Source organism: Cyprinus carpio, chromosome A1 (assembly GCF_018340385.1).
Source record: "Cyprinus carpio isolate SPL01 chromosome A1, ASM1834038v1, whole genome shotgun sequence".
Classification (NCBI taxonomy): domain Eukaryota; kingdom Metazoa; phylum Chordata; class Actinopteri; order Cypriniformes; family Cyprinidae; genus Cyprinus; species Cyprinus carpio.
In genome coordinates this window covers 15,846,732-15,907,679 of record NC_056572.1, presented here as the reverse complement: position 1 = coordinate 15,907,679, position 60,948 = coordinate 15,846,732, and the positions used below count along the sequence as shown (strand labels likewise).

Here is a 60,948-nt window from a genome sequence, read left to right as displayed (position 1 = left end):
CATCAGTAATATGTGATGTGAAATGGAAAGCAACAGTGCAGCATAGTCATTTGGATGAACAAGTGTCCAAGAGAGAACTAATCTATAGATCACATTTGGACTAGTGTACTGCTTAGTGTGCATAACAAAACAATTGAATTTTTTGAATTTAAGAATAAAAATAACACCATTTCTGAATCCAAGCTAGTTTAAAAATATGTTCTATTGTAGTCTGAGTCAAGAAAAAAGTTGTTCTGCTGGTTCATTTGCACTGAAAATGGAAGGTCAAGTGTAATGATTGATGTAAAAGTAGTAGGTCAGCCAGATTTTTAATGCATTTAGAGGATATATATACAAATAACACATAGTATAAACTTAGATTAACATGGGAGATAAGCTTTAATTGCTTTTTATTAAGCTGCTGGCCACAAATAAAGAGTTTCTTTTACCTTAGAGTCTTCAACATTCCACTACAGTCTCATATCAGAGCAAACGATGGACTTTTTAGATCAGATCTGTTCAGTTTCACTCAATTACACCATGTCCTTAACTGGATCTTTGGGCTTCTTTGTGCCAAGATCAAAGGTCAAATGCATACCAGTGTAAAGATGCTCGTCTGTCAGCGTGGAGTCCTGCGCTGGGCGGCACAGCAGACAGAGACGCTGGACACAGGAACACATAAATGGCTTGTTATTCAGGAGTGAGACATTAGGAGGGTTATTAGTCCAGACACTCGAGACTCTCTGTCTGCGTAAAGGATTTTATTTGCCACTTACATAAACAACTGTCATTTGGTTAACAATGATGCATGGCTTACAGGACTAGAAAGCTAGTTTGACTCCGGATGGCTTAAACACTTGGATTTGAGATTAAATGTTCTACATCATCACTTTTATAAGGGAATGAATTAGAACAGTCCCATTAAGCATCTTTGAATATGATATAAGTATTACACATGGAGCTCTCTTGAAAACTTTTACTACGTTTTTACTATTACAGCTGCTGAGATTAACTAATCATGGAGACTGTTGATTATAGCATTATATTTAGATCTATTCCGTCGCATGAATGGTTGCAGCGATGTGCATTGTAAGCCAATAACAGATTTTTGAGCGCATGAATACAGTGATCTCGTCATTGAAACTTGAATTTTGCACTCTCAAGAAGGCTTTAATCATAACTGGTGTAACACAATGTAAATAAGAGATTCATTTACAGTGTGAATATAAACTCACACTGTGTGATTGACATCTCCAGCAATTATAAAGGGAGTGTTTTTTGAGTGCTTTCTCTGTATAATTCAATCACAATTTAAAATGATTATTTTCATGCTACTAAGATATACAATGTGTATAAAGTCACTGGCTCGATTTACTGATGCATAAACAGCAATGAGTGATTTTGAGACAAAGAATATCTGACTGTACATGAATCATTACATATCAGAAATCACTAATCGCAGATTAGGCATTAGAATGAACTCGGTTACTTACATGTTGTGGTATTACTGTCAGGTCCATATCTTACAGTAAAAGTCCATTTGCAAAGCCTGCCCCGATTTACTAAAGTATCCACAGTGAAATGTACCGAACAAACAAATAATTCTCTTCTGAGACATCCACATAGTTAATGAAATAAATAAGCACTTTCCAAGGATCGGGATCCTTTGAAAGATGATGTTAAATTTAATCCAGTTATCCTGTATTGATCTTGTCTCCTTCTCATCTCTTTAATGCTCCAGTGGGCGGGGCCAAAGATGCGATGATGTAGAAGTAGGTGTTGTTCTGATTTTGCAGAGGTGGTCTTTCGTTGCATTATTATGTCATAATGTGACAAAATCTGAAACGAGTTGTTTTCTGATCTTGGTTTTGGCAATATCTGTTTTTGGTCTTTTTATTAGGTTTGGGTGTCTGTATCTTAAAGGATTTATTTTTTTTGCTTTGACCTCTTACATGTCAAAACATCAAGATTTCTCAATTCTTGACCCCTTTCCTGTGTTTACCAAACCAATCTTGTGTGTTTGCAGCCAGAAAGCATTTATTTATTTTCATTTTACCAAAGAATCCTGTCCAGTCAGAAGTTCCAGTCGTGTCTGACAAATTAATATGCTGGAGTTTCTTTTTGGATGAGAGTTTTTTTTTTTAAATCCTCCCAAACAACTTGTGGTGATGTAGGTGTTGTTTGATTGATTGATTTGTTTGTTTGTTTATTTGTTTTTTATTTATTTGGAAGTTTCTGACCCCAAGACTCAACTATTTTCTGCAATTCTCCAGCTGTGATCCTAGGGGAGTCTTTGGACACTCAAACTATCCTCCTCACCTTACTTTATGGCCCCATTTACACTGCATGGTTCAAGTGACCCAATTCCGATTTTTTCCTCTCATGTGGCACAGATCGGATATGACCGGTGAACTTGTAAGCAGGAAAAATACGCATGGATTCCGATTTTCTCAGATCGGATTCAGGCTTCATTCATATGTGATAATAAATCGGATATGAATCGGATACGTGCATTTGCGTGTGCCATGTAAGCAGACAAATCGGATATTCCCCAGTAAATGCGAGTCGTACATCATTTAAAAGTGACGTCAACTCAGGTGGACACCACCAACTGAGATCACATGACTTATTATAGGTGCGATGGAGGACGAAGGATACACACATGGGAGCAATGCGGAGGTTTCATGTCTTTTAAGTCCTCTTTTTTCTCCGCCGTATGAGACAAATTTTTGTTGACTTTTCAAAATATTGTGGAAAGCAAAACAATTTATAATTTTATTTGCATCTGCATCCATTGTATTTCGTGCTGTTTTACTTCCTTTTCCAGGTCAGAATGTCTATGTTTGGTAGTTTCAGCAGTGTATAGTGCAAATGCAAAAATCGGATATGGGTCACTTTTAAAAGATGATGTAAGCTGGTCGTCAAAAAAATCGGATATAGTCAGAAAATCGGATTTGGGCATCAAGACCTGCAGTGTAAATGCAGCCTAAGACAATATAGACACATGTCCTCTTCCAGGCAGATTTGTAACAAATTCTTAATTATTGCCCTGATGGTTGAAATTTTCTATTTTGTGAAGCTCAGCGATCTTGTTCTGCAGATCATAGCTATATTCTTTGGTTTTACCCCTTGTGATGGATGGTTAAGGGAATCTGGCCTTTGTGTTCCTCATATATAATCCTGTGAAACAGGAAGTCACGGCTGGACAATTTCATGCTCGTAGTCTATATACTGTATATATATTGGGTTCAGTAAATAAATAGGAGCCTGATAAAAATGCTTATTTTAAAAGAAAATTTCAAATGGCACTATATGCTTTTGCATATAGATATATACATAATATACATACATACATAACGCATACATACTGTATGTGCATATGTATGCGTGTGTGCATGTGTGTGTGTGTCATTTTGAACTTAAACTTATTTTATTTCAATTAGTTGCCAAGGCAACATTTCTAATTTTCAAATTTATATTTTATTTTAGCTTCAATTAACAATTACACATTTGAATAATTTTAATTGTAGGTAACAATAACAACACTGGAGTGAAGCGAGAAAGACTCTACTACCGCAATGCTTTATGAGAGTGGAATCCTTTAGGATTATTAGTAGTTTAGTTTTTCACCAGAAAATTTAACATGCAAAGGGATTGAAAGGTTTATATTATTATATCACTCTGCATTCATGGATTTTAACATAGTATAGTGGCTTTTTCTTCTGTACCTGTTGAAGGGTTCCTGGCGTGTTCATGAGGCTGTAGATGGCGCAAAGAGGCAGAAGAGACACAGAAGACAGCGTCAGCATCCAGCCCATCGCCCTGGCCCATCTAGGGGCCGTCACACCGTTGGCGAGGGTGAGAGGAGACCAGAACATGAGCGAGAACCCAAACGTGCCCTAAACACACACAGAGATGTTCTCAGAGGATGCTGACGATCAATCAGCATCTGCTATCAGTGTCCAGATCAAGTGACCCACAATGCACACGGCGGGAGTCAGGTAACGCCAGCACAGACTGAAGATGCAGAGTGGCTGGTAACCGATCATGGCCTTAATATTGTTACTGAAGCGATCCGCACCTGAAAGATCAGCTCATGGAAGTGTCCATGTCCATGTCCATATTTCAACCCAAAAGAAAAAAAAAAGAAAAAAAAGAAAAAGACATCATATTTTTGATTTTAGGACCATTGACATTAAGCACATTTTCCCTGGATGATAGATAGATAGATAGATAGATACACTCTCATATTTAATCCATATATAACTATATATTATATAGAACCACTTTATGAATATATATAGACAATAAGACATTACGACATTAAGCACACAAAATATTATTGCACTGCAAAAAAATCTTATTGTCATTACTGTAAATGTGATCTTGAGTGTTATTGTATCTTATTAATACATGCTGTCCCTTAAGGTCCCTTATATTGTATCAGATTATCAGTGAACTATTTAAAGCAGCTATTGATACTAATATATTGATGTGTGTGTGAGAGTTTGTGTATCTAATGCGAATGTGTGTGTGTATACCGTAGATCCATCCGATGGCCACAGACTGACAGACAGACAGCAGCAGTAGGCTGGCTCCACTGCAGGAGAAATGATCATAGATCTGAAACACATATAGGCCTCCCTGAACACAGACAAAGAGAGGAGAGGAAGACAGCAATACGGACATCTTCATTATCAGATGATACAGATCTGAATGAGCAGGAATAAAGACCTCTGTCTGCTGAAAAGGTTAGGAAGATGTTTAATGTTTCTGAATTAAGTCTCTTCTGCTCACCAAGGCTGCATTTATTTGATCAAAAATACAGTAAACAAATGTAAAATATTATTACATTTTAAAATAACTTTTTTCCTTGTGAATATTGTAAAATGTAATTTATTCCTGTGATCAAAGCTGAATTTCCAGCACCATTACTCCAGTTTTCACTGTTATATGATCCTTCAGAAATCATTCTAATATGTGGATTTGCTGCTCAGAAACATTTCTAAAAATTATCAATGTTGAAAACACTTGTGCTGCTTCATATTTTTGTGGAAACTGTGATTCATTTTTCAGGTTTCTTTGATAAATAGAAAGTTCAAAAGAACACCATATATTTGAAACAGAAAACTGTTGTAACAGTATAAATGTCTTTACTGTCACTTTTGATCAATTTAATTTATCCTTGATGAATAAAAGTATTAGTTTCTTTAAAAAAACATACTAACCCCAAACTTTTGAACGATAATGTAAATCTATACATATATTTGATTTAACATTTATACTGCATTTTAATTGTCCAGTAACATTTTTATTTAACAACCAACCATTCACTTGCATTTGGCACTTGGTGAATGTTCATTTTCAACTCTGACTTTGAATGAAGAAGGGAATTTGAATTAAATGTCTCACCGGTGTCACCATCAGAAGTCCGATCAGGAAACAGACCGAACACACAAGCAGGAGCAGAATCTCACGCCGGTGACGTCTGCGGATGAGTGTGGGATACAGATCTGACACGGACATTATCAATGCCTCCAGACTGACGAACTAAACACAAATACAGCGATCAGCACTGCTAAACCTACAGTGCACACACCTGAGAATCACAGCACACCTGAGTGTCCAAACCCAACATGAGTATCATGAGGAAAAAACACACGGCCCACAGCTGTGGCAGAGGCATCATGGACACGGCCCGTGGATATGCTATGAATGCTAAACCAGGACCTAAATGAGACACACAGCATGATAGTGATGTACTGTATACGTATATACAGATATATTCACAAGATGGCTGTTATATAGAAGTGTGGAATTACAGCTAACAGGTCCCATTCTCAGAAGGTTCTGTCAAAGTTCTCTTAAAGTTATGAACAAAGATTCTTCCAGTAACATTAATTCAAGTGTGTTCATTCAAGTTATTGAATCCTACATAATTTATTCAATTTATGAATCCTACATATTAATTTCTAACAACATCAAAACAGGATACATACTACCCTAAACAGATAAAAAAAAATATTTGTATATTTTTTTTTGACACTAATATAACTCCATAAATAATTTAACAAAAAGTGTTTTTGACACCTAATGGTACTCCACACATACTCGGGTCAAAATGACCCGAACACAAAATGTGTGACATTTTAAAAAAAAAAAATTTATAGCAAAGTTTATTGCTATTAAAAATCAAAAAATTACTTAAAAAAAGTAAAAAAAAGTGTATTTTGAGGGTCTTAAAGCCTTTTCAAAGATTCATGCCCCTACTAAAAACATGTTAGAAATTTTACGCATCTCTTCTGGGTCAAAACGGACCTGAATGCATTACAAGGGCTAAACAACTGGAGGTTCTGAGCATTCAGAAACAACATTTTCATAACTTAATGGGAGCATTTGTAAAATGTTCTTAGAGCATATTTTTATTAGCTAGGATGTAGATGATGTAGCCTACAGTTGAAAACATACCAAATATTTCAGGTGTCTGCTTCAGAGCAAAAAACTGCTTTCATTGTGAACAGGCATTTATAATTTCCATCTGAACTTACACAATCATGCTTCTTACCTGACTCCACCACGTCTGCGATATCCACACCCTGCTCCTGTGCCATGAACCCAAGCATGGAGAAAATGGCAAATCCTGCAATGAAACTGGTGCTGCTGTTGAGGAGACACAGTCTGAAACAGTCCCTGAAAGACAAATGTCTCGAGGTTACATATGTAACCATGGTTCCCCAAAGGGAATGAGAGGCTGCCTCAAATGCTTTGGGAACGCTCCCGGCGAGACACCGTACTGAAGCATGTGTTCCTTTCCCTAAGAACAGTTTACATCCCTTGGCATCTCAATCAGGGAGCATACATCCTATCGAGACCGGGGCTGAGGCCCGGGGATAGGAGGTTCCACCCAGAAGTGGTGGAACTCCTTTGGGGGGAGGTCGGCCAGGCAAAAGTGGATCTATTTGTGTCGCAGGAAGCAACACACTGTCTGCTCTGGTTCTCCCTCATACAGCCAGCTCCACTTAGGCTGGATGCCATGGTGCAGACATGGCCGAGGCTTCGTCTGTACACATTTCGCCCAATCGCTCTGCTCTGGGGAGTTATGGAGAGAGTACGCCGGGATGGGGTCCATCTTTTGCTAATAGCCCTGTTCTGGCTGGGCCCGAGTATGGTTCTCAGACCTGGTGTCCCTCCTCCATGGCTCGCCACTGGAGATTCTGATCAGGAGGGACCTTCTCTCTCAGGTGGGGGGCACCATCCTTCACCCCCACCCAGAGTTATGGAAGTTGTGGGCGTGGCCCCTGAGGGGGCACAGCACATAGCATCTGGTCTATCAACTGAGGTTGTTGAGACCATACTCCAGTCCAGAGCTCCCGCCAAGAAGAAACTGTACACCTTGAAGTGGAAACTTTTCACCTCTTGGTGTGGACAGTGACTGCAAGACCCAGTCAGCTGCCCAGTTGGTTAAGTTCTGTAGTTTCTGCAGGAGCAATTCTCCACAGGGTTATCCCCCTCCACTCTGAAGGTTTATGTGGCAGCCATAGCTGCTTACAACACCCTTCAGGGTGATCAGTCAGTGGGAAGACACCCGTTAGTTACATGTGTCCTCCATGGCACCTGGAGGCTGAGGCCAGTACAGTGCACCAAGGTACCTTCATGGGATCTGGCAGTGGTTCTGGAGGCTCTGTGCAAAGCTCCATTTGAACCCATCAAAGATACCTCAGATAAGCTTCTCATGCTTAAGACTATCTTCTTACTCGCTATATCCTCGCTGAAGAGTATAGGGGACCTCCAGGCTTTTGCTGTGTCAGGCCTAGAGTTTGCCCTAAGCATGGTTAGGGCATTCCTTTACCCGAGACCCTGGTATGTCCTTAAAGGGCCCACCTCATCGCCAGGTCCCATTGTACTACAGGCCTTTTTTCCTCCTCCAGTCCAGGAAGCAGGTCAGGAGAGACTCAATCTGCTGTGTCCAGTGCGAGGACTGCTACTGTGTCCAGTTACGTTCACAGAGCTGCCCAGTGGCGTAAAGCAGATCAATTATTCGTTTGCTTTAGTCCACCTAAGAAAGGGGTTCCAGCGACCAAGCAAGCTATGAGTTGGTGGGTGGTTGAGACCATCACACTGGCCTATGAGTCCTCTGGACTCCAGTCACCCATGGGGGTCAGAGCACACTCGACCAGGGGTATGGCGGCTTCCAAGGCCTTATCAGTGGGCGTGGCCCTTCAGGATGTTTGTGCTGTGGCAGGCTGGTCCTCTCCACACACAGTCATCCGTTCCTACAGTCTGGACTTGACATTTACTTCAGGGACCCAAGTCCTTTCATCTTGATGTGCTCGCCAGATGGTCGCAGTGATTTTGCCAAGTGAGACATGTTCCTGGACCAACATCTTTTGATGATCCTGGATCAACATTATTGTCTAAAATATTTAACCTAATCCCTACCCCTAAACCTAACCCTACCCATAATTTATTCCTAAAATCAGTGGGAAATGATAGCTGATTAACAAGGGTGTAGAAGCACCTAACCCTGATTTTAAGCCTAAAACAGATATTTCCTTAAGCGTTATATCTCAATTCTGATTGGTTGATTGGAATGTTGTTCCAGGATAAACAAGTTGTCCCTCGCCAGATACACACCAGACAGGGACTTGCTCATATGGCGCAGTGGGTATTCTCATTCCCAAAGTGTTCGAAACAGCTTGAGTTCCTGAAGGGGAATGTCTCAAGGTTACGTATGTAACCATGGTTCCCCGAAGGGAATGAGATGCTGCGTCTCCCTGCCATACTCCCTGCAGGTGCTCGCTTCTGCAGAAGCTAACATGTGCGCTTGCCAGTGCCTTTATGCTTCCTGGTTGCTCACGTCACCCCGCTCATGACGTCTCGCTTCGCTATTGGACTGATTTCACACATGCTTCAGGACGGTGTCTCACCTGGGGTTCCTGAAGGGGAACCGATGCACATTTGTGATGGTGTTATTTTGGTGGTTACTGATTACATGCAGTTGACATAAGTTTAAGTTGATGTACTAAAATGAAACAAACTAAAAGTAATATATAAATAGTTCAAAACTATTTAGAAATAATTTTTAAAAGAAAGAATAATAGTAATGGCAAAAACAACAAAATTACTGAAAATTTACATTTACATTTTGTCATTTTGCAGACGCTTTTATCCAAAGCGACTTACAATTGGGGGATACATAAAGTGATTCTTCTTAAAGAGGCAAACAGACACAGGAAGTGCTTGTAATACCAAGTTTTAGACATTGTTCAAATAAGTGCAAGCTAGAAAAAGAAGGAATAAATAAAGAGAAAGACAGATATTTTTTTTATGATGAAGTCAAGTAGCTTCAAAAGAGATGAGTTTTCAGCTGGCACTTGAAAATTGTCAGGGAATCACCATTCCGGATAGGGGTGGGAAGATCATTCCACCAGCCAGGAATGGTGAACGAAAATGTTCTGGAAAGTGATTTTGAGCCTCTCTGTGATGGTACCACGAGCCGTCACTCACTAGCGGATCTCAGACTTCTGGAGGGGATGTAGATCCATAGTAGTGAGTGGAAGTAAGCGGTCGCTGAGCCTGTGGCTGTTCTATATGCAAGAATTAATGTCTTGAACTTGATGTGAGCCGCAAACGGTAGCCAGTGCAAGGAAATAAAGAGATGTGTAACATGGGCTCTTTTGGGCTTGTTGAAGACCAGTCGTGCCGCTGCATTCTGAATCGTTTGTAGAGGTTTGATTGTGCTTGATGGAAGTCCAGCCAGAAGAGCACTGCAGTAGGTCAGCCTAGAAATGACAAGGGCCTGGACAAGAAGTTGTGCAGCATGCTCTGTTAGAAAGGGCCTGATCTTTCTGATGTTGTGCAATGCAAACCTGCGAGATTGAGCAGTCTTTGCAATGTGGTCTTTGAAGGTCAGCTGGCCTCAAAGGTTACACCAAGATTTCTGACTGAAGTTGATGGGATAATTGTAGAAGAACCTTGCTGGATGGATAAATCATACTGTAGAGTATGAGTGGCAGGATAGACAAGAAGCTCAGTTTTTGCCAGGTTGAGTTGTAGGTGATATTCTTTCATCCATGCCGAGATGTCTGCCAGGCAGCCTGAGATCCGTGAAGCTACTGTTGGATCATCTGGTTGAAATGAGAGCTAGAGCTGTGTGTCATCAGCATAGCAATGGTAGGGGAAGCCATGTGCCTGTATGATGGGACCCAGTGATGTCGTGTATGTGGAGAAGAGGAGTGGTCCAAGAACTGATCCCTGAGGAACCCCAGTGACCAGTTTATGTGCTTTGGATACCTCCCCTCCCTAAGCCACCCTGAAAGACCTACCAGTGAGATAGGATTCAGTCAAGTCAAGTCTGCTTTATTGTCAATTCTTCCACATGTACAGCACATACATACAGAGAATTGAAATTGCATTACTCTCAGACCCTTGCTCTCAGATAACACTAACTGTACAACATTAAATACAGATAAAAATATAAAGTACAACTATACAAATAGGTCATGTAAAAAGAAAGATAAGTAAAGCAGCACAAGGCACAAGGCAGATAGAGTACAAACAAGTGAAGTAAACAAACAGTGCAGATATAACAGTTCTTTATTTAAACTGACAGAAGAGGTAGTTGGATGAGGTCAGTTAAATGCTGAATGAGGTAGTGAGCAGACCAATGCTGTACAAAGTGTCTTGTGCAGGTCACAGTGTGTTAGTGGGGGAGCAGGGGGGGGGGGGGCTGTGGGGTTTGGGGACTGAGGTTCAAAGTTCAGTGGTGCATGGGGAAAAAGAGGGGAGGGGGGCAAGGTCGGGAGGGAGTTCAGCTTCCTGACAGCTTGATGAATGAAGCTGTCCTTCAGTCTGCTGGTCCTGGCCTGGAGACTCCGCAGTCTCCTCCCTGATGGCAGCAGACTGAAGAAGCTGTGTGATGGGTGGGTGGGATCACCTGCGATGCAGAGTGCTTTACGGGTGAGACGGGTTCCATAAATGTCCTGGAGGGAGGGGAGGGAGACACCAACGATCTTCTCAGCTGTGTGTGACCCATGCTCTGTGTGACCCATGTGTTGAAGGGTCTTCCGGCAGGACGCGTTGCAGGCACCAAACCACACAGTGATGCAGCTAGTCAGGATGCTCTCGATAGTGCCTCTGTAGAAGGTGCACATGATGGGGGGCTGGGTTCCGGCTCTTCTCAGTTTACGGAGGAAGTAGAGACGCTGCTGTGATTTCCTGGACAGTGCTGGGGTGTTGTCGGTCCAGCAAAGTGGAATCCCTGTGATGCCCAGTGATGAGAGGGCAGACAGGAGGATCTGATGATTCACAGTGTCAAAAGCAGCAGACAGATCCAGCAGAATAAGAACTGAAGATTTGGAATCAACTTTTGCAATCCGCGGGGCTTCCAAGACTGACAGTAGCACAGTCTCAGTTGAATGGCTACTCCTGAAACCTGACTGGTTAGTGTCCAGTTTGTCGTTCTGTGGGAGAAACAATGATACCTGGTTGAAAACATCTCTTTTGAGGGTTTTTGCTATGAATGGAAGGAGAGAGACAGGTTTGTAGCTATCTGTAAGTGAAGTGTTTAATGTAAGTTTTTCGAGCCGTGGGGTTACCTGAGCCTGCTTGAATGCAGTGGGGAAGGTGCCTGTGTAGAGAGATGTGTTGATAATATGTGTGAGTGCTGGTAAGAGTGTAGGAGAGATTGCTTGGAGGAGGTGTGAGGGTATTGGGTCTAGAGGGCATGTTGTAGGGTGGCTAGAGAGGAGAAGATTTGATACTTCTGCCTCAGTGAGCGGACAGAAGGAGAAGACGGGAGTTTTAGCAGTGGGTGTGGTTGGTTTGAGGTCTTGTGTGTTTTTGGCTGAAAATTGACTACTGATTGTTCTTTTTTTTTTGTGAAGAATGTGGCAAAATAATCGGCTGTTATAGAAGTGATGGGAGGTGGTGGAGGGGGACAGAGGAAAAAATTGAAGTTTTGAAGAGATTACGTGTGTCTGGGGCGCTGTTGATCTTGTTGTGGAAGTATGAAGATTTAGCAGTATGGACTTCAGCAGAGAAAGATCAAAGCAAAGACTGATACATACTCAGATCTGACGGATCTTTTGATTTGCACCATTTTCTCTCTGCTGTCCTGAGTTTTGTTCACGAAGAACATTGGATAACCAGGGGATAGAAGGGGCAGCCCTTGCTGGCCTGGAGGAGAGAGGACAAATATCATCTAGACAAGAGGTTAAAGTAGAGCTTAAAGTGTCAGTTGCTGCATTCACATCCAGAGATGAGAAATGGGTAGGTGAGGGAAGAGTGGAGGATACTACGGAGGAGAGATGGGAGGGGGAAAGGGAGCATAGGTTTCGTCTAAAAGTGACCGGTATAGGGGTTGGTGGGACACAGGTAGTAAAATGTAGTTTAAATGTAATGAAGAAATGGTTGGTGATATGTAGGGGTTTTACCAGAATGTTGTCTGCAATACAATTGCGTGTGTAAATTAAGTTGAGTTGGTTGCCTGATTTGTGCGTGCTTGTAGTGGTAAGTCGTTTGAGATCGAATGAAGCAAGGAGTGAATGGAAGTCTGAAGCATAAGAGTTGTCCAGATGAATGTTGAAGTCACCAAAGACTAAAAGTGGACTGCCATCCTCTGGGAATGAGGACAGCAGCCCATCTAGCTCCTCTAGGAAGGTGGACAGAATTTGCCCAGGAGGGCGGTAAATTACCACAACCTGGAGTTTTATAGGAGCTGTTACAGTGATCACATGAGATTCAAATGAATTATAATTGCATAGGGGAGAGTTGGTTGAGTATTTCCAATTGTTAAATGAGCAGACCAGTTCCCCCAGAGAAAGAGAAATTGTTAAAGAGAGCAACTGGGGTTGCTGAGTCTTCTGGATGAATCCAGGTCTCAGTCAAGCCCAAGATGCTGAGTGTGGAGTCTAAGGAAAAAACAGAAATGAAGTCTGCTTTGTTGACAGCTGACTGACAATTCCAGAGACCCACAGAGAAAGAAAGAGATTTTAAAATGAAAATTAAAATGAAAAATCTAAAAATAAAAGCTAATTCAAAATCTTAATAACAATAATAAAAAAAAAAACTACAATAGTAAATAAAAAACTACGCTAGATAAACAAGCACTATAAGACTGCACTAGTAACATCAGTATCATGGGTTTGATTCCCATTGAATACATTAACTAATAATACGTGTACCTTTAATGCAATGTACATCGCTTTGGATGAAAGCATTTACCAAATGCATAAATGTAAATAAATCATTCCAAAATAGACATGACTTAGGAAAGTCAATAGAGTCATCATTGTTTTCATGTTGACATGTGTAAGAGACTTTGTGAGAGGAAGGACACACTTGTAACAGTCGTTGTTGAATTTGTTGTAGCTGCCGAGAGCCGTAAGACTTCCCAGACAAATGCCATATGAGAAAAAGATCTGAGTCCCAGCATCCATCCATACCTCCAGAAGAGAGAGTGAGAGAGAGAGAGAGAGAGAGAGAGAGAGAGAGAGAGAGTGAGTGAGTGAGAGAGAGTGAGAGAGAGAGACTGACTTATATTTCGGACTTCATATTGAGCATATTATTCAAAATTTCGATTAAAACTTTATCTCTGGCTTTTTGCAAACAGCCTCAAAATGAACTTGTTACAGATAGTCAGTCACTGTTTAAACAAATCCTCTCCAATTCTTTCTCTGCAGACTAAGAACTGAACAAAGCAGAGCATCACAAATGATTCACTGACAAATCAAATGCAATATGATAAAATCAACCAGAAACTGCATGTGGTCTTTATATTGGTTGTGTCTAGTAAACTTTTATTCCATTTTCAACAAAAGTTTCAACTGATTGACTTTATGATGCCAAGGGAAAGGTAATAATACATTTCCTTAATACCTGTATATACAGTAGTCAGCATTTAAAGTGGATCAAAACCTTTCATAAAAATTGTCCTTAAACCAAAACAATACCCGTTCTTGTCTTAGGACAACTTTGGTTTTGATCCACTTCAAATGTTGACTATACACACACACACACACACACACACACAATCCCACCCACTTTTTTCATAAAAGGCTTGCAAATGTATTTTCAAAATTAAATTGTGGCATCAAGGATATGAAGTTAATTTGTGGTTCTAAAAATCACACAAATATCAAATTACACATATTTAAGGGACACAGTCATCATTTTAGCAAATATTAATAATACGTCAAACAGAGCTCCTTGTTAATTTTCAAGTACATAAGTGTTAGTAGTGATTAATGCACGTTTTGTTAATGCATCAGATTTGTTCAGATATGCTGCAATGTGTTCAGACGTGCTGTGTGTTGTACTATGTCATGCCCGTGATCATGTGTCGTACCTGTGGGTCTGTCAGCCGTGTGTGATTGGGTTTCAGGTAATAAACAATTCCATCCACAGCACCAGGTAGAGAAACCCCACGGACCAACAACACCAGCAGCATCACATATGGGAAGGTGGCTGTGACATACACAGCCTACACAACACAACACAACACAACACAACACAACACAACACAACACAACACAACACAACACAACACAACACAACACAACACAACACAACACAACATATCTTAATAAACAGTGCCTTCATCATATGCAATTCAGTTTTAGAAAAAATATTCTACAGAAACGGCAAATTGTTTCATGTTGGAAAATATGAAATCTTTGATGGATAAAGGAGGTATAGTTGGTGCTGTATTCCTGGATTTTAAGAAAGCTTTTGAAACTGTAAATCATGAGAATTTACTTTTTCGGTTATTCAGTTTTAATTTTTCAACTGAGGCCGTTATGTTGTTTAAATCTTATTTAGAAAATAGAAAACAATGTGTACGGGTTATAAATGCGACATCAGATTACTTGGATTATAATATTGGAGTTCCACAAGGTTCTATTTTAGGCCCATTATTGTTTAGTATGTATGTAAATGATTTCCCAAATGTATGTCCTCCAGATGTCTTTTGTCAAAAGTATGCGGATGATGTTGTGTTTTATGTACATGCAAGTCAACAACAGGCTGCACAAAAATTGACTGAACCTATGAATCAATTTGCACAATGGATTATCAACTCATGTTTACATCTTAATGTTAAAAAAAAACTGCTTGTATGTTTTTTACTAAAAGGCCAGATTATGATGTGAAAGCAGATGTATTTGTCCAGGAACGAAAACCTGAGGTAGTACATGAATTTAAATATTTAGAATTATTATTGGATTCTCAACTTACTTTTAAAACACATATGAAGAAAGTGGTAAATATATTGAAATTCAACTTGGTGAATTTCAGATTTATCAGAAATAGTCTGACCAATGAAGCAGCAGTTCTATTCATGAATTCAATGATTATTCCTCATATTACATATTGCATGACTATCTGGACTCATGTAGGTCTTTTCTTAAACCAGTTGAAATTATAAAACTTTAATTATAATAATAATAATAAAAAAAAGATTTCACCATTGTATCATATTAACTAAGTTTTCTATTTAAAGTTGGGAACATTTGATTCAGTTTGCTGATTTGGTACTTATTTTTAAGATTTTAAATGGTTTTGCTCCACCTGTTTTTAAGGATTACATAGATCAGATAACAGGATGGTGTACACATGCCGGTATTAGAGGTGATTGTAATGTGCCATTAAGAAAAACTACCTTTGGTCAATTGTCTTTTGCTTTTAGAGGTACACATGAGTGGAATAGACTCCCAGTAGAGTTGAAAGAATTAAAGCAGTTAACAGGACACTGTGATTTCTCAAAAAAGCTGAAAATATGGTTATTGACCCATCAAAATTGTGTTCATTTATAGTGATTTATGGATGGTAGCCTGTAATTTTGTGTTTCCATAGACTATTTTCTCCTTGTTCTTAATGTGGTGTATTAATATTTTTTGTTTATATTTTCTCCCTGTCCTCAACATCATCCTACCACTATGGATTAAAATTTACCAGTATTGGCTAAATTTGGCACATTTTACATATTTATGTATTATTAATGTGCATTGTCCCTGATTAAAATAAATAAATAAATAAATAAAGTAAATAAATATGTAGCAAAATACACCTTGAAATAAAAGGTACAGAAAAAAAAATCAATATCAACATATATCATTAAATTATTAAATATATAATGACAACCAATAAATCAATACATAATAATCAATAATCAATACATATAAGCATATTGAAAAGCAAGTAAAAAATTAAATGAAACTTGACCTGGAATATGACATAACATATGTCTTTGAAATTAATATTGTTACTTTCACAAGAAAATCTAATTGTATGCACTGTTTTTATTGCAACATTTCATGATGCTTTTAATGATTTATTAATATATTTATTTATTTATGCATGCCACCTTACATTTCAATATACTTACATGCCTTTGTTGCGGCATTCCACGATGCATTTAATGATTTATTTACATATTAATTTTTTTATGCATGCATGCTTACATTGCAATGCGCTTGTATATTTTCAAGTCCTCCTAATTTATATGAAAAAAAAAAAACTTTTAAAAAATAACAAAAATAAAATAAAATAAATAATTAAATTAAAAAAACCTTAAATCCTAAAAGAGCTGAAACATCACAATGCAATAAAATATTCCTCAGAGTTACTGGACTGGGCATAAAGGAGTATCTTCTCTTATGTTATTGTATAAAAACATGGCCAGCACTCACTCATGAGCAGCGTTTACCTTGCCGGTGGATTTGACTCCTTTCCAGACACAGAAATAGCAGACTGTCCACACCAGCAGCAGACACAGGGCCAGACGCCAGTTTACTGAGCCCAGACGATCCACACTAGCAGACAGGCCCAACACCTCATGCCTGGAGAAAGACACACACTCACAAACACCCACAAATACACCATCAGATCCTTCAAATCATTGGCGCACGTTCATACCGGACACTTACTCCCAAAACTCAATGACTGGAGATGTGGCGTTTTCAGAGAGATCGCTCATGTTGTGTCGATCAAACCCCCTGCAGGAGTCTAGAGAAGATACAAAACAATGCATTTACACTTTATTACCCATGATTACACTTATGTACTGGTCTTTCTAAGTGTTTAAACTTTGGATGCTCTGGAAGTCATTTTGGATACATGTGTATGTGTATGTGTATGTGTGTGAATAGCAGCACCTTTAAAGGGGTCATGAACTGAGAAATCAAATTTCCCTTTTTGATTTTTATTGATATATAACATATCAGTGGTTAAGAGCATTCTGCAAGTTTCAAAACTCGTTAATTTAAAAACAGCTTTTATTGAAACCAAAATGACTCGTTTTGGAATGTGCCATTTTATGACATAATAGTGTGGCTAAGATCAACGCCTGCTTCTACATCACTGCCTCTTTAGCTCCGCTCACTGATACATGCTTATAGTAGGAGGAGAGGAAATACAAGAGAGATGCAAGCAGCAACCTTATGGTCTCTCTCTTGAAACCAACACAGAAGTGATCTAAACTGCAATTCATCAACTGGCCACTAGAGACTGGCTCCAAAAGGGAGTCAATCCCACAGACCCCATCATGTTAAAATGCCCAAATTTACAGCCTGGTACAAAAAGTTAATTTTGCACTTCTTGACCCTGGGGGGTGTATTTTTTTATTTTTTATAACTAATCTGTTTAAATTATATTAAGCTTTAAAGTTCGGTATAAATAAGGGCGTAGCTACTTGAGTAACAGGTGCATTGCTGCTGCTGTCACCACTGTCGAGCTAGGTGGGCATGGTTTCAGCAACTGGCTCCACCCACGTCCCGCCTCTTTTTTATTTTGGATTATCCAGGAGTGACACACAGTGCAAGGCGGATCGCCCTCAGGCACATTTCTAACTGGCATGCATCTTGTGGTGATCACTGGAGATCGGTTCTGCACAGATTTTGCTCATCTTAAACAAGCCTACTGTGTAGTAGAGATGGGTGGATCAGCTCAAACATCACCCGAATCCGCTGCTTCAGATTAATTATCCACCCGCACCTATATTTTTCTCTGATTTAGATTTCCGCCCCACCACTCAAATAAAAACTGAAATGTTAGTATAAAATATGCACATAGCAGTTTTCATAAATTCACACACACACACACACGCACACACGCACACACACACACACACACACACACACACACACACACACACACACACACACACACACACACACACACACACAGACACTTTCTGATGTTTGTTCATGCTTATTTTACGCTATAACTTGTATTAAACATCGGTGCATCTCTAGTTTATATGTGTCCCATCTTTTACTCTACACAACAACTTTTAAAATGTACTTAAAAGATCTGACGCGGACTACAGGTCTAGAAAATGCTGGAAGAGTTTTTAACATGTGGACGTGCTCTCTGTAATGTGCTCTATGGGTGGGGAATGAGCAAATCTCTAGAGTTCAGTCCTGAGTGTCAAGATGCTTGGATAATGGAAATGAACTGGGCCAAAATTCACCCTAAATCTTGGCCCGCTAAACTTGCATGAGCACATGGATGATGTGAGAGCACTGGCACACTGGAGGAATGGCCTAGATCTTCAGGGACAGACTGGGATTGTGAGGTATGTGTGAATGGGATGTATGTATCACACCTGTATTCCAGGTGTTGTTGCAGTGCGACCAGGGAAGCCGCATCTGGAAGCTGCTGCACAGGTAGAAAAATGCCCAGGCCAGAATAACAATATAATACACACAACTGTGTAAGATCATCATCTGACTGGCAAAACCCAGACCTGAAATAACAGAATGATCCAATCACAAATACAGAAACAAAGAAAAAACAAATAAAAGATAAATCAATTTAAAATTACAATGCAGAAATTCAAATTCATATAGACTCAAAATAAAGTTGCATTCACAAATAAAAACAAAACAGACACACTTCTATGACATGCAGACAGACTTTGGGCCTGTGTAACATATTTATGTAGTAATGTGACTACATTAATGTGTCATAATAGAAGGACTGCACCAAGTTTAAACACTATGGTGTGCAAATGAAATTTAAAATTACAGCAGTGACAAAGATTTTCATTGAATCATAACTGAAGTTTGGGTCTGTTTCTAACATAACTGTCACAATGCTTCAACTGTGGAGGAGACGAAGGAGTGCGGAGACGAAGGGGATTAGCATTCAACACTCTTCATTTATCCAGATACAGGAGCACACGGAACAGGCAGGAACACACACACACACACACACACACACACACACACACACACACACACACACACACACACACACACACACACACACACACACACACACACACACACACACACACACACACACACACACACACACACACACACACACACACAGAGCGAGGTTTGACGAACAATACCGGATGCTAGACATGGAAAGACATAGGGATTAAGTAATGGGACTAATCAAGGAAATGAACAGGAACCAGCTGAAACAAATAAACATAATTGACACGAGGGAGAAACTAGGTAATGGGGAGAACGTGGGGAGAAAAACACAAGACACGGGAACACAGGACTGATAATAACAAGGTTATAGTTATGAACTAAAACTAAAACCATAAAACAACACTTTTGTTCCTTAGAGTAAAATAAACGTTAACTGAAATAAGATAGGCAAGGCAAGGCAAGTTTATTTATATAGCACATTTCATACACAATGGTAATTCAAAGCACTTTACATAAAAGAAAGTAAAATAATCATGAAAGAAATAAAAAAAATAGTAATAATAATAAAGTAAAACGAGGAATTTAAAAACTTTTAAAATTATCGAAACATTGATTTAAAATGAATTTAAAACAGTTAAAAATAGAAAATGATTTTACATAAAATACAGTGCAATCAGTTCGGACATCGCACAGTGCTCATTCAATAAATGCACAACTAAACAGATGAGTTTTGAGTCTAGATTTAAAAGTGGCTAATGTTTTAGCATATCTGATCTCTTCTGGAAGTTGATTCCAACTGCAGGCGGCATAATAACTATAAGCAGACTCCCCTTGTTTTGTGTGAACCCTTGGTATTTCTAACTGACTCGATTATACTGATCTGAGTGCTCTTTTAGGTTTATATTCAGTGAGCATATCTGCAATGTATTTAGGTCCTAGGTCATTGAGTGATTTATAAACGAGTAAAAGTACTTTAAAATCAATCCTAAATGTAACTGGAAGCCAGTGTAAGGACCTGAGGACTGGTGTGATATGCTCAGATTTTCTGGTTTTAGTCAGAATTCTGGCAGCAGCATTCTGGATTAGCTGCAGCTGTCTAATCGTCTTCTTGGGAAGGCCGGTGAGGAGACCATTACAATAGTCCACTCTGCTTGTGATAAAGCCATGAACAAGTTTCTCCAAGTCTTGACTGGAAACAAAACTTCTAATTCTTGCAATGTTTTTTAGATGATAGTATGCTGATTTAGTTACTGCTTTGACATGAGTACTGAAACTAAGGTCTGTCTCCAGAATCACACCAAGATTCCTGACTTGATTTTTAGTTGTTTGACCCCTAGAGTCAAGGTATGCATTCACCTTGAGAACTTCATCTTTGTTTCCAAATGCAAGACTTCAGTCTTTTCCTTGTTTAACTGAAGAAAGTTATGGCACATCCATCTATTAATTTCAAAAGTACATTGGCAGAGGGAGTCAATTGGGCTATAGTCATTTGGAGATAAGGCTAGGTAAATCTGAGTATCATCGCCATAGCTGTGATAGGCAATTTGATTCTTTCTCATTATTTTACTTAGTGGGAGTATATACAGGCTAAACAAGAGCGGTGCAAGGATTGAGCCTTGTGGGACTCCGCATGTCATGGATGTCCACTTAGACTTATGCTCTCCTATACTCACATAATAACCTCTCCCTTCTAAGTATGACCTGAACCATTTGAGTACCATCCCAGAAATCCTGACCCAGTTTTCCAGTCTCTCTATTAGTATGTTATGATCGACAGTGTCAAATGCAGCACTGAGATCTAGCAATACCAGCACTGATATTTTGCCAGAGTCAGAATTTAAGTGAATATCATTTATTATCTTAATGTGTGCTGTCTCTGTGATGCATTCGAAAACCAGATTGAAAATTGTCCAGGTATCCATTTGAGTTTAAGTATTTGTTCAGCTGATTAAAAACTACCTTTTCTATAATTTTGCCTATAAAAGGAAGATTTGATATTGGTCTATAATTGCTCAAAATGGTGTTATCAATATTGCTCTTTTTCAGGAGGGGTTAACAACTGCAGTATTCAGTGAGTTTGGAAATGTCCCAGAAAGAAGTGAGGCGTTCACCACTTCTAAGAGATCTGCTTCTAAACAGTTAAGCACATTTTTGAAAAAAGATGTGGGAAGTGTGTCAAAATTTTGCTATCAATTGCTTAAAAAATAGACAAAATATATTTTTGATATTGCGGCTGCATTACTTGAGGATGTGCTAATCGCCTTCCTGATATTGAGGATCTTCTCAGAAAACAAGGAAGCAAACTCATTGCATTTGTTGTCTGAGAACATTTCACTGGGAATCTGACTGGGGGGGGGGGGGGGGGGGGGGGGGGGGGGGGGGGGGGGGGGGGGGGGGGGGGGGGTGGGGGTTGTCAGTCTCTCAACAGTAGCAAAAAGAGTATGAGTGTTGTTTAAGTTACTGTTTATACTCTGTCTAGCTGTGGCTAGTTTCACATTAAAAGCATGAAGGCTGTCTTTATAGATGCTATAGTGAATTTCAAGTTTCATCTTCCGTCACATCCGCTCAGTTTTTCTGCATTGTCTTTTCATACTCTGAACTGCTATTGATTTTCTCCAAACTGATTTCTGTCTGCTAATTTTCTTATTGACTGTTACAGGCACAATATCATCAATAACATTTTTAACTTTTGAGTTAAAGGAATCAAGGAGAAGATCAACAGAGTCTGCAGAAAAGCTTGGTGTTAAAGTTATAGCCTCCATAAATAGCACACTAGTGTTCTCGTTAATGCATCTCTTTCTGACAGAGGCAGACCTAGATATAGTGGTAGCAGAGATCTATAAATCAAAGAAAATACAGAAGTGATCAGATAGTGCTACGTCCTTGATAACAATTGATGAAATGTTTAGACCCCTACTGATGATTAAATCTAGAGTGTGTCCACCTTTGTGTGTGGGTCCATGCACATGTTGAATCAGGTCAAAAGTGTTTAAAACCGTTATCATTTCTTTTGTAGTTTTGTTTTCTGCATTATCTATGTGAATATTAAAATCCCCTGCAATAGCAAAACAGTCAAACTCTGAGGAAATCATTTATAACATTTCTGTGAACTCTTCAACAAAGGCTGGAGAGTATTTTGGAGGCCTGTTAATAATGATAAACAGAATGCGTGGAGCACCTTTTAGCCCAATCCCTAGATATTCAAAAGACAAGTACTGACCAAATGACACTAGCTTGCATTGGTAGACATCTTTAAATAGAGCAGCTACACCTCCACCTCTCCTAACAGTCCTAAAGTAAAGTTAGGAGGGGCTGCTTCTTTGAGGACTGTTGCACTGCAGCTGTCTTCTAGCCATGTTTCGTTTAGAAACATAAAATCCAGATTGTTTGTGGTTATTAAGTCTTTGATTAGAAGATGATTTATTTTTTAGTGAGCGAATGTTTAAAAATGCTAACTTGATGGCAGTGCTTTGTGTCTTTACAGCAATCTTAGTGTGATGCATAATAGGCTGCAGATTAGATGAGTTAGCCCTTCGGCTTGAGAAGGCCTTAGACTTTCTATCACATGATAAAACCTTTGGTGGTTGGGGGGCCCGGCGTTTTTTAGTTGATATCTGGGGGCTTGCAGCAAAAGAGTGGGAGAGTCTGGTCGCAGCATACACCGGTTCCTCCATCTCCTGTCAGAAGCATAGAAGTGGAGATGCTGGAGAAAGGGATAATGTGTCTGGTGAGATGGGCTGTGTCTCTGGTGTTTCCGGTGACTGTGATATGTTGTCTTGGCTTCCCTGGCTGTTTTCCAGAAAGTCGTCCTTGAGTGCTGAGTCTTGGAGTTGTTTTGATACATCACAATCTGTCTGTGATGAGCTCTGTGGGTAGGGCTCAGCCGGGATAGTGTCCATGAGCAGTGCTTGTTGTGGCTGCGTCATGTTATCAGTGTCCTTGTGGGATGTGTTAACCACATGACGACTCTGACCAGGTGTGTGTGTGCTGAATGGATTGAAACACTCTGCTGAAGGATGACGTAGGGAGAAGTAGATATTGTCCTTAAGCACTCTAGCACCAAGTTTATTTAGGTGGAGGCCATCCGGTTTAAACAGTTGTCTATGGCCCCAGAAAAGATTGAAGTTGTCAATGAAATTCACTCCTTTTATATTGCAAGATTGCAAGCAACTTTTCTGTTTATTTTTATTTTAAATTTTTATTTATTTCAACTTTAAGTTTTAAATAACTTATACTGTATTTTTAAATACTAATGACAAAAACACACAAAATTACAAAAACTTTAACTACTTTAAAATTAAAATGAAAACAGATAAGTCATACGACTTTTTTAAGTCTTGGAATAAACTGCATGAGTCATTTGGATTTTATCACTGCTGTTTGAAGCTTGTCATTCTAATAAACATTTTTAAACAAGAGTCAAAGGGACCATCATGAGGGTGAATAAAATATGAGAGGATGTTTACTTTTGGATGCACGACTACTTTCAAGGATTCAAACCTGCAAACAGAGGGCAGATTTTCATCCAGGCGCTGACTCCTCCCAAACTGGTGTACTGACCCAGAGCCGTCTCCAACAGGAAGAGAGGAATGCCACACACTACCAGGAATAACATGTATGGCACGAAGAACACACCTATCCTCAACAAACAGAGTGACAGAGGATTATAGGTTTGACAGCACGGGTCCTTTATTTCTATAGTGCTTTATACAATACAGACCACTTCAAAGCAGCTTCATAAAAATAAACAGGAAAACAGTGTTCTAAAATTCATCAATTATGAACCAACTTTAATTAAAAATGTAAAGCAGCTCTACCGAAGAAAACAGAGCCATTATTCTGATCAATTCAGTTCAATAATAGTGTTGATGTTGCAAAGTTTATCATGAAACAAATTGAATTCAGGTATAAAGCGGCTGGGATATAAATAAAAAATAATCATTTTTATGACCCCTCTTTATCAGTGTTATTTTCATTTTTTAAATATTTTGAATGAGTTTATTTTTATATTTTCAGTTTAGTTTTCATTTTAATTTTAGTTACAGTTTAAGTAATTTTATTGTGTGCTCATTCATTAGTAAAATGTGTTTTTTGTTCTCTATTATGAATACATTATGTTTGTGTTGTGAATAAGCTCTATGTGTATGTTATACAGTACGTCCTGGAATAACAAGTTCCATGATAATGGATAACACAGGGTTTTTCAAATTCAGAATATTTTATGTTTTGAGATGTTTATTTGTATCCCATCTTTTACTCTACAAAATATCTCTTAAAATATACTTAAAAAGTATTTTCATGCATATGCCATGCAAATATAAAAGTATACTTTTTGGGGACACTGTATCTCAATCAAGCATAAAAATGAATATTATAAACTATAGACAGAACGCATGACTAGAGCGCTGTATGTCTCTCACCTCCTCCGTTCTTGTAACACAGATATGGGAATCGCCACACGTTACCCAGACCGATAATCTGTCCAGCAACAGCCAGGAGAAACTCAGCTTTACTAGCCCACTGACCACGATCCTGCAGACCGCTGTCCTCCGCCTGACCTCTGACCCTCAGCACCCGTGAACACATGACCGGCTGCAGCAGACGCAGACCTGCAGATGCTCACAGAACCAATAAATGACAGCAAAATGTCCTAAATGAGTCACACAGCATTTCACTTACATGGCAGCATGGTGTTACTGTAATTTTATGCTCTGCTGGTCATATCAACCACACTTATCGTCCTGACTCATGTGTGTGTGTAACCAAAGATATTTAGGGAGGGGTGTCCCTAAATAGGCACCAATGAGAGCAACACATTCAGCAGGAGAGCAGCACATTCAGCAGGAGTGACTGCTATTATGTCAGTTATAACCAGTACAACACTTTATATATATATTAGGGGTGTAATGGTATGCAAAAATCACAGTTCGGTACGTACCTCGGTTTTAAAGTCACGGTTCGGTTCATTTTCGGTACAGTAAGAGAAAGAAATGCAAACTTTAAACTGCAGGTTGTTTATTACTATAAACTTTTTTTTAACAATTTGTTTACACTTTTTTAAACACTTTTTTAATAAAATATAATGAAATACATATAAAATAAAAAAAAAGAATAAGAAATAAAATACTGCTGCAAAGTTCTCCACTAAATAAAATACTCTCAGTCTCAAACCAATATCACATAATAAAATATAATGAAAAATATAAATAAATAACTATGATTACAGTGCAGCATTACCAATCCCAGCTTGTAGGCCTGCTCATATTTAAAAAATATATTTAACTTTTCCAAAGTGTAAAGTGCAGCATCAACAGTTTCAGTTTTTAGACCTGCTCAGATTTTTAAGAACTTTTCCACAGTTTTCTGCTTTCGTCTTATCGACTAGTCTTTGTCCGTTGACGTATTTCACTGGGAAACCGAAGTGTTCCTAAACAGGAGACCTTAATGATATGGGTGGCTCTTCAAGCTCCGGCTTGTCCATACTGTCTATGGGCTTGTCTGCATTGGCCATGACGCTAGCTAGCGAGAGGCTGGGCTAAAGCATGCCGTGTATGTTGTTCTACAGCGCACGGTGTGTGATTTTTTTTTTTTTAAACCACTTCAGCAGAAATCCCACATTAACATATTGACATGACCAATTAAAACTTTAGAATCAGCTGCAGGGCAGGATTTGCGTTGAACGCGGAGACTTCCGCCACTTAATATGTTCGTGTGGAAACATGAAAATGTACCTATGTTCCGCACACAAAATATTGCATTCAGTCATTCGGTATATATGTTCGCGCACATACACACACACACACACACACACACACACACACACACACACATATATATATATATATATATATATATATATATATATATATAGAAGCAATCAGACCAATGAGAGAACAACAACAGTATACAAGTGCCACGTCAAGTCTCAGTTAGTCTTGCGCAGTACACATACCCTTTTTTAAAAAATAATACAATGGAATAGAATGAAATGAAATAGAACAGAACAGAACAGGACAGGACAGGACAGGACAGGATATGATATGATATGATATGATATGATATGATATGATATGATATGATATGATAGAATAGAATAGAATAGAATAGAATAGAATAGAATAGAATAGAATAGAATAGGTAAGTGCTAGTATTAGTTTGTCAGGTGCTGACGAAAAAGATGTGTCTTTAGATGTTTTTTGAAAATGACTAAAGACTCAGCTGTTCGAATTGAGATTGGGAGGTCATTCCACTAGCTGGGCACAGTCGAGGAAAAGGTCTGTGAGAGTGATTTTGAATCTCTTTGGGATGGCACCACAAGGCGCCGTTTACTTGCAGAACGCAAGCTTCTGAAGGGCGCATAAGTTTGCACAAGTGAGTTAAGGTTTATTGGTACAGCTCCAGTGGTTGTCTTGTAGGCAAGCATCAGTACCTTGAATTTGATGCGAGCGGCTACTGGTAGCCAGTGTAACCTGATAAGGAGAGGAGTAACGTAAGCTTTTTTTGGCTCATTGAAGACCACTCTGCTGCATTCTGTATCAGTTGCAGAGGCTTGATAGAACATGCAGGAAGACCCACCAAGAGAACATTACAAAAGTCCAGTGTGGAGAGAACAAGAGCTTGGACAAGAAGTTGTGTGGCTTGCTCTGACAGGAAGGGTCTAATCTTCCTAATGTTGTATAAGGCAAATCTGCAGGACTGGGCCTTTGTAGCAATATGGTTTGTGAAGCTTAACTGATCATCGATCACAACTCCTAGGTTTCTGGCTGTCCTGGAAGGAGTTATGGTTGATGAACCCAGCTGTATAGAGCAGTTGTGATGAAACGATGTGTTTGCTGGAACTACAAGCAGTTCTGTCTTAGTAAGGTTGAGCTGAAGGTGATGGTCCTTCATCCAGCTAAAAATGTCTCTCAGACAGGCTGCAATCTGGTTGGAATGAGAAGTAGAGTTGAGTGTCATCAACATAGCAGTGATAAGAAAAGCCATGCTTCTGAATGACCGATCCTAATGACATCATGTAGATGGAGAAGAGAAGTGGTCCAAGCACTGAGCCTTGAGGAACCCCAGTAGCAAGAAGCTGTGACTTAGAAATCTCACCCCTTCAAGACACCCTGAAGCACCTACCTGAGAGGTAGGACTTGAACCACAGGAGTGCAGTTCCAGAGATGCCCATCTTTCTGAGGGTGGACAGGAAAATCTGGTGGTTAACTGTGTCAAAAGCACTGAGGATTTGGAAGCTGCTCTTGCCAGTCGCAGGGCTTCAGTAACCGAAAGCAGGGCAGTCTTAGTTAATTGGCAGCTTTTGAAGCCAGATTGGTTGCTGTCCAGGAGGTTGTTCTGTGCAAGAAACATAGAGAGCTGGTTGAACAAAACTCGCTCAAGTGTCTTTGCAATGAATGGAAGAAGGGATATCGGTCTGTAGTTTTCTAAAAGTGCTGGATTTAGAGAGGTTTTCTTAAGCAGTGGGCTTACCCGTGCCTTCTTAGTTGCTGTGGAAAATGTACCAGTGTGAAGAGAAGTGTTGATTATGAGAGTAAGTGAAGGTATGACTGAAGAAGAAATGGCCTGAAAGAGGTGAGTGGGGATAGGATCAAGTGGACAAGTAGTAGGATGATTGGAAAGGATAAGTTTGGAAATGTCTGTCTCCGAGAGTGGAGAGAAGGAGGAGAGAGAGTGTATTATTCAATTCAATTCAATTCAAGTTTATTTGTATAGCGCTTTTTACGATACACATCATTGCAAAGCAACTTTACAGAAAATTAAGTTTCTACAATATTTAGTAGTAGCTTATCAGTGATGACTGTCAGTTTATGTGCATATGGCAGAAATGTTCAGAAAAATCAATAAAAGACATAAACAAACAGACGATTAACACTATTAACAGCAATTATGCAATCAAACTTATAGCAAAATGTGGTAGTTCTGTATGTTGTCTCTGGGTTAGCATCATCTGAGGTCCTCTGAGGGATGGCCATCATCTCTTCTCAGGTGTTCTGGATCCAGACTGGAGTTTGTGTAAATCCTAGTTACCCCGGGATGTAAATCCCGTGGCAAAACCTAGAAACAAATAGAGACATAATTAGCATAGCTGCTGTTCCAGCCAAGTAAGATTAATTAGTTTAACCCAAGCTAAAGAATAATAATGCGCGTTTGATCAGATATAACTGCAGTCCAAAATTATGAGATGCATTATTTGAATGGTTGGCCAAAGAGGTGTGTTTTTAATCTAGATTTAAACAGAGGAAGTGTGTCTGAACCCCGAACATTATCAGGAAAGCTATTCCAGAGTTTGGGAGCCAAATGCAAAAAAGCTCTACCTCCTTTAGTGGACTTTGCTATCCTAGGTACTATCAAAAGTCCAGCATTTTGTGACCTTAGGGAGCGTGATGGGTTGTAGCGTGGTAGAAGACTAGTTAGGTATGCAGGAGCTAAGCTATTAAGGGCCTTATAAGTAATTAATAACATTTTGTAACTGATACGGAACTTAATAGGTAGCCAGTGCAGAGACTGTAAAATTGGGGTAATATGATCATATTTTCTTGACCTGGTAAGGACTCTAGCCGCTGCATTTTGGACTACCTGTAGCTTGTTTAGTGAGGATGCAGGACAACCACCTAGCAGTGCATTACAATAGTCCAATCTTGAGGTCATGAACGCATGAACTAGCTTTTCTGCATCAGAAACAGGTAACATGTTTCGTAGCTTGGCAATGTTTCTAAGATGGAAGAATGCTGTTTTTGTAACATGGGAAATATGATTTTCAAAAGACAAGTTACTGTTTAATATAACACCCAGATTTTTGACCGTAGAGGAAGTAACAGTACATCCGTCTAATTGCAAATTGTAATCTACGAGATTCTGTGTAATGTTTTCTGGTCCAATAAGTAATATTTCTGTCTTATCTGAATTTAATTGGAGAAAATTATTGGTCATCCAATCTTTTAAATTTTTAACACACTCTGTTAGCTTAGATAATTTTGAAGTTTCACCTGGTCTTGTTGAGATATATAGTTGAGTATCATCAGCATAACAGTGGAAACTAATCCCGTATTTTCTAATGATATTACCAAGGGGCAACATGTATATTGAAAATAGCAGAGGACCTAGGACAGATCCTTGTGGCACTCCATATTTTACTGGTGATAAACGAGATGACTCCCCATTTAAATAAACAAAGTGGTAGGATCTAAACCATCTTAAAGCCTGCCCTTGGATACCTGTATAGTTTTGTAATCTATCTATGAGTATGTCGTGATCTATGGTGTCGAAGGCAGCACTAAGATCAAGTAAAACTAGCAATGAGATGCAGCCTTGGTCTGATGCAAGAAGCAACTCATTGTTTTAACAAGTGCAGTTTCTCTGTTATGATGGGGCCTGAAACCTGACTGAAATTCTTCATAGAGATATTTTTTTTTGCAGGTAGGAGCACAATTGAGCAGACACAACTTTCTAAAATTTTAGACATAAATGGAATATTTGAAATGGGTCTGTAATTTGCCAGTTCACTAGAATCTAGTTGTGGTTTCTTAATAAGAGGCTTAATAACAGCCAGCTTGAATGGTTTTGGGACGTGACCTAAAGATAACGACGAGTTAATAATATTGAGAAGCGGTTTTTCTGCTACAGGTAACAACTCTTTCAGTAATTTAGTGGGTACAGGATCTAATAAACATGTTGTTGGTTTAGATGCAGTGATAAGTTTATTTAGCTCTTCCTGTCCTATAGTTGTATAGCACTGCAGTTTGTCTTTGGCTGCGATGGATAAAACTAAAGTATTAGACGCTGTAGAATCTACATTTGTTATTGTATTTCTGATGTTATCTATTTTATCAGTGAAGAAATTCATAAAGTCATTACTATTTAACTGTGAGGGAATATTTAGATCGGGTGGCGTCTGGTTATTTGTTAATCTAGCCACTGTGCTAAAAATAAAACCTTGGATTGTTTGGATGTTTTCTATGAGTTTGTGGATATCTCGACCCTGGCAGTTTTTAGAGCCTGTCTATAGCTGGACATACTGTTTTTTTCCACGCAATTCTAAAAACTTCCAAGTTGGGTTTTCTCCAATCGCGCTCAAGACTACGAGTTTCTTTCTTGAGAGCATGGGTATTACTGTTGTACCATGGCACAGTACGTTTTTCTCAATTTGATGGGGGCAACAGCTTCTAATGTATTAGAGAAGATAGTGCCCATGTTGCCAGTCATTTTGTCTAGTTCATGTGTATTTATGGGTACACAGAGCAGTTTAGATAAATCAGGCAGGTTATTTGTGAATCTGTCTTTGGTAGCTGGAACAATAGTTCTGCCCGGACGATAACGCAAAGCTATATAGTTATTTTCTTCAATACGCAGAATGCACGATACAAGGAAATGGTCAGTAACATCATCACTTTGAGGTACGATATCTATGTCAGTTAGATCGATTCCATGCCATATAATTAAATCTAGCGTATGATTAAAACGATGAGTGGGCCCGGTGACATTATGCTTTACTCCAAAACAGTTTAATAAGTCAGTAAACGCAAGTCCTAATGCATCATTTGTATTATCAACATGAATGTTAAAATCCCCGAAAATTAGTGCTTTATCAGTGGTAACCAACAGGTCTGAGAGGAAATCTCCAAATTCTTTTAGGAATTCTGTATATGGCCCTGGTGGTCTATACACAGTAGCCAGAGAAAGAGATACAATAGATTTATTTTGCATATCTGACTGTGTAACATTAAGCATAAGTATTTCAAATGATTTAAAACTGTATCCTGTTTTCTGGGTAACATTGAGAATATCACTATATATTGTTGCAACACCTCCCCCATGACCAGTCTGACGGGGCTCATGTTTATAGCAGTAGTTTGGTGGAGTAGACTCATTTAGACCAATATAATCATTTGGTTTTAGCCAGGTTTCAGTCAAGCAGAGTACATCAAAACTATTATCTGTGATCATTTCATTTACAATAACTGCTTTGGGTGTGAGTGATCTAATGTTTATGAGCCCAAACTTTAAAAAATTGTTTTTGTTCATTTATTTTAACAAGGCGCTCTGATTGTTTTTGTTGTAGAATACGATAGAGGATATATTCACACGTTATAGAAACGAAAATGATGGTGTATAAAAAAAATATTAGTCGTTATGAAGTTATAAGCAGTTTACAATGCGGGGAATTGGTCACTGATGATTCTTGTCTTATTTGACAATTAAAAATAGACAAATCAAGTCCACTTTAAAGTCCAGGTAAAGAGTTTGCATTGACTTGGTCACTGAAAAGGGGTCACCAGCTAACAAGGATCGTTCTCAGCTTTCACTAACATTTTTTTTTTAAGTTATACAAATGTTAAGACAAAATGTTCTTAATGTTTATGGAATGTTTTTATAACTTCATTAATATTTGATATACGTTTTCATTAAATTGAGAGAAAACATTTCTGGAACAACATTCTCAGATGTTATTTGTATTTAATGAACATTTGAAGAAACATTTTTGTAAACTTTAAATAACATTATCATGAGAAACTGGACATTTTATCATTCTTGAAGTATTCAAATAAACCTATATTTTAGGTGAAAATACAGTTAGTAGAAGCTTGTAAGAAATGTTTTAATATTGTAGTAAACTACCTGAAAACTAAACATGTTCTTACAATATTAAAAATAAATGTTGAAGTATGTTGAAAATAAAGTTAGTAGAATGCTTTAAGAAATGTTTAAGTTACTGTATTAGTAATGTATAGTTAAAATCACGACAAGAAAACTGGACATTTCAATGTTTTAGAAACATTTTAAAACAATGCGTCTCATTCACTAAGCATGTGTATGCACAAGTTTTTTGTTTGAAACCTGCATATGAACGTTTTCATGAACAAATCACGATTCACTAAAAATTTTGTGCTACAATTTTTTTTACATTTACTAAATAATATAGGAACAACTGAAAGCACATATACGCAAAAAGCACATACTACAAATATAGGGGATACTCATTTTTTTTTATGAATTAAACAAGACATTAGGGGAAATGGATGGCCAAATAATACGTACCGGATATTTTAACCAAGTTTGGGATGCTTTTATAGATAAAAGTAAATTTAGTGACCAAACATATCCTAAAGACAGAGCAGCAATACATAGGATGAGTGAAGATAATGGATTAGTGGATATTTGGCATCTGGTGAATCCTCGTGAGAGGAAATACATGTTCTATTCACACTGTCATAAATCCCACTCCAGAATCAATATGTTTCTGATCTCGAACTCCATGACAAAGCATGTTACACACTGCAAAATAAATGCTATTGCTTTATCAGATCAGACAGCCAGTGGCGCCCCCAGAAAATTTTAATAGGGGTGGCCAGATGAGGCCACAGTAAATCTTGGGGTGGCACATCAAAAAATAAATAAATAAATAAAGGGTTTGCAATATTGACAAAAAATTATATCTCTGTGATTTCTGGGATTTTATCGATAACGAAAATTAGACAATATTTTGCTGTGTGTCTTATTGTGCTGATATCTTATTTCTAAGTGTGCTGACAGCTGAGGCTTTTTTTTTTTAACCTTTACGCCATTTTTTTCTAAAAGTGTGCACCATCTTTTAAGTCAGACACTTCCATTTCGGCTCTTATCAAGCAAATGCAATCAGTATCAACAAAATTGATCTTTGCAATGCAGAGAAAACAGAAACTGCATCTGAAGTGCCATTTATATGTTTTTACACACTGTTTAATGGAGCTCTGAGGGACATGGAATACTTTAACCTGGAGTTACAAATTAATAAATAATGTTTTGATATTTTAAACATAAAACATTGAAAACTGATGTTTGGTACCTTAATGTGAAATTAAAACAGCCAGTAGGTGGCAGCGAGTCACTGTTAATAAGTGAGTCATTGCGATTGAACCGAATCATTTAATCGGTTGATTCATTCAGGAACGAAACACTATCATGTTGCTCAGAGACACAAAACAGTGGCTGTGTTTGGAATGATTTTTGTTTTTAGAAATAGAGCGTAAAAATTTGGTTTTTTTTGTAATAAGTAAAACTCTTGATATTAACTTCTTGTTTATTGAACTGTTGTATAAAATCAATGTCACATTTGCAATTATGCAGACTTCTGGAGAAAAACGTCACTCTTCGTGTGATAGTAACTATATTAAATGATATATAAATTATATAGATCTAAAATTAATAGATTTAAAATAGATTTAAATTAATAGTAGCCACTGCAAATCATCCTAGGGGTGGCCACAGGGGTGGAGTTTATACAGGGGTGGCAGTGGCCGGGGGTTTTCCACTGGGTACAGTACCTGATACCTGGTTCTTTTTTTTTTAGTAACACTTCTGTTGAGGTTCCAGTTGAACCGTACTTTTACCAAAACGTGACGTGTAAACTCTGCTGATCACAGTTTGGCCGGAGAGAATCATCACTACCTGCGTCACTGAACTTGCAACACAAACACAACAGAACCGCTAGATTTAAATCAGCACAGCCAGCAAATCTCCACAACATTATATAAACCCATTATAATAAATGTCATACCTGTGCCCTTCAGCAGAAATATACAAAAATTGAAACTGAAATTATCAAACACTAAATTATAAATTAAATATAGATGAATCCTTAAAGCTATAAAAGTTATTTTCCTCTTTTTTTTTTCTTTTTGTCCTTTGATTAAAGGGGTCATATCATGCGAGTTTTTCAAGTTTTCCTTTCTCTTTGGAGTGTTACAAGCTCTTGGTGCATAAAGAAGATCTATAAAGTTGCAAAGACTAAAATCTCAAACCCAAAGAGATGTTCTTTATAAAAGTTAAGACTCATCCAGGCCCTCCTAAAATGCCTCATTTAAACACGACCCCACGTCTACGTCACCAAATGTTCACGCAAAGAAAGAAGGCATAACCTTTGATTGTCATTGTTGCTGCTGGCGCCATGTCGTGGAGATGCTGTTTTGTTGTGAAAGTGAAAATACTTTGTTTGGCCTTCTAAAAGAGGACACAACTAGAAATCAGTTGTTAAGCTGTATTTACAACACTGTTCCAGAACAGTTCAACCCAAATATTCAGATGTGTGCAGCACATTTTATGGAGGACTGTTTCCTGATCCTGGGAGAGAAGACTACAATGTTGGCTGTTCTGACTCACAGACTGTAAGTATGTTTACGTATGTAAAGGATTTGCAACTGATAATTCAAACGCAAGTTTTGAGCAGTGCAGAGCAGCGGTTCTCAATTCCAGTCCTTGCGCCCCCCCTGTTCTGCACATTTTGTATGTTTCTCTTATGGCTTCAGACATTTGTTCTATTTGAACGTAAGTCCCCTTCGAAGGGGACATCACAGGATATTCCGCCATGATTCCAGTTCGAAGCGAACATATATGTTCCAAGTAGATTGAAGCATGCGAGACGTGAATTTAAATTGTATTTATTTACCGAGGTATATGATATCACACTTGTCTGTGTGTGAAGACGTTGCGCAGTGCAAATCCGTGAATGAATGTTCCGAAGTGAGGTAAACTTCACAGATTTCCCCTGCTCAGGGAGAAGGGAGCAATGAACACTGTGTAGGGACCATGTCAATGGGAACACAGTTCATGCACGGAGCTCACTTCTAATGAGCTGATCATCTGAATTAATTGTGTTAACAAAGAGAGATATGCAGAGCTGGGGGGCGTGAGGACTGGAATTGAGAACCCCTGGTGTAGAGTAGCACTTGTTATCACAAATGCAGACATGGTTTTATGTTTATGCGGCGTGATGCAATGCAATGTGTAAAAACACAGTATAAGTCATTATAATATGTAATTATGTCCCCACTGGATGCAACAAATGGCACGTTTGTAATGGGTTTTATTGTTTTTGTCTTGTCGCACCGTTGTTCTGACCGGGACACGCATCACAGTATGGCAAGGGGCATAACATTTCTGTAACACGCTTGAGGCATTTGGCAAATCACAACGCACTGGACAGCTGGCCAATCAGAGCACACCTCGCTTTTCAGACCGATGAGCTTTGTAAAAAATTACGCGTTTCAGAAAGGCGGGGCATAGAGGAGAAACAATAATGTACAGTATATGGAAAATAATGTGTTTTTGAACCTTAAATCGCATAAACATCTCATTATACCAAATACACAAAATAATGTTCTTTTTAGCAACATCATATGACCCCTTTAATAGACATCACAGAAGCTGGTTAACTCTTTTTATCTTTTCTGACCCACTTAAGGTCTTAAAGTCTCTATTAATGAGCTGACGAGTTAAATCGGGTGTAATAGATGAGTGAAACAGTGTTGGGCTTCTCCAGGACAGTTTTGAAAACCATTTCAGAGACCAAAATAGAAGTTATTTTGACACAATACGTCACTTCCGGTTTGTTGCTTCTGTATGCCTCTAGTTTGAGCTCCGTCACGTTATTTCTTTATGGTCTATTTTTTATTCTTGAAATCTATTTTATACACCATCATTTTCGTTTCTATAAAGTGTGAATATATCCTCTATCGTATTCTACAACAAAAACAATCAGAGTGCCTTTTTATCACTAGTTTTATTTTGATTTCCTGAGTCCGCTAGTAGCTTATAGCCCATTAGCATCGCCAGCGTGGTTGTCGCTAAACCAGCGTGCATTGCTAATACTCTATTCACACACATTACCATAGCTTTACTCACTGTTACTTGCTTTAATGGCGGATGTACGTATGTCTACCTTCGAGTGCAGGTGACGACACGGTCAAGCTGCATTCGGTGCAGCTCGAGCTGGAGGCCATGGAGAAGCAGATTCGGGTCCTGGAGCAGAGGCAGGCCCAGCTAAGAAAGCGGAGAGCCGCACTGGAAACCTCCCGGGCTGACGCTCATAAGTCCGTGGTAAGTATACAGCGCGCTGCTAACAGTCCCACCACCTCTACCCCGTGTGTTTCTTTGCACAGGCCCGGTGCACCCAGGACGCGATCTTCCCAGATGTCCTTCACTCCGGCGCCGGGACCCTGGGTGCACCCTCAGCGGAGGATGCGAGCCAGGCCCTGGGCGACGACCTCTCCCCCTCCGGTCTTCAAGATCTCCACACGGAACCACTTCGTTCCCCTCCGCGAGACGGAACGCAACGCTGTGATCGGCGGAGACTCCATCATCCCACATGTCCATGCTACGTTAGCCGAAGGTAAAGTGCTCACTCACTGTTTCCCTGGTGCTCGTGTTCTCGATGTTTCTGCGCAGATACCCGCGATCCTGAAGGCCAACAAGAGCCCCAGAGTGGTCGTGCTTCACGCCAGGGTTTAACGACACCACGCAGCGGCAGACGGAGACGCTGACGAGGGACTTCAGGAGCCGATCATCGTGTCAGGACCACAGGATAATTGGAATCTTTTCTGAGAGCGTCCTAGGCTTTTTCGCGCTGATGGCCTGCACTCAAGCAGAGTCGGAGCGGAACTCCTCTCGGACAACATCTCCAGGACTCTACACTCCATATGACTAGTAAGCCAATTCTCAAATAACTGCTATGATGGCTTTTGTTCTACCCACTTAAATGTTAGAAGTACTTGCACTGTCCAATCAATTAAGACTGGGTCTGTTCCCTGAATAGTGAGGTCAAAATATTAATTTAATGTAGGATCTAGAAAAAATCTTATCGTGATTAAACCAGAAAAAAAATAAAATAAATGAACAAAAACAATTTCTAAAGTTTGGGCTCATAAACATTAGATCACTCACACCCAGAGCAGTTATTGTAAATGAAATTATCACAGATAATAGTTTTGATGTACTCTGCTTGACTGAAACTTGGCTAAAACCAAATCATTATATTGGTCTAAATGAGTCTACTCCACCAAACTACTGTTATAAACATGAGCCCCGTCAGACTTTTCGTGGGGGAGGTGTTTCAGCAATATATAGTGATATTCTCAATGTTACCCAGAAAACAGGATACAGGTTTAAATCATTTGAAATACTTCTGCTTAATGTTACACTGTCAGATATGCAAAATAAATCTATGGTATCTCTTGCTCTGGCTACTGTGTATAGTCCACCAGGGCCGTATACAGAATTCCTAAAAGAATTTGGAGATTTCTTCTCAGACCTGTTGGTTACCGCTGATAAAGCGCTAATTTTCGGAGATTTTAACATTCACGTTGATAATACAAATGATGCATTAGGACTTGCGTTTACTGACTTATTAAACTGTTTTGGAATAAAACAAAATGTCACCAGGCCCACTCATCATTTTAATCATACGCTAGATTTAATTATATCGCATGGAACCGATCTTGCTGATATAGATATCGTACCTCAAAGTGATGATGTTACTGACCATTTCCTTGTATCGTGCATTCTGCGTATTGATGATATTAACTATATGGCTTCACGTTATTGTCCGGGCAGAACTATTGTTCCAGCCACCAAAGACAGATTCGCAAATAACCTGCCTGATTTATCTTAACTGCTCTGTGTACCCATAAATACACATGAACTAGACAAAATGACTGGCAACATGGGCACTATCTTCTCTAATACATTAGAAGCTGTTGCCCCCATCAAATTGAAAAAGGTTAGAGAAAATCGTACTGTGCCATGGTACAACAGTATTACCCACTCTCTCAAGAAAGAAACTCGTAGTCTTGAGCGCAAATGGAGAAAAACTAACTTTGAAGTTTTTAGAATTGCGTGGAAAAACAGTATGTCTAGCTATTAGGGGTTTGGATGACTACTGATTTCTGCTAGTCGATTACTTATTTAAAAAATACTCGAGTTACTCGACTACTCGTGGTTCATGCCATTGTAAATGATTAGACATTAAATAGTTTTTATCAACAAATGTTTTTTTTTATCAACTTTTTCCCGTAGTTATCACTGAACAAATATGCTGCGTTAAAGTAAAATAATTATTCATTTCTAAAAATAAATTAATCATATAAGCAGAGACGTCATGACAAACGTTTAGTGATCATTTGAACACGACTGAATGAATTCAAGGGGCACATTTTCATTAAGCAGAATTCTCTAAGCGAGTCTATTTGAACTTACTAAACAAATGTGCGTGTGCCACGCAAACCAGCAAAAAAATAAAGACGCAAACATAGAAAATGTATCTGCATCTAAGTTTTAAGAGAGAGAACTGGTTTGGTTTTGGAGAGACTGAGGCGCGCAACGCGGCTGTTTGATTGGTGAGCGCGCTGTGTTATTCCATTCATTCATGTATCATTTCGTAGCCTAAGGTTTAAATCCTCGCCTTTTAAATATATACAAATAATAGACCGTGTATGATGTATTATTATAGGTGATATTACTCTCGCCAAGCTCTGATTTCTGAGAGATGCACAGAGAGGCAACACTAATGTGGTGTTTGATTTGTGCTCTTTTCGTTCATAAAGTTTATATTCATTCACTTCACACACTCATTATTGCGTGACTTTAGAGGTCTGTGTATAATATTGCGCTGATCCCCTGGCTCAACTGTTATCTAGCAAACAGCAGAGTGTGCCAGCCTCAGCCGAATATTCAGGCAGAATTATTCCTTATCCGTTATTCGTTTTTGAAGCCATTATCCGTGCCATTCCGAATAAGGTATTCGGCTTCGGGCACACCCCTAATTATTAAATTACATATTTTAATTTTACATGTAACATAGATAAAGTGATAGAAAGTAACATCTACACGCAATATTGTAATCCTATAATTGGCGTTGTAGGCAAACTGTGCTTTCATTATGGTTAATGCACGCTCGAGTAGTCGATTGTTTCCGACAGCGCCGACTAGTGGTTAAAGTAGTCGATCACTCGACTACTCGACTAGTCTGTGTAACCCCTACTAGCTATAGACAGGCTCTAAAAACTGCCAGGGCCGAGCATATCCACAAACTCATAGAAAATAACCAAAATAATCCAAGGTTTTTATTTAGCACAGTGGGTAGATTAACAAATAACCAGACACCACCCGATCTAAATATTCCCTCACAGTTAAATAATAATGACTTTATGAATTTCTTCACTGATAAAATAGATAACATCAGAAATACAATAACAATTGTAGATTCTACAGCGTCTAATAGTTCATATTCTATGTATTCATATTCTCAACTATAGGACAGGAAGAGCTAAATAAACTTATCACTGCATCTAAACCAACAACATGTTTATTAGATCCTGTACCCACTAAATTACTGAAAGAGTTGTTACCTGTAGCAGAAGAACCGCTTCTCAATATTTTTAACTTGTCATTATCTTTAGGTCACGTCCCAAAACCATTCAAGCTGGCAGTTATTAAGCCTCTTATTAAGAAACCACAACTAGATACTTGTGAACTGGCAAATTACAGACCCATTTCAAATCTTCCATTTATGTCTAAAATTTTAGAAAAAGTTGTGCCTGCTCAATTGTGCTCCTTCCTGCAAAAAACTGATCTCTATGAAGAATTTCAGTTGGGTTTCAGGCCCCATCATAGCACAGAAACTGCACTTGTTAAAATTACAAATGACTTGCTTCTTGCGTCAGACCAAGGCCGCATCTTATTGCTAGTTTTACTTGATCTTTGTGCTGCATTCGACACCATAGATCACGACTTACTCATAGATAGATTACAAAACTATGCAGGTATCCAAGGGCAGGCTTTAAGATGGTTTAGATCCTTTTGTTTGTTTAAATGGGGAGTCATCTCATTTATCATCAGTAAAATATGGAGTGCCACAAGGATCTGTCCTAGGTCCTCTGCAATTTTCAATATACATGTTGCCCCTTGGTAATATCATTAGAAAATATGGGATTAGTTTCCACTGTTATGCTGATGATACTCAACTATATATCTCAATGAGACCAGATGAAACTTCTAAATTATCTAAGCTAACAGAGTGTGTTAAAAATGTAAAAGATTGGATGACCCAATAATTTTCTCCTATTAAATTCAGATAAGACAGAGATATTACTTATTGGACAAAAAAACATTACACAGAATCTCATAGATTACAATTTGCAACTAGACGGATGTACTGTTACTTCCTCTACGGTCAAAAATCTGGGTGTTATATTAGACAGTAACTTGTCTTTTGAAAATCATATTTCCCATGTTACAAAAACAGTATTCTTCCATCTTAGGAAACATTGCCAAGCTACGAAACATGTTACCTGTTTCTGATGCAGAAAAGCTAGTTCATGCGTTCATGACCTCTAGACTGGACTATTGTTATGCACTGCTAGCTGGTTGTCCTGCATCCTCAATAAACAAGCTACAGGTATATTAAAATAAATATGTAAAAATACAGATCACAATGCAAACGGGATGGTTATATTATGGTCATCAATATATAAGTTACAGGTTTATTTTAATATATTTGTGAGTAGATTAAATTCGTTTACATTTAAACAGATTAATACAGAGAGACACTATATAGAGCTTATCATATAGAGCTTCGTTTATGTGTTTTTGACTTTCACCGCATGGTACATGACGTGAGAACAGTTTGCTATTTAGGTTTGTACGTTAGCATGGACTCACTAACTTTAACGCTAACGTTAGCTAGTTTTAGCCAGAGATACAATGCTGAAGCACAAGATGAAAAGTGTACATTAACTTAATGAGAGTATGACAACCAGAAAATGAACATTTTCGTCTTCATTGTGATTGGGGTTGAATGCTTAGGGACATTTTGCTCTGTTTTGGTTGGATTTAGGAAATGGAATAAAATAAATTACTTTGCTTATCCTCTCAGGATACCTTAGTGTTACAAGTATCCTAGGCACATCATTTTTCCATTTTCGTAGCATAAACACCATTAAACCGATGCAAGCTTATATATGTATATATATGGAGACCATTTTCTATGGTGCAAAGAGCGCTCCATTCATAATCACTAAAAAGCTGTTACTCATCTTAGTTCATTGGGGTCTCACAAAGATATGTTATTATCAATAAAGTTCTCTACGCTGCACTGCGAATGTCTTACATACATCGCATCAGCACTTTGTTATAATGAGATGATTCTTGCCGAGCACAAAACCTCAACAAAAACTGAGTGTGAGTGGATTCAAACTTAAGTGCCTCTGATTCAAGAAATCATCAGATATGTCTGTGATTAGCTTTGCTCAGCACGGCAAAAACACATTGAAATAGAAATCAATCGCAAGAATAACGCATAATGCACTGTATAGCTGCCATTAAAACAGCTTTAACTGAGGGTGCTTTTTATTTCGTTTAAAGGTGCTTAGCACCCTCTAGCACCCCCATAGAACCTGGCCTGCGACTGTGACAGAATCAGCAGTTGTGACTGGGTTGGCCAACCCTAGCCCCGCCCCTGCGTTAATTGCTTTAAATATTGGGTTGGCCAACCCTAGCGCTAATTTTGCCCTAATATATAGTGAAAGTGCGTGTTCAGCCAAGTATGGTGCTTTCAGAATTAGTGCTCTGCATTTTAATGCATTGCACACACACAAAGTGAACACCACAAAAATGTAACACACCCTGCATAATGCTGCGGCGCCCGGGGAGCAGTTGGGGGTTTTGACACCTAACGTGGTATTGAATGGAGATAGAACTGTATGCACTCCCCCCACCCACAATATATACTCGAAATATCGATTGGGATACTCTATATATATACACGACTCCCCCTAGTATATATATATACTTTTTTTTTTTTTTTTTTTTTTTTGCTGTATGTGTTACATTCAGTGACTTTCAGTTTCCTTATTTGGCCTGTTTCCTGTTCTTGTTTTCTTAATTGATTAATCCCCACCTGTCTCCATTTCCCTGATTACCTCCTGTCTGCTTATATACCCTCTCTGTTTAGTTCTTCCTCGTCCGTGATTAATGTTGTAGTAATGTAGTATTGTTCATGTCTATGTTGGAAGATTTGTGTTGGATGTGCCCTTTTCTCTCCCGTGGATCATTAAAAGCCTTTTTGTTATCTCCTTCATCGTGCGCCTTGATTAACACACCAGCACCGTTAACAATATGAGTTCAAAAATGATTTAGTGTCAATTAGCAGCAGCCAAGCAGGCCCGATTTCCAGTGACAAGCTAATTAGATGGAATGTTGACTCTCTTTCCTTTCATCACATCACTGATATTGTACCCTGGAGACAGACAATCAACCCCACGCTGAAAGCGTCACACCCTCACCTGAACACACGCGTGCACACAGACAATGCAATGAGAAATTATGTTTGAACAGATTCATGCAGTGTGACATCATTTCCCAGTGTTCAGCATCCAGCACAGCTATGTTATGCTGTGAATTATAAATTATGGCCTATTTAAACCAGCTGTGACAATATTAACTGCCCGGCGTGATTGTTTTAACAGACATGTTATGTAATCACATCAGAACAAATCTTATAAAATAGCTCTGTGTTTCTGCACAGCTGCTTCTAATGCCAGCCTGACAAACTGAACGTAATATTTATATTAAAAAAAATCTCTCTCTCTCTCTCTCTCTCTCTCTCTCTCTGTCTCTCTCTCTCTCTCTATCTGGGTTAGTTTAGTTTAGTTTAACTTGATGTGCCACTGTAGCTAAAATTGAAATAAAAAAATAAGAAATAAAAACCACACAGGCATAGAGTCATATTTACTAAATTTTATTCCAGTAATATTTTTCATAAAACCAAATAAATCATATATATTCAGCTTACCTTTTACCATTCTATTAGATTTTTAGAGAAAAAACTTGTCACATTTGCATAGTGCACCCCTGCTAGGCTCTAACAGGCACTAGCGTGGACTCAGTAGGTCAGATGGTTTAATGAGGAAACGCTAATCATAGCTAGACCACAAAAACTACTAATCAGGCTGGACGAACCAACTGTATGGAGGTGTAACAGTGAGCGGCACTTAATGATGAGAAGTGCACTTTTATAGACGACCACTGTGATTTATACTTCACTACATCAAACTGAAGTCTGCCATTTTTCTGCTACAGGTAAGCATGTTTTTTTTTTTTTTTTCTTTCAGAAAAGACACTACCTAAGGAACATTCTCACAACTTTCACAAAAGTTTTTTAAAAGTTATATAAATGTTAGGATGAAACATTCTTATAACATTATTAGTATGTGATGTACTGCATGTGATAGACATTCTCGGAATGTTATTATAATGTAATTATACTTCATTAACGTCCTCATAGTAGGAATGTTTAAATTGGACAATTTGAAAAGAAAAAAAAAACTCCAAACTGGACATTTTAAAATTGCTGAAAATATTAAAACTAAGCGTTTAGTGTTATTATTTGGGTGAAAACTTGAATTGAACCTTGTAAGAAACATTTTTGTTACTCCTATACTCGAATAACTGTTATGTGCAGAACGAGATGTTAGACTTGTGGATCCATCTGCAGGCTTTTATTAGGTAAAGACATGGTCAAAAACAGGCATGGGTTAAAACAGGTGCAAACAGGTATAATCCAGGGAACAGGAAAAAGAGTAATCCGATAAACAATCCAAAGTCAAAATACGTGGGTAGAGTATGGCAAGGCAAGACAAGGCAACAGGCTAACAAGCTAAACAGTCTATGCAATAATCAGCACTATGTGGATGTGTGCAATCTTTATAGTAAAAATCTCTGTCCCTGATAGGAAACAGGTGTGGTGCAATGAGTTCCTAGGCAGGGGTTTATGGGAAATGGAGTCCAGAGAGAACCAAGACAAAAGGGGGTATTATTTGGAGGGACGAGGCGAAGCAGGTGGAGTGTAGTCTTGAGGCGAGGGAAGGTCGATGAATGACCAAGGTGGAGCCGGAGGAACAATGAAGCCTGGCGGAGCTGGTGGACTGACGGGCCAGAATGGAGATGAGGGAGCTTTGAGCCAAGGCGACACCATAGGGTCGACGGATCGATGTGGAGTCCAAGGCTCAAAGGCCAGAGACGAAGATTAGGAATCGTCCAGTCTTGGTGTAGCTGGAGGCTGGCTGTCCTGAGGTGAATCCACGGCCAGAGACGAAGATTAGGAAAATGCCTGAGGGACAGCCTCTGGAGTTTTGCAGCAGATGTTGCCGCCTCTGGAGGTTCTGCAGCAAGTGCCGCTACCTCTGAAGGTTATGGAGTGAGATCAGGAACTGTTGCGGCCTCGTGAGTGGATTCAGGGGCTGGAACAACCTCAGGAGGAGTAATTAAGCTGTGAGTTGCCCAATTGCAAAGGATAGTGACCCCCATTACAGGGAGCAATTAATGGAGGGGAATAGACTCTGTAATAACCCGTGCTGAGGCCCTTGGAATGCCTGCTGCTCTAGTCGAGACCAGTGCTGGATCTGACACATTAGATGCCAGTCTCGGATACCTTGGGACTGGCCTTGTAGCAATGGTCATGGTTGACCCGGCATGAGAAGACTCTGGATGATCATCTGCAATGTGATGTGACTCTGGACGAACAGCGGAGATGTGACTTGACTCGACACAAGGATGGCAGTTGTGATGGTGGTAGTCTCTGAGCTAGCAACCATCTTACAAAAAAATCTCTGGGTTCGCAGGCATTTTGTGAACAGTCTCAGAGTTAGCAGCCATTTTATAAAAAGTCTCTGGGCTGGCAGCCATCTTGTGACGAGGCTTGGGTACAGGGACTACAGAACTGAAAGGTGCTGAAAATCTAACTGCAAAGGGAAATTCACAAAACTGCAAGACAAAGTCAATAATCTGTGCCAGGGTCCAACTAGGGTCTTCTTCTGGTAAATTTAGGCTAATATTAGCATCAAGACCGCTCCAGAAACAATCTTTCACCATATCCTCATCACCTGGCATAAGGTGGCTATACAAAAGGAATTCCTCCACATAACGTTCAATGGATTGGCCATTCTGAAAAACGTGGTGAAAAACAGGCATGGGTCAAAACAGGTGCAAACAGGTATAATCCAGGGAACAGGGAAAAGAGTAATCCAATAAACAATCCAAGGTCAAAATATGTGGGTAGAACAAGGCAAGGCAAGGCAACAGGCTAACATGCTAAACAGTCTAAGCAATAATCAGCACTGTGTGTGTGGATGTGTGCAACCTTTATAGGGTCCCTGAAAGTAAACAGGTGTGGTGCAATAATGAGTTCGTAGGCAGGGGTTTATGAGAAATGGAGTCCGGATAGAACCAAGACAAAACCCCTTATCGTGACAATAATTTTGGAATTACAACATTTTAGAAACATTTCAAAACAATGTTCCCACAATGTTTTATAGCCTAAATTTATTACCTGAATATATAAAGCAGACCTACAAAGTAGACATTTTCTTATGTTTGTGGTCAGTTTCAGAACATTTCTGTTCCAAATCACCAAATCAGCACCAAATCAGTGGCTCATATTTACTCTAAAGGAGTGCACATGGGCTTCAGTGATGTCAATGCTGTTTAAGGCTGTAAATGTCTGAAAACATAATACATATGTATACATTGATAATAGAGTAAAATATTTGACTTCTGAATGATTAGCAATGATTTCTGTTTTATCCAACACAAAGTGTCATTTTGGATCCCACAGTTCATTCATTCATTTCAAGAAAAGCCCTTTATTGCCATATAAAAGAATGATTATTGTGCTGCTGAAAAGTCGTTTGAACTGATGAAAGCTGTGTCTCAAAGTTGAGTGTGCACACTTTGAAGGCCAAGGACTTCGAAGACCAGGCCTCCGAAGTGCGTGAAAGGCCCTCCGAAGTGCATGAAGGATGCTCCACCTTTGCAGGATTTCCTAATTGCGACACCAGGGGTTCCCGATTAGTGCTCTGTTGCATAGCAACGGTATGAGAGGAGAGCTGACGAGAAGACAATCCTGCCAGGATAGGTGGATCCAGAATTGCTCATTTTTGTTTTTATGTTTTACGCCATAATGGAGGAAACGGTGATGTAACTCAGGCTTAGCTAAAACCGAGGCCAGGTAAGTTACACTGGTTTGCTGCGTCCTTTGTCAGATTACAACTTTAAATGCAGGTATTGGCTTTGGAATTGGCTTGGAGCTTACTTGAATAATTTAATGGTACATATGAAAAACTATTTAATACACACACACACACATAGCAGTTCAAATGCTGACTGATATCTTACAAAGGTATGATTTGATATAGTTTATTGTCTTGACCATGGTGATCATATGTAGACAGGTTAGCAAAAATAAAACTGTGAATAAAAAAAATAGACCATTGTACAGCTCAATGTTCAGCGGCAGCTTTCACAGCTGAACAGTGCTCTGTTTGACCGGTCTGAGTCCTTCATATGCAGCCTTTGATATAGTTAGCAAAATGTGTTAATATTCTGACAAAATGTTGATACTTTCATTTTCAGAATAATCAGAGGTGGACTGTAAGGAAGTACATTCATTAAATATCCTCAAATATGAAGTCTTAAGTTTTTTATTTTTTTTCTCACACACAGCAACACAAAAATATGGTCTTTTACAACATGATGCATTGTTGTAGATTAAACTACCCAACAGTATATTTGGTAGGCAACTTTAAATTTAATAACCTTGAACATATTCAGAAGTAAAATGCAACATACTGTACACATCAGTGCAGCAGTAATATTAATGCAAAACCATCCTAACAATTTTTTTTTCAGAACAATACTGTATACCTTTACTTTTACTCTCAATACCTAAAGTATATTAGAGTATGCAAGTTTTACTTAAAGGATAGTCCGGCCAAAAATGAAAATTCTGTAATTATTTACTAATCATTATTTTGTTGTTGGTTTGGAATTTTCATTTTTTTGTGTGATATATGTTTATTTTGTGTTTTTTTTATGGCTATTAGTTTTTACCCAATGTTTTGGTATTATATTTTAATGGTGTATTATTAGATTATCTAAGTATTTTATTAAGGTAATATTTTTTCATATTTTTAAATTGTTTTTGTTTTCATTCTTTTTCTTTTTCAGACCAGACCCCTGTACTGCAGGATAAAGCTGAATGTACCAGCGCTGGACAGGTTTTTAATGGCCCTGACAGTGCTGCTGAATCTTTTGAGAAGTGAACTGCAACAGTGATGGGTTGCCACAATCCAGACCCTGGTGTTTCTTTTCTGTCTGCCAGTGGGACATAATACAGAGTGGTCTCCAGAGTGTTCGACATGCCTCGTTCCACTGTCCACCACATTATCCTCCGAGTCGCTGAGGAGGTGCTGGCCATTCACCAAGAGATTCACCTCCTGAAGACCCCAGAACACATGGAGGCAGGGCTGGGCTCAAAACTGATGTTGTTGTTTATTTTATGTTAAACCTAAGCTATGTTGTAAATAGTTGTAAAAAGTACTTTCAGTGATGCATAGTATAATATATTATATTCTCGTTGCTTCATAACGTTACGGTTGAACCACCGATGGCAGATGTACTATTCTGACGATGCTTTTCATACTTTTATGGACCTTGACAGTGTATTTTACTTGGCAGTCTATGGGACAGTCACAAGCCTCCCGGTTTTCATCCAAAATATCTTAAATTGTGTTCCGAAGACGAATGAAGCTTTTATGGGTTTGGAACGACATGGTGGTAAGTGATTAATGACAAAATTTTCATTTTGGGGTGGAGTATCACTTTAACATTCACATTATTTTATGAAAACATTATTTTTTTTATGTTCTTTGAAGGTTCCAAATAAGCAGTTTTTACAAAGTTATTTTCTTCAACATGCAAAGGTTAAAGGAACATTCCATTCAGTCAGTTTGCAAACATGAGAACATTACTTTTCAGTGCTCACCGAAAGTTCTGGAACAAGTAGCAACATTTAAAAAATGTCCTCAAGAAAAACATATTCATGAATTTTGAACAGTCACAACTTAAGTGTCAGACAGATGGTTGGAAGTAGTTGTTAAAAACTACATGATGTCTGTTATGGGGCACAACAAACTTAACATTACAAGCAAACCTCAAGGGGAAAAATAATAATAAATAAAAATATGACTCACAGCACTCTTTCACAGAAAGAGGAAGAAGAAAAACCCCTCAGCTGTATGCAAAATACATTAGTGTGCCAAAGCCAAAAAGCTGTATCAGCAGTCTGGATAAAAACCACAGATGAAACACGTGCTAAAGTTAAGATTACATCATTCTATGGCACACCAGCACACAACATGCCCAACATAAACCTCAGCTATAACTTAACATATGTGATCCATTACAGTATAAAGACAAAGTCAGGGGACAAATGCACTGTGAAAGTTCGGGTATCTATATGTTCGCATTTAGAGTTGTGCCATATATACAATAGAAAAATTGTGTCAACTGGTGGAAAGAAATATTAAATAAAATATATAATGAGATTACAGAGATTATATCATCAGACCATTAACATGATATAAAGGACTCAGTATGTAATATATATATCAGTTATTATGTCTCACACTAAATTAAGATGATGCTGAAGTTTCTAGCTAGCAGGGAACGTTCTCAGAACATTCTGGCAAGATTCTCTCAAAGTTACTGCATGAACAAACATTATTTCAGAAACGTTAATAGAACATTTGTTTAATGTTATCTTTATGTCTTTTTAATGTTAGCAAATGTTAGCACAAAATGTTATTTATACATTGTTCATGTAACCTTTTTCTTCTAAATCAGTTTTGTTGGATGTCCTTCTAACATTTTTAAAATTTTTCTACTGGTTTCAGAATGTTCAGAGAACATTTAAAAGTAACATTCCCATTTCCCATTAAAAAAAGGACATTTTGAACATTTTAGAGAACATTTGGAAATTGATATATCATATATACTATATTCTTAAAACACTGTTAGCTTGAGTTCTCTCAAAGTTGAACAAATTTTGAAGTAACATTATGGTCATTCAAAGTTTGGTCTTTAATAATGCTTTCCAAAAGTTAGCACAAAAACATTATTTATATATTGTTTATGGAACTTTTTTTTTCTAAATTATTTTAGTTGGATGTTACGGGGATGCATTGCTGCCACACACATGATTTTTTTCAACTCAATTATGTTGTAATATCGAGATGTCATTTTAATGACAAAATTTCTCGTAATAATGAGATGTGATTTCGTTTTAATGACACAATTTCTCGTAATAATGAGATGTTATGTTGTTAAAACTACATAATTATCTTGTTAAAATGACATCTTTTCTCATTAAAACATCTTTTCTTTTAATAATGGGATGTTATGTTGTTAAAACGTAATTATTTCTTGTAATAATGAGGTGTTTTGACGCTAAATTGACATTTTTTCTCATAATAACGAGATGTCCTTAAAAAGACAATTATCTCCTTAAAACAACATATTTTTTTCAAGTTAAAAAGACATCTTTTTTTGTAATAACGAGATGTTATCTTGTTAAAATGACATTTTTTCTCGTAATAACGAGATATGTCATTAAAATGACATCTTTTTCTAGTTAAAAAGACATCTTTTCTTGTAGTAACGAGATGTTATCGCAATAAAAAGCCACTTTTCTTGTAATTAATAAATTGATTTAATTTATGTTTTTTTTTTTATAAAAAATATTTTTTTATCATAATGGTGTCATTTTTTCTTGTTATAGAGATATGTTTTTTTAATGTGATCTTTTTTCATTAAAATGACATATTTTCTTGTTAAAACGACATCTTCATAATAACGAAATGCTATGTCATTAAAATTACATAATTTTCTTGTTAAAACTAATTTTTTTTTCTCATAATAATGAGATATTATGTCATAAAAATGGTATGTTGTTTCCTGTTATAGAAGATATTATATAGCCTATGGTACCATTATGTGAGCGAGCTAAGCGTTTGTCTGCGCTGCTGTCGCTACAGTCCTGAGATAAACGAGGACCGGCATGCTGCTGAAGTGGATAATAGAAATACACTGTTTTAAATGTATTTTAATGTTATTGTTTTTATTGTAGCAGCATGTTTATTAGGATTAATCTCCAAACTGTCTACAAGAAAATAGACAAATTTTATAGATATCCAAAAACTGCACTCTGGGTTTCCCTATAACATTGTCTCTTAGCGCGCTATGAAGACTATAAAGGTATGTCTTAACTAAAGGAGGCTGCTTAAGTTATACCACCTTACGTGCAACGTTACCAGTTGCTGTCCTTTGCGGTGGTGTTGAATTGGTTGATATTGATGCCTTAAGAATCGATTATTCATTCCATGCTTGGGCTACTTCACTGCGTTATGTGAGAAAGTGGTGTTCTTTATAAAAGAAGTGTTGAGTTTAAAAAAAGACATGTAACTCTTTCCTGTTAGAATGCAACTAACTTGCGTGAAACTTTGACTTTCGCTTTGCAACATACCTCACATCACATCATATAACCAAGAAAGAAAAATATACGCCCAGAGCACCTCCCAGTGATCACCACATAAAATACAAGGAAAAAACCTACAGGAAACACTGCTTAATAATTTTAAAAACAGCTTTTAACAGAAGAGAAAGAAGAAGAAGAAGAAGAAGAAGAAGAAGAAGAAGAAAAACACCTTGGTCAAAAAACCTACAGGAAACACTGCTGTAAGTTAGAGTTAGTTTACTCTAATTTAATTGGGCTTGTTGGGTTTTTCAGTGTTTATGTTGTAAGTGTGATTTTTTACTCAACTAGTGTTGTTGATGGTTGTTGTCGTTATTATGATGGTATTATTTTTTTTTATTGAAGGGAGGAGAAAAACACAAGAAAATTACTCTCAGACCCCGGGTGCATACAGATAACACTAACAGTAGAGCTAAAACGACATTGAGGTCACATATAAAATATAAGATAAATAACAATAAGGGATTGTAAAAAAGACATAATAGAAAAAAATAAACTTAAAAATAAGGTTAATTAAAGCAGCGCAAGGGACATGGCAGAAGAGTGCAAACCAGTGAACAAACAGTGCAGCTTATTCCAGTCTGATAAAAGTGACAAGTGACAAGGGCTCAGAGCAGTTATTTTATTAACGAATGATGATGAGGAGGTAGAATGAGTGTCAGATGTCAGATCCTGGTGAATGAGGTAGTGAGCAGACCAGCCAGCTGCACAACTTTGACGTTGCAATGACATCGTTATGTTGTAGAGGGAGGTGGGGTGGAAGGACCTGGGATGTGGGACCTGGGGGGGGGGGGGGGGTTTCATAGTTCAGTGGTGCCTGACAGAAGAGGGACGGGGGGGTAAGTTCGGGAGCGAGTTCAGCTTCCTGACAGCTGATTGGATGAAGCTGTCGTCTTTAAGTCTGCTGGTCCGGGCCTGGAGACCTCCCGCAGTCTCCTCCTGATGGCGCAGACTGAAGAAGTATGACGGGTGAGTGGGATCACCTGCAATGTCAGAGGGCTTTTTCGAGTGAGACGGTTTTCCATAAATGTCCTGGAGGGAGGGGAGGAGGATGATCTTCTCTTCATGCGTTGCAGAATGAACAGTATGCAGCTGGTGCTCCATGGTGCTCTGTAAATGCCTGCAGATGGAGGGGAGGCAGGTACAAGGATCTTTCTCAGCGCTTCACCACACAGTTGCAGGCGTCATTGAGCAGATGGTCAGATGCTCTCGATGGTGCTCTGTAGAAGGTGGACATGATGGGGGGTGGGGCTCTGCGCTCTCCTCAGTTTTTTTTTTTTTTGCGGAGAAGTAAAGTAGAGCGACGCTGCTGTGATTTCTTGGCCAGTGCTGCGTGTGTTGTCGGTCCAGGAGAGGTCCTCTGTGATGTGCACACCCAGGAACTTGGTGATGCTCACTCTCTCCAAGTCGCACCGTTGATGGTAAGAGGAACAGGCTGAGTGTGCGCTCTCCTGACCTCAAAACACAAACAATCTCCTGTGTCTTCGTCCACATTTAAGAAACCAGGCGGGATCACACTCGCTCCTGTAGTTTTGTCTCATCTCTGTTGCTTAATGAACACTGTCATCCGCAAACTTAATGAAGAGGTTGGAGTTTGTGTGACGGTGTGCAGGTCGTTGGTCAGCAGAGTGGAAGAGGAGGGGTCTCAGCACACATCCTTGGGGGGCCCCAGTGTCAGTGTGATGGTGCTGGATGTGTTGCTGCCGACAAGTACTGCCTGAGGTCTTCCAGTCAGAAAGTCCCACAGCCGTTGCACAGAGAAGTGTTGAGCCCAGCTCGACCAGTTGTGAATGAGCTGTTTTGAGGGATGATTGTGTTGAATGCATACTGAAGTCTATGAACAGCATCTGACGTATGGCTATGTGTGACCAGGGTAGTTGAGATGGTCACGTGCGGTCACGACCGGTTTTGCAAACTGGAATGGGTTCAGGGAAAGACTTGATGTGGTGCATGACTGTTCGAAGCAGCAACAACGGTAGTCATTGAAAGCATTGATGGAGATGGCTTCTTCGGGACTGGAATGATGGTGGTAGCTTTGCATTCGCTGACTAAGTGAGTTGAAGACATCAGATGAGTTCTGCTGCACAGTTCCTGCTCAGTACACCGCCCAGAATGTTTTCTTTGCGTGCATTGAATCCTGCTGAAGGATCTCCTTCACGGCGTGTCTGGGGTCGCATCATCACCTGGTCACTGGGAGGAGTGTGAAGTCTTCTGTGCACGTTTCAGCAGAGAGATGTTGCTGTCACAGTCTCCGCTGTGGGGGCTTTTAGTCCGTAAATTGGTCTGTATCCCCTGCCACAGGTCTCGAGTGTCTCTGGTCGCTGAATTGATGGCTATCCCCTCGGAGTTACGTCTCTTAGCCTTCTCCCTTGATGCCGCGGGATAGGTTGGCCCTGGCTGTTCTCAGGCCCCCCTCGTCTCCAGTCTGAAGGCAGCGTTCCGCATCTCCGGAGTCTGTAGACTTCCCCTGTCATCCACGGCTTCTGGTTGGCCCGGGACATTAATGGTTTTTGTGACTGTTACATCCTCAATACACTTGGTGCTGTAGCATTGACAGTGTTAGTTCCTGGAGATCTGTGGAGTTTATTATAGTGAAGCTGCTTAACTGCCATCTTCCCGTGTCAGTTGTACTCAATTTAGGCCTGAAGAGCCTCAGCACGATCCATGCCCACGGATGACATCTGGTTTCTGAACTGTTTTGGCGACTTTAAACGAGCAATGAAGGCATTTCTGGTTCACGAGCACCGATGTGGGGGAGGGGGAGTCTCCTCATCAAATACTGTTGTGGTGTAAACAAAGTCTAAAATGTTTTTACATGGTTTGGAAAGTTAATGTGGTAGGTGGCAGCCTGCTTTAGGGAAATAACTAGTTAAGTCAGTCATGGTTTAGATGAGAAAAGCACAGTCCTGTGCTCACTGCGGTACGAGTTTAACCAGTGCAAGTTAGAAGCTTGTGAAAACCGAAACGAGCAGTATGGCAGTATATTCCCTCGGCAGAGAGAACTGTTGATCAGTGTTTCAGCACACCGTCATTGAGTAAACACAAAGCCCGCCGCTATGGGTGCGTTCCTCCCGCGGACGTGCTGCTGGTCTGCTCGATAGCAAGTCAGCTTCGAGGCTGAAAGATCCCGGAACTCTGGGTCGCTGAGCCATGTTTCCGTGAATACAAACACAAATGCTGCTTACATTCCTAAGTTTACCGAAACGTAGTATCGGATGGAGTCCAGCACTTATTGTCCAAAGAGGCGTACTAGACCGTACGACGGTGGGGATGGATGGCTTGTGTGGGCACATCTTCTGCTTAACACTCATAAACGCTGGGGCGAGATGCCGTAGAGGGGGTCGGTGATGAATGTAGGCCCTCCGGAGCAGTTCGATCATGCTCTAGCCAAATTGCGGGCTCTGCGACATCCAGGAATGCACAGATAGACGCGTATGACGCTTGACTAAGACATATGTCCAAACACCGTACTGTCGGGACAGAGAGAAGCCGCTGTCGTGTGGAACGCGCCTTCCATCTTTAGCTTAGCTTTCAACTTACCGAAAGGACAATAAAAACCCTTAAAGCAAAAAGAGAAGCATCCTGCTTGTCACGCTGCTCGCTTGCATGTTAAGTAACAATGCATTTTGGCTAACCCATGCTCTTGGGCACAATAACCAACCTATCATGCAGTGCAATATTTTATATTAATTTATATGTATTTTTATATGTGTTTTTGTATGTGTATGTTTTGTGTTTTTTTTGGGGTTTTGTTTCATGTTCATGTTTTCATTTGAACACATTTTATGCTGTTTGTGTCATGGTTCTTGGGCAAAATAACCCTATTGCCCCTCCTTGTTGTAATCTGTTAGGTGTATTAGTTCCTCTTGTTCTTTTTATTTGTCTTGTTCCTTGTGTCATGTTCTGATTGGTTTGTTCATGTCATGTGACCTGTATTGTTTGTTATAAGTAGTGGATTTTTGCCATTATGCCTGGTCGTGTATTAATGTTAATGTATGTACCTGCAGTTGGGGGGTCAAGTCTGTTTAAGTCAAGTCTGTTCATACCTCGTCAAGTCAAGTCAAGTCAAGTCAAGTCAAGTCACAAAAATGGACCCAGCAGTTAGCCTCCTCTGCCTTCGTCAAGGCGACAGGGCCATAGAGGACTATGTTGCCGACTTTTGTGGACTGTGCTATTTGGTGGATTTTAATGATGTGGCTTTAAAGGACATTTTTCAACATGGACTTAATGATTCTCTTAATCATGTCGGTGAATCCAACATCAAATAAAGCAATATGACAGGGAACAAAAAAATTAAAGTTTAGTCATCAGGTGCTATGTTCAATACAGCACCATCTTAGAGATGTCTGATCAATTATATAGCAGAAGTTATTTCTCTACCTCATGCGTGTAACGTCATTAACAATGGCCCTATGTTGTTGAACTATTGTGGTTCAAACGACGGAGATGCGACCGTGTTCGGGATACAGTGGTAACTAGCTAGTTCGTTTCAACAACAATGCACCGTACTATGGTGGTTTATCAGCGAGTTACATCATTGTACTGGAAATGCACCCCAGGATAGTTATAAGCTTTGACTTCTTCTGTGTTACTAAATGTATTTATTTTACAAATCTACAGTCTGTGAAGGATTTGGAAAACCCCTAATTTGTGTGACCACTGCTGGAAAAATATCATCATGCAACTGTTTCCCTCAAATGAGGAAAAAAAAGAAGTCGGTAGTCAACATGAAACAGCATCCGCAAACCATGATGTGACATATCGGAGTTAAATAGAAAAGTCAGTGTAGTGCAGTACTCAGTTTTATGAGTACACAGTTGTACTCATCAAACAGTTGCAACAGATGTCCTGCTCGGCATGTATGTATATATATATTGTTATATATATATGTATGTATGTATTTATATATATTATAGAAAACTCTAATACATAACCCTGCCAGAAACATGAATTAAAAGTTGTATTAATAGTTAAGAGTTTTAGTATCACTGAAATACTGTTATAGTTGTAATTAATACTTTTAATTATTTTTATATTTTCCATGTTCAGTTTAATGTTTAATTTTACAATTTTAGTAATGTTGTTGTTTTTATAATTTATTTAAAACATTTTTTTTCTTCTGTTCTAACTTAAGTTATTGTGGTACATTAAATTAAACTATATTTGATTTATTTAAAGAAACTTTTTTAGTTTTTGTTTTAGTTAACTATAATAACCTTTACAAGAACATGAATTAGGAGAGCATTTCAGTTTCGTTAGACTTCATGTTGACTTTAAAAGCCTTCCATGTAGGAAGGGGTCTCTATTATTGAAAGCTGTATTGTAACTGCAGCAGTACTAAAACATAAGCATTCACACAGAAACATAAATCCAGAAGAGATTCAATCTTCCCCTTCATACTACAACATGCTGTACTTCAGAGAGACAGAAACGCTGAGTTGCATGTTTTTCACTCACGGATCTTCTGCATGTTCTTTTCTGCTGAAGGAAGCATTTAAGATGGACAAACTGAGCAACAGCTATGATTCAGCATGGTGTGGAATCATATGTTTACATTTACATTTATGCATTCGGCTTACGCTTTTGCATTCAAGGTTCATGCATTCCCTGGCAGATTTCAGTCAAAGAACATAAGAAATCATAAAAAATGAACACTTAAAAATGTAATATAATCTAATTACAAGTACTTCATTTTTGCCATTGCAAAATCCAGATACATATAACCAGTTACTGTTTATAATGTATTATTTTACTATGTTGTTCTTAAAGAGTAAAATCCATTTGAAATTTGCAGCTTACCATAAATTAGTATATGGTTTTGATTTATTCATGCCTTAAACTCGATGCCGATGTGTTTGCTTGTATTTATCTGTTTGTATTTCTCAACATTGAGCTGTGCTCTGATTTTACCTTCAGATCCTATTCTTGTAAAAGCATTGTGCAGTAAGAGATATGCAGAAATAAAAGTACTAAACTGTAATGTTTTCTGTCACCATATAAATGACCACAAATATATTTTCTAAAATTTTATTTTAGTCACACTCTTGTTGAAGGAAGGTGCATGAAGACGAAGCTAATCCAAATAACACTGAATAGGAATCCAAGATGATGAAGATTCATACAAAACACAGGGTAACACAAGCAGCAATTGTAGGAAGAAACTATAATAACAAACAACCAAAGGAACTGAGGAGAGAACTTAAATACACAGACAAGAGAGGGACTTGGGCTACGTCCACATGAAGCCAGAGCTTTCCCTATCCAATCTTTTTTTTCCCTCGTCTCAGGAAATATCTGTCTCCACACGAAACCACAAAACCGACACAATACGATGTAGTATACATGCCAGACCAGTATGTGGTGCTGTAATTCTGCCACAGAGATACACTAAAAACGGAGAAGAAGACTTGGACTATGCGCATAAAGCTTGGAACAATACATTTATTAATCTGCGTTAATGTTAGTTAATAAAAAGACAATCGTTCAGTGTTTGTTCATGTTTTTGTTTCTGCTACGTGATGTAGCGGTGTCTGACTAGGGGCGAGACGTGGGCTGATGACGTCATTGTTTCAGAAAATATACGGATTCGCTGTCCACACAAAGACGGCAAGGGAGGCGTTTTCCAATTTATCCACTCTGGGACCCCGTTTCAAAAAATATCGGTTTCACTGTCCCAAAACACCGGATCCGTGTGGATGAAACGCCTATACGATACAAAATGTATACATATACAGCGAAACTCATCTCCGTGTGGATGGGGCCTAAATGACTTAATTAACAGGACACAAGTGAACAGAATAAACTAATCAAGGGAACTTAGGAAAACATTTGCTGCATCCCAATGTGCCCACTTATACTACACCCTTAAAGTATGTACTTTTTTGGTGAAGAAAAAGTATACACTTTTGAGTGTGTAGTTTTTACAAACGGATAGTAATTCAACACCTTATCACAGTAAAATGCTACTGAGCATCTTTCACAGAAGAACCTGCACTATGACATCTATTTTGAAAAGCTTAAACTCAACAAAAATGAGTAATCATTCATGTCTGGAGAGCAAAAGCTCACAGTACTAGTGATGAATGACTTCAGTTCATACCACAACATTTTGACCTCATTTGCCATTTTGACTTCCAGTCATTGAACTTGTCATGTTACAGTAGCAGAGACGATGGGATAGTGAGTCTGAGCTGTTTCAGTAATTATCTTCATAAATATCATATGTTTGCGTCTCCTTGATTGTACTTTAACTTTGTATTGCTAAAAGTTCACCGCATGTGAATGAAGTAACATACACTTACTGTAGATCAATGAAAGCTTGTATTTTCCTGGATCTGCTCTCAATGCACCAGGAACACAATGACAAAGTGCTACATTTGGAATTAATTTTTTCCCTCCACCCATATATTACATAAGGGCTGTTAACTGGGAAAAGTTCACCGGACATACACTGGTGTTCAATTCAAATTAGACTCAAAATTGAGACTATTTAAACCTGGAAACAAACAGATTCTGAAAAAAAATTCTGTCCTATTTTAATGTGACTAGTCAAATGCAAGTAAATGATCATGTGACTGATGAGAAATGTTCTTCTTCTAGTGAAGCTGAAGATTCAAATCATGCTGAATCAGGTTTTGTTCATGTCAGGGTTATTATTGTTAACCAAAACTAAAACTAAAACCAAAACCATAAAAAAAAAGAAATAAAATAATTATTAACCAAAAGAAAATATTAGTGTGACTTGAAAATAGTAATTAAGGATTGTTGAAAAGGAAATATTTATATTTTCTGTTTAGTTTAAGTTAAATTAAAAATAAAATAAAAACTTAATAAACCTATATAGAAATATTTATAAAGAACAAAGACTAATACAAAAAGACAAAACACACAAAAAATTACTAAAGCTTTAACTAAAATGAAAATATAAATATATATGAAATGAATAATGAAAATTATAATGAAAATCTAAAACTATAAAAATTTAATCTAATTCAAAATACTAACACAAACTATAATAGTATATACGTTGTAGTATTATATTTTTTCCAAATGACAGATGAATTGGATAGATTTGACACACAACTTTTGACATCAACAACAAAAGTCTTGGTTAGTTGTATTTATTTATTTATTTATTTTTTTTTTTTGCGTTTTGCATTGTTTATTTTTTTTTTTTTCACAATTCTCAGTTTATATCTTGTAAATTCTTGCAATTCTGACTTTATATCTCACAATTATGCAAGACAAACAACAAACAAACAATAAATAAATAACTAAAACAGAACTGCAAGATGAAAACTAAGAATTTTAAGAAAAAAAAAAGAATTCTGATTTTACATCTGAAATTCTTTAATTCTTAATTAGTTTTTCTCAGAATTGTGAGATAAAAAGAAGTTGCAATTACCTTTTATGTTTTAATTCTATGTTGAAAACAAAACAAAACAAACAAAAAGTGAATCGCGAGAAGTTACCTTTTTATTCTGTGGCAGAAAAGAGCTTCCATAGTTCCTTGCCCTTCACAATCCTATAAAAAGTTTGTTGATAAAAATGTATTTAAAAAAAGAACAGCAAGTGCGATAAACAATTTTGGTACTCCACTTGATTTGAGTTGTGAAGCAATGATTTGCATTAAACTAAAGGCCATGAATGAAATTCTCAAGCGTTTGGATAATTTGTGTACTTATGTTGTTGCTGCAGATGTTCCACACACAATTCTGAAGTCGAAAAGATACAATAAATTTTAATGTGAAATTGAAATCATCAGGAAGGCTAGGACATCTGCACAGTTATGATTGTTTATGAGTGCCGGTTCATGTGCCTGCATTATGACTTCAGTAACATTCAGCATATCCCAACAGCCATTACATCAGCCACACAGAACGCTCACACCTCGCCAGATGATGCATCACTGCAGCTAGTTGGGTCCAGTGCACAAACACAGATCTGAAGAACTACAAACACTATTATGAGGCGTTTGGGGAGATTTTAACACCATACATGATGCCATTCAACCATTCAGCCAGCACACAATTACAAACGCATTTACAGTATAATGTGATTAAATAAGTGTCAATAGACATTATGCTGATCCCTAGTAGAACCGCCTTTGTGCCCTTGAGCAATATATAAAAAAAAAAATCTGATGTTTATAATCTAATGTCAAAATAAAGACCACACGCATACACATCTGTCACCTACAGAAAACTCAACCTTGTATACTAAAGAAAAAGTAGTATATACTACAAGAGTCTTTGCTTTTAAACTTTAAAAAAAATAAAATAAAAAAAATATTCTCTTATATGCTAACGTTAAGCAAACATTCCACTATCATTTTGCACACATTATGGAAACTTTACTTTTGAATGTTCTCTGATTGTTCTGAAACAAGTAGTAACATTAAAAAAAGAAGACATTAGACATTAGATATTTTTTGAAAGAACATTTTTTCATAACTTTGAGAGACCCTTGCCAAAACTTTCTGAGAATGTTCCCTGTTTTAATATTATGTTAATTTTCTTTTTTGTAATTTTTTTCCCATGGCTGTTGTTCTTTTTCCATTTTTTTTTTTTTTTGTTGATTGCCATTCTGTTACACTGTAATTGTATCTGCTGGTTTATAAATAAATAAAAGGAGAACATCTTATAGGAATTAAATTAGATTTCCAGAACAGAACAATTTTCTGTAAAATGTGCTTATAAAGCTGTAATATTTATTGGATATTATTCTAACTGTATTATTATCTACTCTTTATAAATAATACTCTGTATCCTACGTCGTCTGCATCACCTCAAGATTTTGATCACTCAGTAGGAATCAGTGAAGACATGTAGATGGTTGAATGTCGCTCGTTCTGTGTGACATAGGTACGTTGGAAGTTCAGAAAGAGTCATTTTTGCAGATGATTGTTGATTAAGATTTGTCTCCTGAAACTTACAAAATCTTTTCATTGAACGAGTAACAATGTTGTCAGTTTTCTAGTTTGGTTGAGATGAGAGTAAAATAGGATAATAACAATAACGTGTGATTAAGTTAGGACAAACAACAGTAATCAGAGCATTGCAGAGAAAATTTGAGTCTCGTAATCTGTGGATGTGATGATGTAAAATAACTATAGGGTGTGGATGAATTTCAGCTCTAGCTGTCATTTTAAATCTGCCAGTTGTGTCACTAGTGAAGTGTAAGTGTGATCTAATCTGTCAAACAAATCAAAGGGAGAGTCACATTAGCCGCGTTTCCAACGTCAGGCCAAAAGCGGGCGTGCTAGTGCGTGCCAGGGCCAGTCGCGTTTCCACTGTCACTTCCGGTGCTTGATCGTGACTTGGCTGTGCTTCTTTGGGGCCAGCGGCCAGGGTTTTTTGGCCCGACAAAAACCTTGGGCCAAAGTGGGCCAGCTGGGGCTAGAGGAGTGGTTATGAACAAAGGCGGAGTTTCTCCGCGTCTGGGAGTGTCAGCGCCGTGGATCATTTCAGAAAGCTAACAGCTATAACACCAGCATTAAACACTTTTTAAAATAAGTTGAGCTCAAAACTCACTTTCAGTCAGCAGCGAGTGTTTGAAATAACTCGATCCGATCCGATGTGGATTATAATCACCATACAAAGTCAGAAATATTTATAAGCGAAGCAAAAG

General features: G+C 38.4%; 1 protein-coding gene across 1 annotated transcript; it reads right to left on the bottom strand.

The window, feature by feature from the left end:
• Window positions 1-292: 292 nt before the first annotated feature.
• Window positions 293-24,889, bottom strand: LOC109101118 (sodium- and chloride-dependent GABA transporter 2-like). Its single transcript, XM_042749529.1, has 14 exons — window positions 24,566-24,889; window positions 23,646-23,780; window positions 18,584-18,724; window positions 16,905-16,983; window positions 16,685-16,817; window positions 14,327-14,461; window positions 13,321-13,424; window positions 6,545-6,669; window positions 5,597-5,709; window positions 5,392-5,529; window positions 4,521-4,623; window positions 3,960-4,060; window positions 3,708-3,878; window positions 293-641 (listed from the first exon to the last, which is right to left on the bottom strand). The coding sequence occupies exons 1-14, from the start codon at window positions 24,729-24,731 to the stop codon at window positions 513-515; spliced, it is 1,773 nt and encodes a 590-aa protein (XP_042605463.1). The 5' UTR covers window positions 24,732-24,889; the 3' UTR covers window positions 293-512.
• Window positions 24,890-60,948: the final 36,059 nt, after the last annotated feature.

Excerpts from the sequence above, each read along its gene's own strand:
- LOC109101118 (XM_042749529.1), bottom strand. The coding sequence starts at position 24,731 with ATGTGTTCACGGGTGCTGAGGGTCAGAGGTCAGGCGGAGGACAGCGGT. Across the intron at positions 16,818-16,904 it reads CCAGTCATTGAGTTTTGGGA|GCATGAGGTGTTGGGCCTGT; the intron begins GTAAGTGTCCGG and ends GTCTTTCTCCAG. Across the intron at positions 6,670-13,320 it reads TTCAACAACGACTGTTACAA|GGACTGTTTCAGACTGTGTC; the intron begins GTGTGTCCTTCC and ends TTTGTCTTTCAG.